The sequence below is a fragment of the Rhinichthys klamathensis genome, unplaced genomic scaffold (assembly GCF_029890125.1).
Source record: "Rhinichthys klamathensis goyatoka isolate OS25496 unplaced genomic scaffold, OSU_Roscu_1.1 h1tg000104l_1, whole genome shotgun sequence".
NCBI lineage: Eukaryota > Metazoa > Chordata > Actinopteri > Cypriniformes > Leuciscidae > Rhinichthys > Rhinichthys klamathensis.
Genome location: NW_026606643.1, coordinates 3,444,265 through 3,501,549, shown reverse-complemented (window position 1 = coordinate 3,501,549; position 57,285 = coordinate 3,444,265). Strand labels below are relative to the sequence as shown.

The 57,285-nt window shown below is 37.3% G+C and overlaps 4 protein-coding genes across 5 annotated transcripts; 1 reads left to right on the top strand and 3 right to left on the bottom strand.

The window, feature by feature from the left end:
• Nucleotides 1-3,898: 3,898 nt before the first annotated feature.
• paqr3b (progestin and adipoQ receptor family member IIIb) lies at nt 3,899-20,480 on the bottom strand. Its single transcript, XM_056253378.1, has 7 exons — nt 20,318-20,480; nt 19,647-19,845; nt 7,467-7,629; nt 6,981-7,136; nt 5,791-5,988; nt 4,873-4,963; nt 3,899-4,749 (listed from the first exon to the last, which is right to left on the bottom strand). Exons 2-7 carry the CDS (start codon nt 19,829-19,831, stop codon nt 4,619-4,621), a joined length of 924 nt encoding a protein of 307 aa, XP_056109353.1. The 5' UTR covers nt 19,832-19,845; nt 20,318-20,480; the 3' UTR covers nt 3,899-4,618.
• A 642-nt stretch (nt 20,481-21,122) lies between these two features.
• On the bottom strand, nt 21,123-34,181 carry antxr2b (ANTXR cell adhesion molecule 2b). The gene is made up of 17 exons (XM_056253376.1): nt 33,776-34,181; nt 33,441-33,512; nt 32,784-32,855; nt 32,606-32,687; nt 32,427-32,531; nt 32,124-32,192; nt 30,473-30,553; nt 30,324-30,384; nt 30,137-30,235; nt 29,784-29,853; nt 29,261-29,339; nt 28,019-28,114; nt 27,878-27,928; nt 27,704-27,799; nt 27,448-27,621; nt 26,416-26,496; nt 21,123-21,791 (listed from the first exon to the last, which is right to left on the bottom strand). Exons 1-17 carry the CDS (start codon nt 33,919-33,921, stop codon nt 21,744-21,746), a joined length of 1,482 nt encoding a protein of 493 aa, XP_056109351.1. The 5' UTR covers nt 33,922-34,181; the 3' UTR covers nt 21,123-21,743.
• Nucleotides 34,182-35,729: 1,548 nt separating this feature from the next.
• On the top strand, nt 35,730-39,829 carry si:dkeyp-41f9.4 (PR domain zinc finger protein 8). Its single transcript, XM_056253377.1, has 4 exons — nt 35,730-35,893; nt 35,971-36,165; nt 37,927-38,128; nt 38,805-39,829. Exons 1-4 carry the CDS (start codon nt 35,891-35,893, stop codon nt 39,800-39,802), a joined length of 1,398 nt encoding a protein of 465 aa, XP_056109352.1. The 5' UTR covers nt 35,730-35,890; the 3' UTR covers nt 39,803-39,829.
• Nucleotides 39,830-42,982: 3,153 nt separating this feature from the next.
• On the bottom strand, nt 42,983-56,762 carry rasgef1bb (RasGEF domain family, member 1Bb). Of its 2 annotated transcripts, XM_056253374.1 has the most exons (14): nt 56,458-56,762; nt 52,738-52,918; nt 52,512-52,634; nt 48,315-48,452; nt 47,759-47,980; nt 47,557-47,631; nt 46,789-46,881; nt 46,394-46,496; nt 46,214-46,293; nt 45,518-45,613; nt 45,346-45,441; nt 45,141-45,264; nt 43,531-43,603; nt 42,983-43,405 (listed from the first exon to the last, which is right to left on the bottom strand). In XM_056253374.1, exons 2-14 carry the CDS (start codon nt 52,909-52,911, stop codon nt 43,384-43,386), a joined length of 1,419 nt encoding a protein of 472 aa, XP_056109349.1. In that variant the 5' UTR covers nt 52,912-52,918; nt 56,458-56,762; the 3' UTR covers nt 42,983-43,383. The 2 variants fall into 2 exon arrangements, with proteins under 2 accessions (XP_056109349.1, XP_056109350.1); XM_056253375.1 differs by lacking the exon at nt 42,983-43,405 and having other exon boundaries at nt 43,524-43,603.
• Nucleotides 56,763-57,285: the final 523 nt, after the last annotated feature.

Below are 57,285 nucleotides of genomic sequence, written 5' to 3'. Positions count from 1 at the left end.
TAATGGTTTAGTTCTTCATGAATCATACATTAACTCATGATTATCTGTGCATTAGTTAAACATGAATTAATGAATATTAGTGCACCCGTATTGTAAAGTGTTACCCACATTTTGAGGATTTTTTAGGGATGTTGTTAATCATTGGCACAATAACAAAGGAGGAACATTATCAAAGCAACATTGATCAAATGTTTTGAGGACATTATTGGCCTGAGATGACAAAATCTCATAATGTGTTAACAAAAGCTCATAAAATTTTAAGGATATTTTAGGGAAGCTGTTTAGGTAAGAGATTGTATAATTATTTTAACCTATAAAATATTGGCATGATTTTCCATAATAAAAGAGGAACATTATCAAAACAGCATTCGTGAAGTGTTTTGAGGACTGGACTGTTTGAACTGTTGCGCGAAATGTGTTTACAAGAGACGAGAAGCTGATTGGAGGCCACTGTAGATCGACGTTTAAAACCACCAACCACAGCGTGATTTTCCCATGACGTAAGAACATTTGGAATCGACAAACAGCGCGAATAAAGTAACGTTTTTGTTGAAGAAAGCGGCGCAAAATGTCCGTTGTCTAAATTGGCTATTTGACACATTGGCCCAAAACAACAGAACTCCTGGTCAACGGAACTGAACTCTTTCACAACTGTAAGTTTTTTTTGTGTATTTTTTCAGTTTACATTGCTTTCTCTTGTCCTTGATATATCAATGTCTTTCAGTATTAGATCTTACTTTCTTAGAATTGTATGACAGTCGCAATAAATCTGAGTGTATGTTACTTTTGAATAACAGCTAGATTTGTTTTAATGCAGACTCCAACTGCCTGTTTCAAGATGATTATAACACCGATGACACAATAAAGTCTCAATTTACAACAAAGGTAGCACCGGTATTGTGTTCTATGCATACGAATAACGTTACTGTATTTTTGCTACTTAAAAGTGTTAATCTTATGTCTTTTGAAACTAAAAGTTAATAATATTTCAGTAATTCATAAAGAGGTAATGGAAAAAATTGGAATCTAAAGTCTAAATTGGAGTCTAAAACAATTTTCAGTCATTTGTGTTTCTAGCAAATTGTATATGTGCTTGTAGAATCGTTGTGTGTTGACAGACCATGTTTTAAAATATTTCAGGTAATTACTCTGCTGATGGTCCATGTAAAGGACACAATCTGGAAACTATTGAAGCAAACATAAACCTGCAGAGGTGAATGGATATGGGAGCTAAAGAGCCTTATAACTGGTAAGTGTTTTTGTAACTTTTGTTGTAAATCTTCATAGAATTACCTTTATATTATAGTAGGCTACAGATTATAGTAATCTTGTTCAAATGTTAGGAAACAATTTTGTTGGTTTAAGAAAGCCAACATATTGTTAACCTATTTAAACTAAATATTATTATTATTATGATTTCTGAGACATAAATGTTCAACTCTTAACTCCTAGAGCTTTAGTGCTAAAAGCACCTAACACAGACCATAAAGGATCTCATCCAAAAGACATCCAAAAATGAGAATTAGCCCATGATTTACGCACCCTCAAGTCATCCTTGGTGTATATGACATTCTTCTTTCAGACGAATACAATCGGAGTTATATTAAAAAAATGTCCTGGCTCTTCTGAGCTTTATAATGGCAGTGAATGGCCGTCTATAAAAGCGCATCCATCCATGATAAAAGTGCTCCACACGACTCTGGCGGGGTTATAAAGGCCTTTTGAAGCGAAGCGATGGATTTGTGTAAGAAAAATATCCATTTTTAAAACTTTATTGACTAAAATAACTAGCTTTAAAATAACTAGCTTAGCATATATTTATTTCTGCTTTTAAAGTAACTAAAACTTACAGCTTCACTAATAGCAAAGAGACACTGCACTTACAGGTATGATTAATTCACTCTAGAAATTGTTCTATCGCCAATGCATTCAAATGCAGTGCTACTTTATCTGTATCTGATTTAAAACAAGCAGAAATCTGTAAGAAATGTAAGGATCCATAGACACTATAACTGCTGTTATGTGAGAGCACTAGCCTCGTGGGCAGCGAGCGCTGTGACGTGCTGGAGCTGTGCTCACGGCGACCTGAGCTCCAGTCCTGCTTCAGCTTCAGGCTTCTCTAGACAACAGCAAAGTTTGTTCACATAATTTAGCCTCTAGTTGTGTTATTAACATGAATATAATGGATTAAGTATATGTTTTAAATTACAGAAACAAAAAAAGATACTCATAAGGTATCATATTTATACTTTCAATAAATTAGTCTTTACATAATTTCTGATTACTAATTAGGCTGGATAATTTTGAAAGTTTTCAATGTCAATATTGCTTGTGATCTTAATGTATGTGTATTCTTTCTGTTTACACTTTTGCATGATCTTCTTTTTTAGGCTATGAGGAAAAACTATACCATGCACACAGAGAACAGAGCTCAACGCTGCTAACTGGTTGAGCAACTGGACAACTAGAAGAGAAGAACAGTAGAACACCTATTAATACAGATGACTGGATTACTCTTCTGCAAAAACACAGCAGTCAAGACGCATGAGTGACTTTACTGAGTTCTTCATAGTGTTGGGCATTTACTGTACGCAGAACTTCTAATAATTTATGTGGATGCCATTTATAAACCTGTTAGATTTTGATGTTTTAGTTTTGAGATTAATAAAATTGTATGTTTTAACAATGTTATAGCTAAGCATTTTTTTGTTTGTTTAATAGAACATTTTGGGAACAAAAATAAAACTTACCGCTAAAAACTTTATAAGAATGTTAGGGGATAATGTTCTAAAAATGTTATGATTAAACCTTTATAGAAGGTCATCACAAAACATTTTCAGAGTGTTCTTAGAGAATGTTTTGCCATCTTTTAAGAGAACATTCTGGAAACAAAAAGAAAACTACCCGCTGAAAATGTTATAAGAACATTAGGGAATAATGTTCTAACAATGTTAGCATTAAACATATTTAGAATGTTTTTAGAGAATGTTATTAGAACTTTTAGGAGAACATTCTGGGAACAAAAAGAAAACTACCCGCTGAAAATGTTATAAGAACATTAGGGAATAATGTTCTAACAATGTTAGCATTAAACATATTTAGAATGTTTTTAGAGAATGTTATTAGAACTTTTAGGAGAACATTCTGGGAACAAAAAGAAAACTACCCGCTGAAAATGTTATAAGAACATTAGGGAATAATGTTCTAACAATGTTAGCATTAAACATATTTAGAATGTTTTTAGAGAATGTTATTAGAACTTTTAAGAGAACATTCTGGGAACCAAAAGAAAACTACCCGCTGAAAACATTATTAGAACACTGCATGGTAATGTTCTCAGAACATTTTTAGAACAAAAAATTTCTAGCTGGGATGCCACAAGGTCAACTTTCAACTTGCCCACACAATAACATTCATTGTTTTGAAGGATTAAAATATAATTTTATATTACGGGGCTGTTGAATGCTTGATTCTGGTTGACGAACGCTCTAAAGGTGTGCAATTATTTTCAGGGAAACGCACGGCTGAAGTAGTTCCAGTCAGGTCTTGACCACATTACAGTTCAATATCACTTCGCCAAATGATTTCAGTTATTTTAAACTAGTCCTTGCAGACTACAACAGCAAAATAATCAAAACCCGCAACGACACTGACCAAGCAAAACGCAGGCTGCAGCAGTTTTATCTTTCAGTTCAATAAATAAGGTAATGGAATAACTGTCAATTCAGGCAAAGCGACTATGGGTTTGTTAACTTTTCGCACGCCTACACAAAGGCGTCAAATTAAGGCAGCGTAGTCGTAGAAAACCCGCGCCTAATCAAATTAGTGGACCGGAAATAATTGCTGGCAGTAAACCTGGGAGGATTTACTTGTTTGTCAACTAAAAGACACGCAACAGGAACGAACAAGGCTTTTTATTCAGTTTCATCATTCAGGCAGTTTATATCATTTCCAAAAAAATAAAATATCAAATAAAGAAAATCAAACCACTAACAGAAAGTGTAAAACTGATGAGGAGAAACAGTCACACAAAAAGTTCTGTAGTGGCTGCCTCAATACATATTCATAATTAACTCAGTGCAAGTATTTTTTGACCCATTGTTTACATTAAGTACTGAAGATGCTTGCTTGGTCATTTAAATTCCCAGAGTCCAGTTATACAGTGCTGCTATACATGAACTCAGTGCGTTTAATACATTAAAACAACTCCCTTTACCAAACAAGTATTTAAAAAAAGTCACAAAATTACAGTAAACTAACTTCTAACATCAGTCACAAAACAGTGAGAGTTAAGGTCATTTAAATGATGGACATTCCAGAAAAGTGAGGCAAAGTATTAACAGTATGTAGTTTCACAACCCCCATGAATGATACCATGGGCAAAAGGCTCAATAGAAATCAAAATACATAAAGTAACAGACAAAGACAATGTATATCCAGCAGAGAATGTGTATGAAACATTTCTTCAGGCAGATAAACTCAACACGATATTGATTGCACGTAACCCTAAGGTACGTTGTTCAAAGGCAGATGAGAGGTAAAGTTTCATTGTTCGATTCTATTAGCACAACTTTAACTAATGCCAAAGAAAATGGCTCAGATGATTTCATAAGCATGTTTAACCACTGCTGCAGGGCTGATTGTGTCTGTAGTTCATGATGTAGACAGCGGTCTGGTGCCACCAGTAGAACATGACGACCACCAGCACGTGCCAGAGCTGGTGACTGGCACCAAGATAGTTCAGCTGGCCTGTAAGGACAGAGAACAAACAGCTGTGTAAGTATTTGCTCTATTTTCACTTTGTTTCTTGACTAATTTGGTTTGGTTAGATTTTTATAATTATTTACAGGAATTGAACAGAAAAAAAAGAACCTGGGAAGTATCGTTCTGGGATTTTACTGACGTAGAAAAGGAACGCTGAGGCAGCGATCACGTACATGATCATGACTCGAGGAAAAAACATCTGTAAAGAGAAGAAGTGCTTGTCAAGAATCAAGTCATGAACATTTATGTCGGTCATGAACATTTAAGTGAACTCTTTCCCCACCAGCGTTTTTTTTTTTGGGGATCATTTTCACAAAATGTTCATGGCCCCCAGAATATTTTGTTATTATGAATATCTTAACATACAATATATCAAAAGAAAGAACAGACCCTCTGCCTTTAAACAAAAAACCTGTTTTATTCTAGCTTCATGCATTATTATTATTATTTTTTTCAACACTTGAATATAGGCAAGTTTCATTAAAAAAAAAAAAAAAAAGCAACATTTTAAACAAAAAGCTGAGAAAAATCAAAATTTAGTCAAGACTAAATCCAGAACGGATTCAGAACGATGATCAAAACACAGATGGAGTAAATCGACTCCAACACCCCCAGAGCTTCACAGTCCTATAGCTCGTCCTGGGTCGACATATCATTTGTGGTGGTTGAGGAGAGATCCCCTGATATGATTGTAAAGCGGTGTACAGTAGTAGTAGACATGAAAGCGCTATATAAATGCCTCATTCATTATTATTTATTCAGTAACATTAGGCAGTTTTGATTTATATGCCGTTTAATGTTGGTGATCGCGTTAACACATGCATTTGATTACACATGATATCACTTGATTCTGCATCTTCTTCACCTGTGTTTTGATCAGGACATTCAGTGCTCTTTCAGAAGATGCGTAATAGCGCCCCCTATCGTATAACTGTAAATTCCTTCAATGGCGGGGAAAGAGTAAATTATAGAGCAATCTGTTTCCTCCTAATAGTGTCTCCAATAAATGACAAGAAAATATATCACCTTTACGATTTCAGAGTCAAATCCTCCGTTGATCCAGACCCAGTGGCAGGCTGGGATAATGCCGTATCCGGCCACGGAGCAGAACATGACCGAGCGCAGCTTCTTCCAGTGATGTGTGAGGTAGAGCGGATGAATCTGAGCCGCAAACACAGCCAGGATGAGAGCCAGCACCGTCAGCAGGTACACCTGCCTCCAAAACTGAAACAAACATCATCTGTTGTTATAACCGTAGTGGATATTAAAAAGTCGATCACTCCTGATTTGTACTTAAATGAATCAGATGACTATGGAGCCCCTAAAGGGACGTGGTGAAAAAAATGAGACTTGAGAAATGAGACCGCAAAGTTTCTTGGGGGAACGCAAAACATTTGCGAGAGAATGGAAAAGCAATGACATATAATTTAGGTGGCATTTACATGATAACTGTATTTGGGGGCCTGAAACCTTTTGAAAACGGGATTCGAAGTACAACATTTTTGAACACGATACTGTTATCGTCTCTGTAAACAACAAAAACGCGAATTTGTGAAAACTGTGATGTCATGCGTGTTCGTAGTGTTCCTTTACAAAGTGACATCGCCATCTACTGGCCTGGCATGAATAACAGCGTTTTTAGTTGTTTTCGCAGATCCATGAACTGGGTTGTTTTGACAACGTTGCCATCTGTACATGAAACTTTTCAAAAATACAAAGGAAAAACGTTTACGTTTTTAGTACATCGTCGTCGTGTAAACGACACGCTGTCGTGTACGCTTATTCCTCCCATCTTATATGTTTTTCATCACCATGTCCCTTTAAGCTCTACATAAACCTAGCTTTTAAAGCCATGTGCAAGTAACACGTGATTTCAAAGCATCAAAAAAAAGTTTGAATTCTTTAAGGTCTTTACTTAAAGTCAGCATGAAATGAAAATTCAAATCTATTTTCTGAATGCATGTTATAGATTTTTTAACAACTTGTCCGTGCATGTTGTTGCTACTTCCCTTTCATTGTGACTTTAAGTAATTATATAATATATATATAAAATGTAATATAAATAATAATAAATTAAAATAACTACATTTAATTTAATACATAAATAATGAAAGCAATAAAATATTTATAATAAAAAATAAAATCAAAGCTGGAAAAAAGAAACCATGCATCCTGGGACTTGAAGGCCACTCATTTAAAAAAAACATCTGTCATACACTGTTGCAGTAGAAGGCATAGAAGACTCCAGGCACATAACATCCCAAAATCCCCACGGATATTCCAGCGTAGTCCAGAGCAAGCCAGCGGCGACACGTCTTCTCCGAGCGATGACAACTGAACAAGTGGTAGCCCACAGAACACAGCATGCAAACCTAACCATAGAATAAAACCCATAAATCCACACTGAATCAACATGCACCAATGCTAAATTTCCTATTATAATCATTATATTCACAACTTGTAATAATTACTTCAATAAGCTCATTGTACATTTCTGAAATACATTATCAGATAAGAGATCACTCTAAATTGTCATATAGACACATGCATTGCTTTGCAAGGATGTGTATTGTGAAAAGCGCTATACCAATAAATGTGAATTGGACTGAATTGAATAAATAAAAAAAATGCTTATTTGTCCTTGTGCCTTCTAGTTAATTAAATATAAATTATAGTTACTATTTCCCCACATTTTCTGTTACCTGAAAACAAAATAGTCCTATTGAATAAATCACATAGTCCTCTCGTGACGCCCCCGCAGACGGCAGGACCGTGGCCATGTCATAAACCCCCAGCGAGAAGAACAGCAGGAACCCTAGCAGATGACTCCAGATGTTCACCGTCTCATTGGACAGAATGAATATACTGTGGGATACGAGACAAAAAAAAGAGTTCACAAGAGGCAACGAATAACTTAGGTAAAGTTGGTTTTATATTCGCACATTCGCGTTAAAGAACTTTTTCAATTAAATAGTCAATGAAGCAATTTTTTTTCAGATTCGAAGCAGCTACTTAATATTGACAACAAAGATTGTGAACTACAACATTTTCTACAATCTATCAAAATGGGTAAGTATATTTTTAATGCATACACACTTTGTTGAATATTCAATGTAGTGTGGTAACCAAGATAGGGACCGTCTAAAAAGTTTATATTGTTTTTCATCGTGTGCAAACAGACAACTACATTTTAGCCAATTACAGATGTACCAGCAAATATCTCTCACATTATATGTTCTAATGCAATAGAATGTCCTTATAATGATGGTGTTTAAAAAGGTGTTTAGGAAATAATAAAGAATGAACATGTAGGCAACATGAACTGTAATCTGGTAACAATCCAGACTGTAGAAAGTGGAAAATCATGTGTAATCTCCTGAACATAGTTAATCGCTTCATTTTACATCTGTTTATATTTATGTTTGTTTATTTATTTGAAATCAAAATGAACAAGAACAGTGTTGGTGTTGGTTTTAATTATGACATATGATTTATTTCAATAGGTTTTGAAAGGATGGGCCGACTGTTCCAAAGCAAGTTGGATGGTCTTGTCTGGACCCTACAGAACACACTACAGCCCACGTCTTGCTGTTTCATCCACCTCGGTTTTTCTGTTTTTAAGTGTAATAAAGACTTTACAGTGTAACAGTGTTCTCCAGGTGCTGAATAAAAAGAATGGCCTAACAGTATTTTATGTTTTCCTGTTGTATAGCATCTTCAATTAACATTAAACTCTCACAATAACACAATTTGTGTGCATTGATTGATGTTTACAGTCCTGCAGAAATATCACTGTCCATGGTACTGAATCCATCAGATTATTGACAAGTACCCAGAAAGCATGACAGCAAACATGATGTTTATTTTGGGGGTGAAGGGTGTGGATTTTGGAATAAACTGCTGCTTCAATGTATATGTAATGAGTGATTATAATCAAGGTTTTCTTTCTAAATATTACATGAGTGGAATGACTTATCTAGGCATGTGAGATTTTACTTAGTTATAGGCTAGAAGTTACCAGTATGATTACTGAAATGTTTGTTTCATGTATTTTCTAATGTCTGTATTTGATATCTGAAAGCAGTAACAGTGCTTGCTCATTTAGTGATTCTGTGATCTTTGTAACGGCCTACGAACTCCTGTGAGAGTCTTGAAGCTGACTTCTGCTGATGAAACTGAAAACTATCTTCAGTAAATCTTTTCTTTATTATAATTCTGACTCCTGCTCTTCATTTCTTCATATCTGGTTCTGGGTCTTTGACTGTGCGCCCCTAACAGGTGAACATTTAAAAAACTAGCAAAAGTCCTATGGGGTTCTTCAATGGCACACCTTCCATCAAAAAATATTACATTATCTAAATGTATTTATTACTGTAATGGCTGAAAACAGTAACTTCTTTACTTCATGGATGTATTTATAGAAGAATGATTTGCCTTAAAAGAACATTAAAACCATTAAACAAAGTACAGTTTTGAAAATATCTCCCTTACTGTACGTACAATTATCAAATGTGTATTAAAAAAATGACTGTATTTCCCCTAAAGTATTCTTTTCATGTTTCAAAGGCTGTAGTGCTTTCCTAGTGACCACACTGACTTACTACAGCTGAAATTTCCACAATAACTCCCATACTGTACGTACAATTATCAAATGTTTATTAAAAAAATGTCTGTAATTCCCCTGGCCTAAAGTATTCTTTTCGTGTTTCAAAGGGTGTAGTGCTTTCCTAGTGACCTGACTGACTTACAACAGGTCAAATTTTGACAATAACTCGCATACTGTACGTGCTATTGTCAAATATGTTTATGAAAAATTAACTGTATTTCCCCTAAAGTATTTTTTCCCGTTCCAAAGGCTGTAGTGCTTTCCTAGTGACCATGCTGACTTACTACAGGTGAAATTTTGACAATAACTGCTTTACTGTACGTACAATAAACTAATAAGTTCAAGAAAAAATTACTGTAATTCCCCTAAAGTATTTTTTCCCGTTTCAAGGGCTGTAGTCCTTTCCTAGTGACCACACTGACTTACTACAGGTGAAATTCTGACAATAACTCCCTTACTGTACGTACAATAAACTAAAATGTTTATGAAACAATTACTGTAATTCCCCTAAAGTATTTTTTCCCGTTTCAAGGGCTGTAGTGCTTTCCTACTGATCAGACTGACTTACTACAGGTGAAATTTTGACAATAGCTCCCTTACTGTACGTACAATAAACTAATAAGTTCAAGAAAAAATTACTGTAATTCCCCTAAAGTATTCTTTTCGTGTTTCAAAGGGTGTAGTGCTTTCCTAGTGACCTGACTGACTTAATACAGGTCAAATTTTGAAAATAACTCGCATACTGTACGTGCTATTGTCAAATATGTTTATGAAAAATTAACTGTATTTCCCCTAAAGTATTTTTTCCCGTTCCAAAGGCTGTAGTGCTTTCCTAGTGACCACACTGACTTACTACAGGTGAAATTTTGACAATAACTGCTTTACTGTACGTACAATAAACTAATAGGTTCAAGAAAAAATTACTGTAATTCCCCTAAAGTATTTTTTCCCGTTCCAAAGGCTGTAGTGCTTTCCTAGTGACCATGCTGACTTACTACAGGTGAAATTTTGACAATAACTGCTTTACTGTACGTACAATAAACTAATAAGTTCAAGAAAAAATTACTGTAATTCCCCTAAAGTATTTTTTCCCGTTTCAAGGGCTGTAGTCCTTTCCTAGTGACCACACTGACTTACTACAGGTGAAATTTTGACAATAACTCCCTTACTGTACGTACAATAAACTAAAATGTTTATGAAACAATTACTGTAATTCCCCTAAAGTATTTTTTCCCGTTTCAAGGGCTGTAGTGCTTTCCTACTGATCAGACTGACTTACTACAGGTGAAATTTTGACAATAGCTCCCTTACTGTACGTACAATAAACTAATAAGTTCAAGAAAAAATTACTGTAATTCCCCTAAAGTATTCTTTTCGTGTTTCAAAGGGTGTAGTGCTTTCCTAGTGACCTGACTGACTTAATACAGGTCAAATTTTGAAAATAACTCGCATACTGTACGTGCTATTGTCAAATATGTTTATGAAAAATTAACTGTATTTCCCCTAAAGTATTTTTTCCCGTTCCAAAGGCTGTAGTGCTTTCCTAGTGACCACACTGACTTACTACAGGTGAAATTTTGACAATAACTGCTTTACTGTACGTACAATAAACTAATAAGTTCAAGAAAAAATTACTGTAATTCCCCTAAAGTATTTTTTCCCGTTCCAAAGGCTGTAGTGCTTTCCTAGTGACCATGCTGACTTACTACAGGTGAAATTTTGACAATAACTGCTTTACTGTACGTACAATAAACTAATAAGTTCAAGAAAAAATTACTGTAATTCCCCTAAAGTATTTTTTCCCGTTTCAAGGGCTGTAGTCCTTTCCTAGTGACCACACTGACTTACTACAGGTGAAATTGACAATAACTCCCTTACTGTACGTACAATAAACTAAAATGTTTATGAAACAATTACTGTAATTCCCCTAAAGTATTTTTTCCCGTTTCAAGGGCTGTAGTGCTTTCCTACTGATCAGACTGACTTACTACAGGTGAAATTTTGACAATAGCTCCCTTACTGTACGTACAATAAACTAATAAGTTCAAGAAAAAATTACTGTAATTCCCCTAAAGTATTCTTTTCGTGTTTCAAAGGGTGTAGTGCTTTCCTAGTGACCTGACTGACTTAATACAGGTCAAATTTTGAAAATAACTCGCATACTGTACGTGCTATTGTCAAATATGTTTATGAAAAATTAACTGTATTTCCCCTAAAGTATTTTTTCCCGTTCCAAAGGCTGTAGTGCTTTCCTAGTGACCACACTGACTTACTACAGGTGAAATTTTGACAATAACTGCTTTACTGTACGTACAATAAACTAATAAGTTCAAGAAAAAATTACTGTAATTCCCCTAAAGTATTTTTTCCCGTTCCAAAGGCTGTAGTGCTTTCCTAGTGACCATGCTGACTTACTACAGGTGAAATTGACAATAACTGCTTTACTGTACGTACAATAAACTAATAAGTTCAAGAAAAAATTACTGTAATTCCCCTAAAGTATTTTTTCCCGTTTCAAGGGCTGTAGTCCTTTCCTAGTGACCACACTGACTTACTACAGGTGAAATTTTGACAATAACTCCCTTACTGTGCGTACAATAAACTAAAATGTTTATGAAACAATTACTGTAATTCCCCTAAAGTATTTTTTCCCGTTTCAAGGGCTGTAGTCCTTTCCCAGTGACCACACTGACTTACTACAGGTGAAATTTTGACAATAACTCCCTTACTGTACGTAAAATAAACTAAAATGTTTATGAAACAATTACTGTAATTCCCCTAAAGTATTTTTTCCCGTTTCAAGGGCTGTAGTCCTTTCCCAGTGACCACACTGACTTACTACAGGTGAAATTTTGACAATAACTCCCTTACTGTACGTACAATAAACTAAAATGTTTATGAAACAATTACTGTAATTCCCCTAAAGTATTTTTTCTTGTTTCAAAGGCTGTAGTGCTTTCCTACTGATCAGACTGACTTACTACAGGTGAAATTTTGACAATAACTCCCTTACTGTACGTACAATAAACTAATAAGTTCAAGAAAAAATTACTGTAATTCCCCTAAAGCATTATTTTCATGTTTCAAAGGTTGGAGAATGTTCCTAGTGATCCGACTAACTTACTAAAGGTTAAATATTGCCAATACCAGCCTTACTGTAAGTACAGTACATACATATTTTTTTATGAAAAAATTACTGTAATTCACCTTAAGTGTTTCTTCATGTTCCAAAGGTTTTAGTATGTTTCTACTCAATTAATTTTGATAAATGTATTAGGTAAAAGTAGGTATTAGAACTGCTGTTCCTGGTACAACACATTTCGTTCATTGATTAAAAACTGTAAAGATTTTAGCTTAATCATATTTTTAACGTTATAAATAAGCAACAATTAATTGTAATGATTCAAATCTGGAATCCATTGCTGCTTCAATGTATATCTAATGAGCTAATTTAATCAAGGTATTAATCAATATTTTCCTTCTAAATATCAAAGGAGTTGAATGACTTCTCTAGGCTTATGAGATTGTACTTTGTTTTAAAATGACCAGTGTGATTATCTAAAATGTTATTTCATGTATTCTCTGTATTGAAAATCTGAGAGGTGCACTGTAAAACCCAACACGTTATGCAAACTCATTTCAGTTGAGACCGATTACCTCAATTCAATTAAGTTTAAAAAACAATAGTTATGAGTACTCTGAACTTATTTTAACCAAATCCACTAAAACAAGGATATTTCTCAATACACAATTAAACTTCTGCATTCAAATATCTTGATATTTGATATTATATATTGAGTAAAAACAGTGAAATTACAAACTTTAAATGAACTTTTAAGTGCTTGTAGTTACTACTAGCTCACACTATCACACACAAAGTCAAATCCTTTAGGTTAAGCTAACTCATTACATTTGAGGACACCGATTACCTTAATTTAATTTTTATTTTAAGCAATTATTTAAGTGACTAATTGATTAATGATTGAGCATTAGTGATGAACACCTGCTGTTAACAGGCAAAATCACTGAAGGAAAGAAAAACTTGAAATGCAAATGAGCTGCTGCTCCCAGCACAGGGGGCGGAGCCTCAAGAGGTTCCGTCCTTTTACCTCAAACAAACATGCACTGAAAATGTCAAAAACATTTAGCCTTTTATTGTCAAACCAGAGTCAGACATAGATGGAGTGACACAAGAAGAAGTGACAGAGGTTTAGAAGGTGATGATTTATTGAGTTTCGTTCAAGGTCACCATATTGGAGATTAGCGGTTGTTTTAGTTGGACTCTTGACCCTTGCAAATTAGTTTGTCTTTGGCTGCTGTTACTCATGTGTATATAAAACACATTTGTTATGGCACAAAAGTCAAAAGAAAATATGATCAGTTGTCAATGGTTGTGCTTTGATGATGAAAATCATCATTAAATGACATGATGATTGAACTTTTACAGAGTCTAATCTCTGATTAAACAAGTGATGTATTATTAGGTTTGCCTATTTATTTAAATTCAGAATTGGATAAAAGAAAGGATTTTACGAACAATTTTCGCACAAAAAGCTTTCATCTATTGCATTATTAAGACTAACACAGACATCAATAATCAGCATATGAATCTCAACAATGGTGACCATTAAAAAGTGATTCATGCCGCAATGCATGCTGGGAGCCATGGATACATTTTGTATTATGCTAGTACCCAGCATGCATTGCAGCATGAATCGTTATTTAATGGTCACCATTGTTGAGATTAATATGCTGATTCTTGATGTCTATGTTAGTTTTAGTAAAGCCATAGATGAAAACTTTTTGTGAACACTGCTTGTAAAATCCTTAATTGTATCTGATGTCATAACACTGCTGGCCCTTTGCTGTAAAATCACAGTTTTGAATAAAACTATAATTTGTCATCCTTTTTAATCAGATATTAGACACTGAAAGAAATCATTGAATCAGGTCACTACATGATGACTGACATCAACACTTAACCATCAACATCTGATCACATTTTCTCTTGACTTTCGTGCCATAACAAATGTGCTTTATAATCACACAAGTTTCAGCAGACAGAGAAAATCTTGTCTTCAAAAGTCAAGGGTCAGGAACCCAACTAAAGCAAACGCTGATCTCCATCATGGTGACCTTAAACGAAACAATAAATCATCAAATTCTGAACCTCTGTTAATTCTCTTAAGAACTTCTGTAGACGTGCTAATAAGTGCTAATAAGAATAAGACTAGCCATTGCACACTGAGTCCGAAATTGTCGTATGTGTTTTTTCGGATTCGTAATTCGGTGGCTCTGAATTGTCAAAACACCATTCAAACTGCTTGCTAAAGATGCGAAAAACGCAGAAAATCAAACCCGATCCGATTTTTTTTATGACGGACGAAAGTTTCGGAGGCAGCGTACAAGCGTGATTGACATAACGTGAGGTCGTATTTATTTTTTAACGTGCGGAAATTTCAGATGTGAATTTCGGACTCAGTGTGCAATGGCCTTAAAGTGCTGTTTGATGAGTTGTTTAACGACGTGCTGAGATCTTGAGACTTCATATCTTGTCATATCAGTTGATTTAGCTTAGACCTTGGTGAAGGGTATAATTGCTGATCTTTGTAACTGTAACAGAGCGGCCTACGAACTCCTTGTGAGTCTTGAAGCTAACTTTTGCATGATGAAACTACAAACTATCTTCAGTAAATCTTTCATTAATTTATTATAATTCTGACTCTTGTCTTAAATTGACTGACTAACTCCCTGGTTTTAATTAATCGTATCTGGTCCTTGGGTCTTTAACTGTATACAGTGGTAATCTATATTGCAACAAGGTGAGCACAACCATTGGGCATCTTTCCAGGTAGCTTGTCTGGTGATAATCCAAGGCATGGTACCAATATTTTGCACTGTTGCTGAAAACTGTGCTGAAAACAATATTTTCCTTCAAACACACACATTTATTTCACTTCACTAAAATAAAATATAGTAAAGTAAAAATGACGTGACAAAACAATCAGTTAAAGGGTTTATGATAATATAAGAACAACTTAAACCAAGAGAGTATCAACAACAGCAGAATTATGAAGAGGTGATATTGAAATATTACTCTAACCATGAGGAATTAATTACAACTTTTATGTATAATCACAGTTGTATTCCATGGACAATTAGAAAGATAATACAAATAAAACAGTGTTTACATCAACAGTGACTTTCTACGTTACTTTGGTTGAATTTGAAGTTGAATTTGGAGGGGGGAGAAAGATCATAAAAGTAAATGTCATGTAAGGACAAAGTTTGTTGGCTGGTGGCTATATCAGCACATGTGACTTAATATGTGAAAATATTGACCATGAAGGACAACTACACTACATACAGATTGACAGGAGAGTCAGTGTCAGAAAACAACCTCTGAACAAACCATTATTTTGGATAACCTTGCATACAAAAAATTTACCGGACTCGGACTTGTGCAATCAGACCCTTTTATTCCTGCTGTACAAGAAGCAAAAATTACATGTTGGTCATAAAATTCTGCACTGTACAGTATCTTTAATGCCTTCTTGATCTTGCTGTACATTATCTGTCAGATTTGCTGCAACAACGTGAACAGGTTCATTCACTACAACCTTAAACAAACAAAACCCCGTTTAGTGAATTACAGTATTGTATTAATATGTAATACAGTATTATTAAGTATTGTCAAAATTTCACGTGTATTAAGTCAGTCTGGTCACTAGGAAAGCACTACACCCTTTGAAACATGAAAATAATGATTTAGGGAAATTAGAGTATTTTTTTAAATAAACATGTGATAATTGTATGTACAGTATTGTAGGTATTGTCAAAATTTCACCTGTAGTAAGTCAGTCAGGTCACTAGGAAAGCACTACACCCTTTGGAACACTAAAAAATACTTAGTCAATTACAGTAATTTTTCATAAACCTATTTGATAATAGTATATACAGTAAGGGAGTTATTGTCAAAATTTCACCTGAACTAAGTCAGTCTGGTCACTAGGAGAGTACTACACCTTTTGAAACACCGAAAAATACTTACGGTGATTTACAGTAATTTTTTTCATAAACATAATTGACAATAGTACACATACAGTAAGGGAGATATTGTCAAAATGTCACCTGTAGTAAGTCACACTGGTCATTAGGAAAGTACTACAACATTTGGAACGTGGAAAAATAGTTACAGTCATTTACAGTTAATTTTTCATAAACATATTTGACAATAGCACGTACAGTATGGGAGTTATTGTCAAAATTTCACCTGTAGTAAGTCAGTCAGGTCACTATAAAGCACTACAGCCTTTGAAACACGAAAATAATACTTTAGGGGAATTACAGTAATTTTTTCTTGAACTTATTAGTTTATTGTACGTACAGTAAGGGAGTTATTGTCAAAATGTCACCTGTAGTAAGTCAGTCTGATCACTAGGAAAGCACTACAGCCTTTGGAATATAAATATAAATATTAAAAAACACTATAGGTGAATTAAAGTTTATTACATAAACATATGTAATAAACACACGTAATAATGTTTATTACATAAATATATTTGATAATTGTACAGTAAGGGAGTTATTGTCAAAATTTCACCTGTAGTAAGTCAGTCTGATCACTAGGAAAGCACTACAGCCTTTGGAACAGGAAAAAATACTTTAGGGGTATTACTGTAATTTTTCTTGAACTTATTAGTTTATTGTACGTACAGTAAGGGAGTTGTCGTCAAAATTTCACCTGTAGTAAGTCAGTCTGATCACTAGGAAAGGACTACAGCCTTTGAAACAGGAAAAAATGCTTTAGGGGAATTACAGTAATTTTTTCTTCAACTTATTAGTTTATTGTACGTACAGTAAGGGAGTTATTGTCAAAATTTCACCTGTAGTAAGTCAGTCTGATCACTAGGAAAGGACTACAGCATTTGAAACAGGAAAAAATACTTTAGGGGAATTACAGTAATTTTTTCTTCAACTTATTAGTTTATTGTACGTACAGTAAGGGAGTTATTGTCAAAATTTCACCTGTAGTAAGTCAATCTGATAACTAGGAAAGCACTACAGCCTTTGAAACAAAAAAAATACTTTAGGGGAATTACAGTAATTTTTTCTTCAACTTATTAGTTTATTGTACGTACAGTAAGGGAGTTATTGTCAAAATTTCACCTGTAATAAGTCAGTCTGATAACTAGGAAAGCACTACAGCCTTTGAAACAAGAAAAAATACTTTAGGAGAATTACAGTAATTTTTTCTTCAACTTATTAGTTTATTGTACGTACAGGGAGTTATTGTCAAAATTTCACCTGTAGTAAGTCAGTCTGATCACTAGGAAAGGACTACAGCATTTGAAACAGGAAAAAATACTTTAGGGGAATTACAGTAATTTTTTCTTCAACTTATTAGTTTATTGTACGTACAGTAAGGGAGTTATTGTCAATTTCACCTGTAGTAAGTCAGTCTGATCACTAGGAAAGGACTACAGCATTTGAAACAGGAAAAAATACTTTAGGGGAATTACAGTAATTTTTTCTTCAACTTATTAGTTTATTGTACGTACAGTAAGGGAGTTATTGTCAAAATTTCACCTGTAGTAAGTCAGTCTGATCACTAGGAAAGCACTACAGCCTTTGAAACAAGAAAAAATACTTTAGGAGAATTACAGTCATTTTTTCTTCAACTTATTAGTTTATTGTACGTACAGTAAGGGAGTTATTGTCAAAATTTCACCTGTAGTAAGTCAGTCTGATCACTAGGAAAGGACTACAGCATTTGAAACAGGAAAAAATACTTTAGGGGAATTACAGTAATTTTTTCTTCAACTTATTAGTTTATTGTACGTACAGTAAGGGAGTTATTGTCAAAATTTCACCTGTAGTAAGTCAGTCTGATCACTAGGAAAGGACTACAGCATTTGAAACAGGAAAAAATACTTTAGGGGAATTACAGTAATTTTTTCTTCAACTTATTAGTTTATTGTACGTACAGTAAGGAAGTTATTGTCAAAATTTCACCTGTAGTAAGTCAGTCTGATCAGTAGGAAAGGACTACAGCATTTGAAACAGGAAAAAAATACTTAAGGGGAATTACAGTAATTTTTTCTTCAACTTATTAGTTTATTGTACGTACAGTAAGGGAGTTATTGTCAAAATTTCACCTGTAGTAAGTCAGTCTGATCAGTAGGAAAGGACTACAGCATTTGAAACAGGAAAAAATACTTTAGGGGAATTACAGTAATTTTTTCTTCAACTTATTAGTTTATTGTACGTACAGTAAGGGAGTTATTGTCAAAATTTCACCTGTAGTAAGTCAGTCTGATAACTAGGAAAGCACTACAGCCTTTGAAACAAGAAAAAATACTTTAGGAGAATTACAGTATTTTTTTCTTCAACTAATTAGTTTATTGTACGTACAGTAAGGGAGTTATTGTCAAAATTTCACCTGTAGTAAGTCAGTCTGATCACTAGGAAAGGACTACAGCCTTTGAAACAGGAAAAAATGCTTTAGGGGAATTACAGTAATTTTTTCTGGAACTTATTAGTTTATTGTACGTACAGTAAGGGAGTTATTGTCAAAATTTCACCTGAAGTAAGTCAGTCTGATCACTAGGAAAGCACTACAGCCTTTGGAATATAAATATAAAAAAACACTATAGGTGAATTAAAGTTTATTACATAAACATATGTAATAAACACATGTAATAATGTTTATTACATAAATATATTTGATAATTGTACAGTAAGGGAGTTATTGTCAAAATTTCACCTCTAGTAAGTCAGTCTGATCACTAGGAAAGCACTACAGCCTTTGGAACAGGAAAAAATACTTTAGGGGAATTACTGTATTTTTTTTTATTAATATTTGTATACTGAACGGGAGGTACTGTCAAAATTCCACCTGTAGTAAGTCAGTCTGGTCAGTAGGAACATACTACAGCCTTTGGAACATGACAAATAACATTGTTTTAATATTTTAATCTCCTCAAAACGAGCTTTCCTTCGGGTTTGCACTTTGCAGATGGTCCCTTCTTAGCAGCCTGCGCATAGAGATCAATGTATTTTGTCCAGTGCGAAGGAAAGATCGTTTTGAGGAAATTTATGTTGTAGCTTCTGGTGTTTTATCTGTAGTTATATGTGATAGGTGTTGTGTGTAGCAACAACGTTTAGTTCACGAGTTATTGAACGCGGAAGTCCGCGAATGTGTGAATATGCGAATATAAAACCAACTTTACCTAAGTCAACACATCCACAGTTTCAAAAAGGGAAAGAAACACACCTTTTGAGGCAGAGTTTTGATGGCAGGTGTGCTCTGTATCCGTCTGTGATGTACGGGTTCTCCTTCAGAAACACTGGGATCTGCTCATAGGTGTACAAGCGGATCCCTCTGGGCACGAGCACAGGCCAGTACTGGTAGCTGCCCAGCTCGATGTAATGGGTGCTCTTGAGTGGGTTCTGAGGCATCTTGGCTCAAGTGGCTTGAGGAACAAGGCAGGTCAGTTACAGAAAGAAAAGACACTACTTGCAACTTGGGAGAGTTAATACAGCTGTACAAGTCTCATTTGTGTCAATAACACACAAACACAGACTGAAAAAGCGGCAGCATCTTTGAAGCCCCAAAATCAGCTCAAACAAAAACACATAAAGCAGCTCAGCTAGACAACGGTTTAGCATTTAAACCGAGACAAATTATGCTACTATTGGAGTTTAAATAACTTTGTCTTTTTCTACTAAAATAGCATTCAAATGTAAAAGTCTTAGTTTTTTTCCTGAAAGCTAATATGACATAAACACAACCTAACAAGCAATACATTAATGTAGCACATGCATAAATGTTTTGTTTGTGGCGCTGATATGAAGCTGCTGCAGGCTAACAACTGCGCTTCAAAGAGGATTAGATTAGGCTTTTAACGCCATTAGATCTCAGTGTAATTACAGCAAACCTCTCACCTCCACGTAAAGACCTGCCGTCTATCCCATTCAGCCCTATATATTCCTTAATTTCTGTTTAATAACAGAATATGTGCGTCATGTTGATCACCGGCAGGCAGCTAGCCGTCCAGCTAAAGGCTAAAGAAGAAACGAGTGTGAGTGTGACATTAAAATCCTGCGACAGACTGACACACAATGCGACAGCAAGTCAGAGCATATGCAAAGAAATGAAACAATTAAAAAAGCTTTTACATAAAAGTATCTAAAAAAATCATTTGAGATTAAGTTTAAATGTAGGCTAGATAAAAAAAAAAAAAAGGTTTCGCCCAAATCAATACAAATTTAGTTTCTCGTTTGATCGCATACAATTATAAATGTGAAATAAAAATAATAATAACATTGTGTCCCACATAGCTACTGGTACTGCAGTCAAAGTAAAAAATAAAGGGGAAAAAATACGTTACAAAATGATGCATTTACTATTAATTGTGTTCATGACTGTGATTTAAATCACTTATTTCGTTATGTAGCTCATTTCAATTTCATATTTAAATAACATGTCTGGTTCTCAATCACGATTGTACTTTTTGCCAAAATAATCTCTCATAATATAAAAGATTAGGATTATTATTTGGAATATCCAGACATTCTAACATGCTATTATCAAACATTAAACAGTCTGTTGATTGTGCTTCAGATTAATCCCTGATTACCTAAATAACTGCTCTGAGCTGTGCTTTCACTATATAATCACACATATTCATAATCAGGACATTTGACTAACATCAAGAATTCAGTGTTCACTATATCAACTCATAAATGAACAATTTTACATTTTATTTGAAAGGTATTACAGGCTTTAACATTTCATCATAAATCATTTATTACATCATAAATCACACTCTCACAAGTGAACTGTATTATTATTTATTTTAATGCATTTTAAATGCCATTTACATCATTATCAAATCATATCACACATGTAATCTATTGATTAAATCGAATTATAAATAAAAAATAAGAACAAATAATTAAATAAAAATGTTTACCGATTAACTGGAAAATTAACATCTTTACTACTAATATTGAAAAATAATAATTTACATTTTCTCTCCTTTACAAACCCCTTCATAATACACTCACAAGAAGGCACCATATTGATTTGTACCTAGAATATAAATAAAAAAAAGAATTGTTATAAAAGCACATGCAGAAAAATCAGCAGGATAGATTTATACATGTAAGAATTAAAATCTGATAGTTTTGATTCAGAAGTACACCTTTGCAGTGCACCCTGTATCCATACGGGGGTGAATTCCCCAATCCTTCTTGTCTGAACGTGCCTGAAAAGTGACATTTGAACCCTATATTCAAAAGGTCTTTCCAAGTAGTCTCTTAAAATTGATCAAAACTCACTTTAAAGTAAAGGACACATTGTGTTTGGTCAATGACTCTGTGAACTGTGAACGCGGGTGAATTTGATGCAGCGCCCCTGAAAGACAAAAAAAACCAACAAAAGCAGGTTGTTACACATACAGATATGCAGAATGGAGGACCGGCTATCCCACCATGCACCCCCTCTTACAATCACACTCATCATCTCCACCATCTCTTTACCCCATTATCTCTTATAAATGTGAAATATGACAAATCACATTTCCTAATGTCTCTGCCTCATGTTACAAGCTATGCCCTCATTCGCTGATCATATTTCACATTAACTCTACCGATGCTAAATCATCCACACTGGATGTTTTAAATGCACCTCATATGGTAAAAAATAATTGTTTTGACAATATTTTTGTCGCACTGACATCTACGATAATTTGAGGTAATTGAGAGAGATTTGATTTTAATTGGTGGTAAGGAAGCAGCAATGATGGAGGTCAGGCAGGTCGATCAAGCAACACTAATGCTTGACAAACCCTGTTTGGACAGATCTGGTACCATGAGTGCAGAACAGGTACCAGTATCGGAAATTAAGGCCTATTTATAGCATGTCTGAATCTTTGGCATGAAAAAAACACGCACAACACGATTACTGTATATACAAAAAGATTTATTGGCATCCGACTTGGTATGAACAGGCTTTTAACACTCCTAACCCTAACAAAGACAAGTAAACAGGGAATAGTGTGAGAAAAATAGGGGAAAAAACGATATATTCCCATGATTCATATTTACATTATCTTGTTTTTATCTTATTTTTCCGTGTCTTTAAAGAAAGTGAGAGAATTAAATCAAATGAAAATGTTTTACAAGAGTCTATTTGTGCAAAGATATGCTGTTGCCCACTGTCAATCAGTTCAACAATATTCTCATTGTGCCCTAGAAGGACATTCAGTTAAACTCAAACTAAGTGTGACAGTGAAATCAGCGAGAGGTCAGAGGTCACTCCCGGCAGTGAAGTGTCAGGCGAGGGCCCGCATCAATGACAACCTGAACTCTGACAGTCAGGTCAACCTAATGATTGTAATCCTGACGACTCGTCTGTGATGAGTGTGTGTTTGAGGGTCAGTTCATGACCAGTCGGAGCACCGTAACGAGATATATGACGACGAGAGTGTGTATGTGTGTGTTTCGATCTGGTCTGTCTGTGACAGGACTGTCAGCCTCGTTTCTGCAGCTTATTAGTGCTAATGAGCCTTTTCACCAGGCCAAATGAGGGAGTCAACTATTAAGCAACACAATGGCTCTTTTCCAAAGCCTAGTGAGCTGTCTACATACAGTACAGTAAGCAGCGTTTTAAGGCATCCTGTTCTAAAAGCAGTGTTGTGCCTGAACGCGTTCATTGAACGATAGTTCATGAACTCGTTCATATTTTGGGCGAACGTGAACTGAACGTACTGTATTACTGCCTGATGAACGATACTGTGAACTCGTTCATTCTGGTGTCTGTGAACGCACGCGCTCTCAGTTTAACTTCGTTCAATAGGGTGCCAGATTTCTATAGAGCCTTCCAGACGAAAACCCGGCTAAAACACACCGTAAACAGGCCTTAATATGTAGCGAAAAAAACACCCAATCTGGCAACACAAGCCACCAGTGTCGCACAACGGCCGCCGCATGCGTCATCAAAACAAAAAGCACCATGAGGTCGACAAAGCATCGAGGAGGCGTAGTATGATAATTTAAACGAGTTTTATGACAAGGTCGGTGAGGATGGGAAAAATCGTACATTTCTGTGCAAACTTTGCCCGCCGATAAAATAATTGCTGTCTGTGGTTGTATGGGCTGTGGCAATAATTTAAAACAAAATAAATAGCTTGCAGCAACATATGGAAAAAAAGAACTATGAACTAGTTCATTTTTTGGAACTGTGAACTTAGTTAAAAATTTTGAAGTATGAACTATGAACTGAACTAGTTCATTTTAAAATGTGTGAACTGAACTTTGAACTAGTTCATGTAGAAAGTGAACTTTCCCAACACTGTCTAAGGTAGGCAGAGACATTATGCTCCCTTCTAGAACACTCTACCTTCTTTTGGCAAGTCATAGAATGCATAACAAACAGAGCAATCCCATAATGCATAGCGACAAGCTCAGTGAAAAAAATCCATTTGAGAGAAATGACCAATTATATTATGTAATTTGTTCAACAAAGTATCAACAAAAAAAAGTTTCAATTAAAATATAAAATTTGTGTGTGTTACTGCATGTATTTTTATGCTTGGTATCACAGGGCTCGACATTAAGCCTTTTCATGTGCTTGTCCTTCAGACAAGTAAATCTGTAATTCACTTGTCCGGGTAAAAAAGTTACTTGTTCGGAATGTGTTTTATACAATATAATCTATTCTGAAGCAAATGCTGCAGTGAGATGCGCTATGGTTCTGCTGTGGTCTTTGTTTGGAACAATTTTCGCTGCTGAAACTGAACAAAAACAGTCAATATTGTATCAAAAATGTAAGTGACTTAATTTTAACTGTTTATTGAACTGTTGTATGAAATCAATGTCACATTTTCAATCGCGATGGTGTTCAGGGAAACAACACTCGTCGTGTGAGGTTGCTTAACTTTATCATATGTTAAAAATATAAAAACTCCACATTTTACATTTTTATAGGCAGTATGTTGTTAACTGAGTTTCTTTTGTGTGTGCTGCGGTCATTTGTTTCTTTGCAACAACAACGCAACCTTGTCAGTTATACATTTATTATCAGGGCAGGACTAAGGGGCTCGGGGCCCCTGGGCTTGAGTTTATGTTTGGGCCCTACTTACGCAACAAACATCATTATGGAGTTGCACAAATTACACAAAAATTCAAATATGCTTTGAGGTTCCTAGAACAATTAATATGCAACATGCCTATAGTCAAAGTTTAGTGGTAGGCTAATATTACATCATCATTATAATACAATATAATGCAGGATGTGGTCAAAACTCTAATAATAAAGCCAAGAGAAAACAGTATTTTTAAATTCATTGTCATAGCTATCTGTCCTCTTATGTCAGATTCTTAAATTTAGTCAACAAATTCAATCAGAATGCAAAGACACGGTGTATGGCTATTATGACCAAATAAAAGGAAGTCGGTATCAATAAAATCCATTTTTGGATTGACACAGGCTGTTTAGACATGGCATGTATGGATTTCCACAGCAAATTATAATTGCATACATTATGTTAATAGATTAATGTTTTCAAATGTACATTTTTTTAATGTAGAAATATGAAATGATTGAAAAAAATGAAATAAGTCTACTTTTTGCGCGCGCACTATAGTGTATTGGATTTTGTTTTTTTGTGCGCTCAAGTCCCTACTTTGGGCTGATTATAGCCCTCGCTCGCACATGGCCACACAGTGGAAATACGGCTAATCATTTCTGGATATCGAGCCCTGTATCATGCTGTTAGCTTAGCAACATGCTATCAACTAATTCTATTGAAATCAATGAGAATTGAGTCTATAGCCCTTGTCCGTCGGCACTAGTTTTCATGGAGGACGTTAAAGAAATTCGTGTTTCACAGGCGAACTTTGTGATTTTAATCCTGTCCGAATCTGCCATGTCTGTTTTTCTCACACAACCTCTATTTTTCATTTTAAACTAACAAATATTTTTTGGCAAACTCAACAGTCGTCTGAGAAATCTAATCCCATCCGAATGCTGTTATTGCCGATACTGTATTATACTAACGTTTCTCATATGTTTTTTGACCTACCTGAGCTACCGTTTGCAAACTAACCTTTTACATGCTTTCATTTCAATATGGATGTTATCCAACGACGAAATAAAATGCTAAAATGAAAAAACAGCCAAATCACGGAAGCTGCAAAGACCGCCTGTTTTACCTTCTGTATCGCCCACATCTAGAAAACACACACTCCCACCTCTGTAATAAACAGAGATATTAGACCTGTCCGAATTGGTACATCAAATCACATATGCTGCTGGGTGATAAGAATTGTAACTCAAACATCGTTTAGAAAACTAGTCCCGTTCGAATAGGGCTTATGTAAGAGGAGTGCTGTTTGTATGATATAAAATGTGTTGATCCTCATGTAGAGTGTTTCAAATGGCCAATTTTAGTTCACTAGGAAGGTTTTGGAATGAAGCTAAGTAATGACTAGTATTTTGGTAACGCTTCCTTTTACAGTCCTGTTACCCATGTACTTACTATGTACTTATTATAGTAATTATAATTACTGGGTAATAACTAGATACTAACCCTGAACCTACCCCTAAACCTACCCCTAACCCATGTACTTACCTTATTTTAGCCAGTACTTTCTAGGTAAGTACACTGTAAGTACACGTAAGTACTGTACTGTAAAAGGAAGCGTTACCAGTATTTTTTGTTTTTATGTTTCTTCTGTACAAATCTAATAACATGAAAAACAGGGGTTACACTTTATTTTAAGGTGATGTAGTTACATTGTACTTACTCAAATAAGTACTGAGTAATATTAATTAACTACATGTACTTATTATATAGTTACGGTTAGGGTTAGTTACTTGTAATTATGCATAATTTACTGTTATTACTAGAGTAAGTACATGCAATAACAACCTTCTTTGCTAAGCAAATAATTTAATTAACAAAAGCTATGTTTTTTCTGTTGATAACATACAGATTTGCAAAGAAAATCTCATTGACTTAAGATGGCAACTGTACCTTGTCATTTGCTGTAGGTCTCATGATGGCAACTCTGTCGTATTGTCTACGCAGCAATGCTAACACAGCATCAAAACGACTCTACAAATGCAAATTACACAAAAATACACAAAAGCACATTATGACATTGTCCAATACATACTATCAGGGCTTGACATGAACTGTTTTGCTCACCAGCCACTGTGGCTAGTGGTTTTCCAAAGTTACTAGCCACTCAACATTTTCACTGGCCACAATTTTGACATTGATACCATAGGGAAACACTGCCATATAGATATTTTTAATATTATCTCATAATTTGGCAGCAGATATATTATAGGCCTATTAGTCACTTTAAGACCTGACGCACAGATCCATTTTACTGTTACACATGCATTTTCTTTCTCAACTGTTTACATTCACTTAAAACATAACTGTGTTTACGTCGCGAATACTCGCCAAGACAGGCATTTAGACATTATTTTGTGTTTATTTGACAGTTTAAGTGCAATACACAGCGAAAAAGAGCTCAATTTACTACTGAGAGGCAGCTTTATGTGCGCTCACTTTGGGTATAAGCACAAAATCTGCGGGAATGAGTAAAATTATGCACAATACGCACAATCCCACAGTGAAATTCAAGCCCTTTAACACCAATACTATTCATCCGGAGCAAATGAAGCAAATGAGTGAGTGAGGAGAGGCGGGTTTGTGTATCAACTCAGTGACATGAGAGAGCGAGAAAGAGCAGCTGGTGTCGTATATTCTGTGGAAAATGAGCATTAAGCATTTCAGACGTTTTTGACAACACTACATTGCACTTTTTATTATTATCTATTATTTAAGGTGCTTTTGTAAAAATACTACAATTGAAAAAATGTATATATTATAATATAGCCTAAAATTCAACCCGCCAAAGTGACTAGTAGGAGTGACTGCGTTACACACCACTGCTGAAATACACCCGCATTTGGCGGATGTTAATGTCAAGCCCTGCATACTGTGTACATCATCCAGTAACAAAAAGCCAATGTGTTGACACAGAAGACTTACTTTAATGGGAGTGTACCATTTGTCTGGGACTGGGGCCTGATATATCGGTGGTGGTCTGGGTGGGGGTCTTATTACAGGCTCTTCAAACTCCTCCTCTGGCATTTTGACCACAGCATTTTTGGCTTTGGCTAACCGAGCCCCTTCCTCTGTAGAGCCCTTTTCACCCCAGCGAACCTGTGGATGTTGTAAGCTTAAGCGTCTAAACCATATAACTTTAGTTTTTGCCGTCAGTGGATTGCTTGGATGGTTGCATTACCTCCATGCGTGTAATACCACCAGGCCCTCTGCCACCATAATAAGACGCATCCACTGTGGGCCATTTCTTCTTCGGCAGAGGGTCCACCTCAGGCTCCTATAACATCACACCAAGCATTTCAAGACATTGCCAATTCAGCTAATTCAAATATATTTCAAGTCTCAATGTACCTACAGGTATTGGACGTGGAGGCGGAGGGCGAGATGGGGGTGGATCCCTGATTACCTGCCATAGGAGGAGGAAAACAGCCCTCGTGATTATTAATATCTCATTAATATACACAAGTGTGTGGAAAATAACAGAACTTGTGCTCACCACAGTGCAGCAGAGAGGCCAGAACCACCAGAACACAATTAAACCCAGCAGAACCAGCAGCACCAGGATCACAATGACAATCACTATCCCGTCAGACTATGGGAAATGAAAAGATTAATGTAACAATAAAGCAAACCAAATATATATGTATATATATATATATATAATTTATATATATACATATACACACAGAAACACACATATATATTATATATTTACAAACTTTTATACTAGATGCGATTAATCGCAATTAATCAATTTGACACCACTAATATATATATATATATATATATATATATATATATATATATACACACACACATATATTACATATTTACAAACTTTTGTTCGATGCGATTAATTGATTTGATACCACTAATATATATATATATTTTTTATTTTTTTTGTTGAAAAATGTAAACGAAAATTAGAAATGTAACAATTAGTAAAACTTAAACTAAAATGAAAAATATATTTAAAAACTAATAAAAAATAAAAAAGTACTATAATAGTATAAACTAGAATGTACATTTCCAGAAGAAAATGTGAAGTGGTGCTTGCAGTGGCAAAACTCACCACTCGGTTGCTAGGGTGTGGTACATGGTTGCATACGAACCAACAAACTTGTCTGTACGATGTTCTGGTGCTGACATATGGCTTAATTCATGTGTTCAGGTGGATGCTAGGTGGTTGCTAGGGTGTTCTGGTGGTTGCTATGGTGTTACTAGGGGCGACAGTGGCTCAGTGGTTCATGTAGGTTGTCTACAAACCGGAAGGTTGGTGGTTCAATCCCCGGTTCCACCTGACCAAGTGTCGAGGTGTCCATGAGCAAGACACCTAACCCCAGCTGCTCCCGACGAGCTGGATGGCGCCTTGCATGGCTGACACCGCCGTCGGTGTGTGAATGGGTGAATGTGAGGCAATATGTAAAGCGCTTTGGTGGCCATTTACCATTTACTAGGGTGTTCTGGGTTGTTGCTAGGGGGTTGCTATGGTGTTGCTAGGGTATTCTGGATGGTTGCTAGGGTATTCTGGGTGGTTGCTATGGTGTTGTTTGGTGGTTTCTAGGGTATTTTGGAACACTGACTTGAACCTGCTGTATCCACAGCCTAATGTTTCAGGAGAACATTAAACTTTGGTTTAATTTGTGTCCTATAACTAGACTGTTCATTGTGATATTGACTGATATTTTCAATTTTAGCTAATTTAGTTGGTTTGCTAAAAAATGTATTATGTACTTACACATGTGTTGGCGTATATTGTGATTGGACTTGAAATGAAAGACTGGCCATTATTCAGACTAATGAGCACATCGATTGAGCTGTTGAGAGAGGGAAAGTCCGTTATTAAATGATTTAGTGGCAAAGGCGGAGCATAGTTTGTCATACAGTGAGGCCAACAGCGCTGTGCTAAAGTATTCTTTTCAAAACAACAAGACGAATGAAGTTGTTCGGTTTGGGAAAAATCCCTTTAATCTGTTCCAAACAAACTTGGCAATGGCGAAAAGCAAACGGTGGGTCATTTCGCATTTCTCTTTAGCTGGCGAACAAAAATGTGCTGCCGTCACACACGCTGCTTTGTTTCAGCCCTGCCCTGAGCCTGCCTCTTATCAGTTGTCTGTTAGCTAAGCTATAAACAGAAACTGAGATAGAAACCGCCGGGAAAAGATGATGAACTCGTTCCCTTTGCATGCCGGCTTGTAACAGCTGTAGCTCTGAATGGAGAGCCACTGTTCCCCAAGTGAAGCTGGTCGAATGCCACTTACTGTCCGACCTCGGTCAACACTGGAGCTGGACACAGCACGTAATTATCCTTCACTATACCCGGCCTCTCATCTAGAAGGAAGAGAGAGCAGCATGAGATTGCCGTAAAATACCAAATACAGGATGAAACACAAGAGGCTTTATTTAAGGATGTGGCTGCGTGCAACTTCCCCATCGGCTAAAAAGAGCAAGAGCCTCTCGAGGCCATGCGGATTTTGGGATCACACTTGCTAACAAAAATAATAATAATAGCATTGCGGCTTACCATGCCACTTATTCAGTAGATGAATGTGGAGCTGAATTATATGCCTTGTATTTTTGTTGTTATATAGATGGAATGCATTGAATGGCTTACTGTAAGGATCCTGTTGATTGACCGATAATGTGCAGACCACACCCTCTGACGTTCTTCCCTGCGTGAAGCCCCTTCCTCTCAAAACTATGTTGAACGATTCTAAAACACAATGTTTACACTGAAATAAGTCATGGTCATGAGTCCAGAAGGGATCAAATCTGGTTTACATGGACCTTTTTAGACGTACCATTCACGCAAATGCTGGAGGGCTCGAGGTTAAAAATTTCGACGCAGGATTTCTTTAAAATCTGTAAACGCAAATACAACTCAATTAGAAGGCAGCATAAAAACCGCATGTAATAAATGCAATTTTTGCTCGCTTGCACAAAACCTCACCGAGTTTACGATGTTTTTGAGGGCATGAAATCCATCCACAACAGGAAACACTTGATCTTTGCTGTCTGCAATATCTACAAGCTGATTATGAACATATACGTCAAAAACTGGCATATCATGTCAGAAATTAGCTTTTTCAGGATCACGCGTCTCTGTATGTCCCCATTCTTGAAGCAATCTTGCTACCATTTCCCAGGCCAAAATCAATCTCTAGCTAATGTAAAATGAGCCGGACATGTGCTCTGCAGAATCCAATTACACTCAGCATCATCCTGCCCGGACAAACACATCCAGCAGAGTCAATATAAAGGATCCCTCTGTTACACTAATGCTGCTACTAATGCACACAGAAAAAAAAAAGAATATCGTCATGACAACAACCTTCCCATGACAGCAATTATAAGCGATACACCAACAACTGATGGACTACAATAGATTCAGACAAAAGAGAATGTCAGAAACTAGATTTTTACATTTTCTGTAGAAAATTGTGTTGGGCTGTGTGAAATGTGTGGTGTGGGTGGTTGTCAAGGTGTTGCTATGAGGTTGCTAAGGTATTCTGAGTGGAATTTAGGAAGTTGCTAGGGAGTAGATAGGGTGTTCTAGGTGATTGCCAGGCTGTAATGTGGTTGCTTAGGTGTTCTGAGTGGTTTTTTGTATGTTGCTATAGAGTAGATAGGGTGTTCTAGGTGGTTGCTAGGCTGTTATGTGGTTGCTAAGGTGTTCTGAGTGGTTTTTGGCACATTGCTATAGAGTAGATAGGGTGTTCTAGGTGGTGGACAGGCTGTAATGTGGTTGCTAAGGAGTTCTGAGTGGTTTTGGCACAGTGCTATGGAGTAAATAGGGTGTTCTAGGTGGTTGCCAGGCAGCTATATGGTTGCTAAGGTGTTTTTCTTTTGTATGTTGCTATAGAGTAGATAGGGTGTTCTAGGTGGTTGCTAGGCTATGTGGTTGCTAAGGTGTTCTGAGTGGTTTTGGCACGTTGCTATGGAGTAAATAGGGTGTTCTAGGTGGTTGCCAGGCAGCTATATGGTTGCTAAGGTGTTTTTCTTTTGTGTGTTGCTATAGAGTAGATAGGGTGTTCTAGGTGGTTGCTAGGCTATGTGGTTGCTAAGGTGTTCTGAGTGTTTTTTGGCATGTTGCTAGGGAGTAGATAGGGTGTTCTAGGTGATTGAAAGGCTGTAATGTGGTTGCTAAGGAGTTCTGAGTGGTTTTTGGCACGTTGCTATGGAGTAAATAGGGTGTTCTAGGTGGTTGCCAGGCTGTTATGTGGTTGCTAAGGTGTTCTGAGTGTTTTTTTTCTGCTCAGGTCCCTCCTTCAATGTACTTTTTTGGGATTTTTCATCCGTTTTATTATCCAATAGGTGAAAAATGTATGTCTTAAATATTTAGTAGTGCTGTCAAATCGATTAATCGCGATTAATCTCATCTAACATGAAAGTTTGTACATATTTATACACACACACAACACACACACACACATATATTTTATATTTACAAACTTTTATGTTAGATGCGGTTATTTGCGATGAATTGATTTGACAGCACTAATATTTAGTGTTAGTTTTAAACATTTGATAGCATTTAATATTAAGTGTTTTTTTATAGTATATTCCACAGCAGGTTTCGTGTCTTTGTTGAAACGTCTTACTTGGTTTGCATCAAAGTCCTTCACGCCAACACAATAAACCCGAGCACCAAACTGCCTCGCCTGATCCGCCTGAGGAAGCACACGGCCAATTCATTCATTACTTCATTCAATTATTACATTTTATTTAAAAAAGAAACGAATGTAGATAATAATTATGTAAATGCCAAACATTTCAACATTTTACAATTGTATTGCAAAAATAAGGTGGACAGATTTTCTCTCAGTACATCATTTTCATGTAAGTGCTTCCATAGGTTATGCAACATAAATATTCCATATACTGTACGTGTTGTGCTGCTTTACCTCTTTCACAGCGAGGTCATGCGGAAAGACCTCCAGCTTCCCATCAGTCAGTGCAATGATGATGCTAGATGCTCTTCCTCCCTGGGTAGTCATTTGTTCTAATACCTAAAATGTTATTTTTTGTTATGACCTTTGACATACATTTAGAAACAATATGCTTTTAAGAATGAGCTATTCACCTTTTTTAAGCCCTCATGCATGTAGGTTTCACCAGCAGGTCTGATCTCGCTCAACTTCTGCAGACCATTATCAATAGCTGCCCTAAATGCCCAGGAAAAACATCAGCTTTATGCTTACAGTAGGATTTATATCAACAACACTACAGTACGACTCACAACAGGCTGAATGAAATCGCACCTGTCTCCAGTCAGAGGTAACACGACTTCTGCACTAGAGGAAAACACTATGAAGGACACCCTCATTTTCGGGCTAAAGGAAGTAGAAACAATCATGAAATGTTAAACCAAATTTACTCTCATGGGTGGGTAAGACATAATGACTGTTTTCTGAAATAGTCTGATATATCTATTTAGTAAGTAATTGGTGTAATTACTACTGTGACACTATTTGAGGTTGACCACTGTGCCCTCATGCCCAAACTCGCATTAACTAGGTCACCATACCACACACTAATCCAAACACACATCGTACACATACTAAAGTTAAACATAGTAATCTAAAATTAAGTTTATATTTAGTTCCACACATGTGCAAGAGGTTGAGACTCATACAAGTGGTTTGAAACCAGGCAGCTGCCTATAAATGTACAATCAACTTGGATGTTTAAGTTATTCCAACTTAAATTACATTAAACTGACTTAAAAATGAGTTGAAAATTGCTTAACTTATTTTGATGAGTTAAAGCAATGTAAAAACATAATGTTGTCAACTTATTGATCATATTTTTTACATTGTAGTGCTGAAACTCTATAACCCACCCGATAGCTTTAGTTATGTTATATATTTGTAAAAAAAAAAAAGCAACTTTAAAAAGATTTTAACATTGTCTCTTACCTCACAAAACGATCAGTAAGTTGTTCCACAAATGTATAGATCTCCAGCCAGTTGTCAGACACACTGCCTGACCTAGAATGATGGAGAACAGAGTGCTTTAGTTTAGAGGAGAAACAGGGCCATATAAGGGCTCCTGAGAGCTTTGTAGAAAAAATAAATAAACTGTAGGCTACCTAAAAATACCAGGAATAATAATGAGCTCACTGGAGTTATTCATTTCATTGATACTATTTCAGTCAGATGAGCAAGCACAAAGAGAAAGAGAGTGTGTTTGCACGTTTTATAAACATACAGCCTATAAAATATAGACATACAGTCGATGCTGTCAAACTTACCGATCCAACACAAAATATAAATCAAAGGCTCCATGGCAAGAGCCATCTTCTCCTTTCCCAAATGAAGTCAGGAGAGACATGCAGAAAAGTTGGAGGACCCAAGTGGCTTTAATGGCATGATCGCTGTCTCCTCTCATTCCTGTCATGTACTGCACGTCGCTGTTAAGGGGAACACATCAAATCTAGTAGTAGAAATCCAGTTGACGCGCGTGGACGGACCGCGCGCAGTTTACTCCTGCATGACAGCGCGCGCTCTCACACCATCGAACAATAACACACTCTTTAAAAAGACACTCCTGCTGCGGCCTTCGAGAATTGTTATTCGTTTTCTCCTGTTTTCAAATAGCCGTCTCCTCCACTCGAGATAAATTTCATTCCGTAAAGTTTTTTCTATCTTAATGAAAGCGGGTCCGGTTTACATTGCAGATGCAGACAGAGGAACACATGATTAGTGCGCATGCGCTGAATGTGCTGTTGCGCTCATACAAGAGCGTGTGATGGAAGATCAGACCGGGACAGATTTGAGAGCACCATGCGAAAAGCAAAGGCCTTTGGCAACAATAACAAGAGGAAATTTGCGCGATTTATAAATTTGCATCTGTGTTTGATATCACACAGTATTAAGGTGTATAGCATGTGTTAACAGTGATCAACAACTAAAAAAAAGTAGCTAGGTCATTTGATTAGCTTTTGTCAATCACTGTCAGACTCACGTCACAAAGTTTCTCGTGGGAATGCAAACGTTTTTGCAATGCGAGGCGAGGGAACACAAAGTTTCTTGGTGGAACCTTTTTTTCAGTCTATGGGTGGAACGCACAAGTTTTTGTGAGGGAACACAAAGTTTCTCGGGGGAACGCAAAACATATTTTTTCTCCGTCATCAACTCATCATCTTCACCATGTCCGTTTAGGGGCTCCGTATTATATAATGGCATCTTGTTATATTACGGTTTTCTTTAATTTAAATAAAAGGATAATTATCTTCATAAGCACGTATGGTTTACGCCCTGCGGTTTTAGGGGGTCCATATAGCCTAATTTAGAATTGGAGCGGTTTAGTGTTAGGGACCCCCAGGGGAACCAGTGAAACTGGAAGTAGGGGGCGCCCTAGAACGTAACCTATCCAATCAACACGACTATATCCAATCAGCATGAGAGGAGACCTATATGCAGTCGACTCACCTACTGTACTACGTTACTCGGCAGTTTTCAGCATCCCTCCGCCACCCCGACTCCTCACTCTGGCTGGTTCTTATCACATTCCTATCACAGTACTCTAGGTTCGGGCCAAAACCGAGCTCGGAGCCCTCTCCTCGGACAGCACGCCAAATACGCATACTTGCATCTTTTACTCTCTCTGAGTAAATCTGAACACGTAAAAAATACTAGAAAGTAACATGTAGGCCTATGGTGTTTTGTACTTGAACCAGAGTAGGCTACATGTAAATGAATCCCAGCATCATGATTCCACAGTATTTTTGTGAGGGGTATTAAACAAAATCTTGCTTCATATAGTTTATACCTCATATTTATCTCTTTATTTATGTGTTTGTGCTGTTTATGAATGAACACATACATGCATTAGGGATGGATGGATGGTGGATGTAGATAGATAGATAGATAGATAGATAGATAGATAGATAGATAGATAGATAGATAGATAGATAGATAGATAGATAGATAGATAGATAGATAGATAGATAGATAGATAGATAGATAGATAGATAGATAGATAGATAGATAGATAGATAGTATAGGGCACCTCGGCCTGTATCTGCATGTGAATAATAGCCTGCAGCGCTAAGTGATCATTAACGCCTGAGCGCACTGCTGTTAATATGACAGTAATGAGCTCATCTCAGCAATGTCAGGTTAGACGTTTGAGCCAAAGATCAGGCACACACATCCATGATAAGCGACACTGAACCAGAACGACTCGTATTAGGGATAAGAGCACAGAGGGACCAGAGGTCAGAAGGATCAGGGCGGAGTCTTGTCACTGTTTCCCGCAGATAAATGATTGCGCTTATAATTTAAGAATCATCGCTCAGAGCATCCAGTTGGATCAGGAGTCAGGACTCTCAGCGGAGAGGATTTTATCTGTGCTGTGGATTAAAATGGTAAGATGCGTTTATGATCAAATCCACTATATAAAAACATACAGGAAATGAATTTGATTTTGAAAGTGTTGTCTCAGGGTCCCGAGCAAAGCGCGCGCTCTCTGCTGGACGCCGCGCTCAGAAACGCGCTGAGCAGTATCGTGACCTCTCGAGCCGTGCCCGCAGGAGCTGTGCTCGGTCCCTGTGCTGTTACACACACCTCTCTGTGGGACAGCGTCGCGTTCATCGCCTGCAAGTGCGCGGACAGACGCGCTACTGCCTGCGTGCTCCAGGTATGCGCGCTTTAATGAATGACTTGCCACCACTCTTTGTCACTCTTTTACACAGAGAAGATTTCTTAGGATGAAAAATGTTTTCTGTATATATGACATATACCCGAAGGTTTTCTAGGCTAGGCCTATATGAAATTTCCACTATTATTGCCTATAGGAAAAAGATACGTTCATTCAGCAGGGAAACCTCTTGTTTTGCATTTGAAAACTTTACCTTTATCTAAAATAACAGGTCTTTTTCAAATATTAAAAGCTGTTGTAACCAATGGACCTATATATAAATATATATAAACAGTGAAACAAGTACTTTAATAGAAACGAACAAGTAAAAATAACACTAAAACAAGTGTCTTTGGAATAATTACATATAAAACATATAATTAAAAAAAAAACATATAAAGCACATGACAACTTTCTCCGACCTGACATTATTAAAAAAAAACCGATTAAAATGGATTAAAATCTTCCTTTGTTAGATAATTGGCTCTTGTCTGAATGTATGTCAGTGCAGTGTTTTCCTAGCTATTATTAATATATACATATATACATATGTATATACATTATGAATAATAATGTGTGACTGTGCAGATGAACATGGTTCTTTCTCATAACGAGAGAGAGAGTTTATCCTACTCATAAAGGCTTAAGAGATAAACAGTTTGGATGGAAATGATCTCAAGCGGACTAACTCAAGACATTTCTGTAGCCAAAGCCATTAATAGACAAAAAATAGTCCTTCCTTGAAAATGAATTTCAGCACAGCACTACAATATAAATGCTGTATTTACAATATAAATACAGCACAGCCATATGAATAACCCTTCACAATGCTTTACAACAATATCTGTTAGAGAGTAATAAAAATGCCTTTACAACATTTCAAATCCTTCAGCTCTCGCCATCTCCGAAAAGCCAATGTTGATTCTCAATTTATTACAAGCTCTGTCACGTTTTCATTTTGCCAGCAGACTCTCCTCACGTTTTTTTTAAAACCGGTGATTCCCCTGAGGTTTATGATTTAGCGTTCTTCAAGTGTGGGTATTCTTGGGCATGCCGAAAGGTCTTTATAATTCTTCAAAAGCCTGTTAGAGTGTGGGATAGGGTTAGAGGTTATAATGAGGTGTGCATTGTGTGTTCAACTTTTTATTGTTTTTATAGAGCTGTTTCTATACTTGAAACAGCAGACCGATCGGTGTATGACATCAAATTACCACGAGAGTGATTCAAAATCACACTGAGCCGTCTGCTCTCTAACACCTCTCACGGTACTTTGATGTCATACACTGATCGGTCTGAGCAGCGCCACTTCAAGTCAAACACAGTGTCTATTTACGAATATGACGAGATGCGCACGGGCGAGTGACAATTTCCTGTGAAAACCACCATGTCAGATCTAAAATATAAACACTTATAATAGGCTTAGTGAATCAGAGTAAGTCAAAAATATGTTTTGGAAGAAGGATTGATGCATTTACTCATTTTTTTTTTTTTTTTTTTTTTGAACAAAAAAAAAGTTACATAGTGTACCTTTAAGTTTTGAACCAATGTACAAAACCACTTCTAGAGAAAATCAGGATTTGTGTGATTGCAATTTGGACAGAAAACCTTAAAGTTACTAAGATATAGCCCTTGTGGCCATTTCACCATGTGACAGCGATCTACCATATGTGTTATTATAAATGATGCAAATAAATTGGACGTAATTTGACGTAAATGCGTGAATTTTCAGATCTTAAGGACATGTTCTTTTGCATTGTTCAGATCGACCCATCAGCGGCCAGCGAATGTCTGCAGATGATTCAGGCGGCTAGGAGCGCAGAGGAACAAAATCTAGAGGCGTTTATGAAGAACGGACATCTATGTTTCAGAGCCATAAAGGATATTCCTGAAAACACTGAGCTTTTAGCTTGGTATGGGAGAGATCTAGCCAAACTGCTTGGTCTTAGCACAAAGAAAACACAAGGTATGAATGCATTATATATTTATAGAACTGCATTTTATTGAACGCCGTGTTTGGTTTCAGAAAGAATAAGTGTTTTTGAACAAATCGATTAAGTGAATGATTCAATGACTAACTCATATAGACAGTCCAGTCCGATCTCACGGCAATTTGTACGAATTTTACGAGGTGGCTAATTCGTACGAATTTTATGAGGTGTCTAATTCGTACGAATTTTACGAGGTGGCTAATTCGTACTAATTCATACGACCTCACTCGTACAAATTCGCACGATTTTTGCTAATTCGTACACATTTTACAAGTTACCAAATTCGTATGAATTTGTACGAATGACCTACCCCTGACCCCGCCCCTAAACCTACCCATCACGTGGGTTTAGACAAATGTACCAATTCGTACGAGTGAGGTCGTATGAATTAGTATGAATTAGCCACCTTTTAATCACAAATTGGTCGTGAGATAGCGTTGGACAGTCACTTGTTTTGTTCCTGAATGCATCAGTGTTTTTAATGAATCAGTTGAATGAATGATTCAATGACTCGATCAGAAGTAAATCAGTGTTATTGAAAGAAATGGTTAAGTGAACGATTCAATGACTTGTCACAACCTACTATTAATTCCTAAATGTTTCATTGAAATGAATGCAAATTGACTTTTTATCCGTCTTTCTCTTTTTAAGGTTTCGCTTGCTCTGAATGCAAACAGAGCTTTCTCTTTGAATTCCCTTTATTGGCACACCAGAGATTTTTCTGCACGGAGAAACCTACATGCTTTCCGCAGAAACTCACCATCCCAGAAATCCATCCACTGAGTAGCAAACCTACCACGGACTTCCACAATTTAGCGCGAGAGCTGGAGAATTGCAAAAAAAATCGACCCGTAGATGCGAAGAGCAGTAAAAGAAGACGTTCTCTTGAATCAGACACAGATGAGAGTGACGGCGAACCGTCATCTTTCGACAGCCATGGAGATGAAAAGGTATCCGTGAAAAGGTTTTGTGTTAATGGAGTGAATAGACATTCCTGGTCGTCTGCCAGCAAACAGTCTTTCAGCAAGGGCCGTAATTCTCAGTGCAGCCCATCACAAAGCCATGACAACAGCAGGACAGACCCAGACAGGCAGGATTTAAAGCCTATTACAATAGCAGCCAAGCCTGCATTCTTCACTAGAGGGACGTGTGATGTTCCACGTGACAAGAACAGGAAGAGCGCGTTCACGCAACCTCCACGCACCACACCACATGTCCCACTGATGCCAGCCAGTCTTCCCATCTACACCACCCCTAACCAGACAGCTATCCTCCCCAGATTTATACCACTCAACCTCCAGGGCTCTGCGTTGCTATATAAGGACCTTCCCAAACTGTCTCTTCCTCCCAGCGCAAACCTTTGGCCCAAGACCTCCCGGCTGCAGCAAGCTCGCGCTACGCCTTTGCAGACGCTACTGCCTCCCTCTCTATCTTCTCTTGGTCTACCTCTGCAAAACTGGTGTGCTAAATGTAACATTTCTTTCCATATGACATCTGACCTGGTGCAACACATGAGGTCCCACCACAAGAGGGCGACGACGGATGAGAAGCAGCCGAGGCACAAGGACGAGAGGCTGAAGTGTCCGATATGCAAGGAAGCGTTCAGAGAGCGTCATCACCTGTCGCGTCACATGACCTCTCATGCATAAGTTTGTGGTGAAAAAAAAAATTTCTGTTCCTCCTACCAAAATAAGCATTTTGAAAATTGCTTTTGAATATTTTTCAAAAATATATATCCAATGTCAACCTCAAATTGAAATATAATTCTCATTAAGTGTGAAACATTGTTATACAGGTCCTTCTCAAAAAATTAGCATATTGTGATAAAGTTCATTATTTTCCATAATGTAATGATAAAAATTAAACTTTCATATATTTTAGATTCATTGCACACCAACTGAAATATTTCAGGTCTTTTATGGTTTTAATACTGATGATTTTGGCATACAGCTCATGAAAACCCAAAATTCCTGTCTCAAAAAATTAGCATATCATGAAAAGGGTCTCTAAACAAGCTATTAACCTAATCATCTGAATCAACTAATTAACTCTAAACACCTGCAAAAGATTCCTGAGGCTTTTAAAAACTCCCAGCCTGTTTCATTACTCAAAACCGCAATCATGGGTAAGACTGCCGACCTGACTGCTGTCCAGAAGGCCATCATTGACACCCTCAAGCAAGAGGGTAAGACAGAAAGAAATTTCTGAACAAATAGGCTGTTCCCAGAGTGCTGTATCAAGGCACCTCAGTGGGAAGTCTGTGGGAAGGAAAAAGTGTGGCAAAAAACGCTGCACAACGAGAAGAGGTGACCGGACCCTGAGGAAGATTGTGGAGAAGGACCGATTCCAGACCTTGGGGGACCTGCGGAAGCAGTGGACTGAGTCTGGAGTAGAAACATCCAGAGCCACCGTGCACAGGCGTGTGCAGGAAATGGGCTACAGGTGCTGCATTCCCCAGGTGAAGCAACTTTTGAACCAGAAACAGCGGCAGAAGCGCCTGACCTGGGCTACAGAGAAGCAGCACTGGACTGTTGCTCAGTTTTGCATGTCATTCGGAAATCAAGGTGCCAGAGTCTGGAGGAAGACTGGGGAGAAGGAAATGCCAAAATGCCTGAAGTCCAGTGTCAAGTACCCACAGTCAGTGATGGTCTGGGGAGCCATGTCAGCTGCTGGTGTTGGTGCACTGTGTTTTATCAAAGGCAGGGTCAATGCAGCTAGCTATCAGGAGATTTTGGAGCACTTCATGCTTCCATCTGCTGAAAAGCTTTATGGAGATGAAGATTTCATTTTTCAGCACGACCTGGCACCTGCTCACAGTGCCAAAACCACTGGTAAATGGTTTACTGACCATGGTATTACTGTGCTCAATTGGCCTGCCAACTCTCCTGACCTGAACCCCATAGAGAATCTGTGGGATATTGTGAAGAGAAAGTTGAGAGACGCAAGACCCAACACTCTGGATGAGCTTAAGGCCGCTATCGAAGCATCCTGGGCCTCCATAACACCTCAGCAGCGCCACAGGCTGATTGCCTCCATGCCACGCCGCATTGAAGCAGTCATTTCTGCAAAAGGATTCCCGACCAAGTATTGACTATTGAGTGCATAACTGAACATAATTATTTGAAGGTTGACTTTTTTATTTATTTATTAAAAACACTTCTTTTATTGGTCGGATGAAATATGCTAATTTTTTGAGACAGGAATTTTGGGTTTTCATGAGCTGTATGCCAAAATCATCAGTATTAAAACTATAAAAGACCTGAAATATTTCAGTTGGTGTGCAATGATTGTAAAATATATGAAAGTTTAATTTTTATCATTACATTATGGAAAATAATGAACTTTATCACAATATGCTAATTTTTTGCGAAGGACCTGTATATTGTAGCATTGGTCAATGCCATCATCAGGGATTAGGGAATGTGAATGAGGTCCACTAGGTCCTCTGAGTGTAGTTTTCTCATTTTGTTCTAGGCCCAATGAATTTAAGTGAAAACTCGGTACTTACCCAGATAGCAACATAGTGTCGGCCCAGATCCGGCCCACATCTGGTATACTTGGATTCCACACGGCCCAGATGGGCCGACACTATGTTGCTGTCTGGGTACCCAGGGGCATCACTCACTAAACATTACGACTTATATTTACACCCAGACAGCAACATTGTGTCGGCCCAGAATCCAGCCCACATCTGGATTCAACGTGTACCAGATGTGGGCCGGAACTGGGCAGACCTTATGCTATAGAGGAACAAGTGCGCAGGATCTTTAGAATTTGGTATTTGAACTAACGTTTTTGCGGTAGCTTTGTATATTCACTGTCGACGAGTATTTAGCAGGTGAAGTGGATTTACTTATTGTAGAGTTCATGAAATTTGTCATGAGCATTGTAGACCGGGAAGATCGAATGAGCGGTTCATTCATAAATCTGTATGATCTTACCTTCAAGCTGTGGAAATACAAACTGGAAGACGGAACACAACGAGTGCAGCGCTGAAAGGGGGCGGGGCTACATAAGGTCTTATTATTAGATTTGATCGTTTTTTTAATTGTATGATACACTTTTATAAAATCCTTATTCAGGTAAATCTGGCAAAATTGAGCGACTTTATCTTGTAAATAATAAAATCCTATTTATAATAACACACTGTATTTTACATTTCATGCCCCTTTATGTTGAAAACTCATTTATTTAGTGAAATAAGAATAAAAAAAATGCCGGTTGAAAGCATCAATGGTACAAATGCCGTCCAAAAACATTCCTGTCATCACTGTTTTATTGTACTTGTAAATAAAATGTTGTGCAAATATTTGTTTCATATAACAGCATTAATCTTGAAATTCTTTGTGAAAGAATCCTAAAAGGCACTAACCGATTCTTATGTTGAATTCATGTATTTAAATGGTTTTATTTCTAAATTGGCTACCAGAAGTTGTTGCAGCAATAGTGTTGGACACTAGGTGGTGCACGAGTACTTGTTTACTTGCTATCCATCTCTACAGTAACAAACGAATAACGCTCATGTATGCAAGGGGGTAATCCATCGACCGGAAGTTGAAGCCGGCCGGGTGCCGCCATGTTGTAGCAGAACTTCACTTGCGTTAGCATTTCCATTGACTCCCATTCATTTTGGCGGAACGGAAGTGCTCAAAAATCGCTAAAAATGGGCTTCAACTGTCTCAACTGAGTTCCAATGAGATGGCTCTGTCCACTTCTTATACTGTCTATGCATGTATGCAAAAACGAAACAAAAAAAGAAATGAGATAAAAAATAATAACAATAAAAAGCTGTATGAATGAAGTGTGAAAAAAAAGACACCACACAAGAATCAGCTTTAATTCATTTATCCTTTACAGGGAAACATGTACACTGATCACATTAAACTGTAATACACACAAAAATAGATTTTAATATTGTAACAAATATGTTCACAAACTGTTAATACCACTTACTACAAACAAACAAAAACAATGTAATAACAGAACAGGTCAGCCAGCGACATGCTCTTAATTCACCCAGGAGATCTATAGCGTATAGCAACACATTTCATTAAGGTACTTGAGGTAAATGAGATGAATACGTTTCCTTTAGCATAGTGTTACTGTTACAATGAGAATCCAGCCTCAATTTCAGCGATGAAACCACAGAAAAGTGTAATGATTATAAAAGTCCTTCAAAGTCTTCAGTGCCATCAGTCCGTGTGTAAGGACACGATCCCAAATTCAGCGTTCACATTCTACTAAGGGACGACCTAGAGGAATTGGGAAACAAAAGCCAAATGAAATTGAGCCTTCACACACACTCGTGGCAGGTCATTGCGGTTTAAAAATGACAACTGAATGTCTGGAACAAGGGTTTTTGGAAAAGAGTTAAGACCTGAGCGAACGGCGAGTGTCCCTCTCCAGGTTGTTTTCAGGACCTTCACTCTCATACGAAGCTAGCTGGAGCTCTGTAACGCAACACAAAAATACAATCATTACGCAAACCCAAATAATTCACACAGATCTGCTTTATGCACAAACATTTATTAAAAGTAGTATGACATTATTGTAATATTTGCATACTGAATAGTGATTGGTCCTCTTTCTTGTATTTATTTGCAAACTGGTGTGTGATTGGCAAACCATCTACAGCCATTTCACCATCTAGTTCTCTTAAAGGTGCAGTACGTGATTCCTGACAAACTGCTGATTTTAAAATCATCCCAAACAAACACATCCCTACCCTAAAATGAACAAAATGGATGTCTCTTTATCATAGCTAAAGCAAAGCAAAATGCTTCACAAAAAATAAAGCAAAGGTGACGATACAGAACAAGTGTGTATACAAACAAGAGTTTGTTGTTAGTTGCCAGCAGCACAGCGGCTCCTGACAAAAATAAATAAATAAATAAAAACTGACATGTGTTACTATAGCTAACATTACAACAACAGCATATCTTGGTTCTGTAAAAAAGCAAAAACCAATGTTACTCCGGTGAAGCAGAAACAACACAACCTTGCCGTCTGTTTTTAGGCCTTCCCGCTTCAGTCTCTCCAGCGCTGGAAAGCTTTTCTAATATTAACGCGGGTTCTAAAGCTCTTGCCTGATCATTACCTTAACTTTTCCAGTGATGTTCCTCTAACCTTTTCTCTCAGCATTTTCTTCCCTCTTGCTCTCTCTCCCCCATCATGAGTGGACACGCCCCCTACTGATGAGTGGACACGCCCCCTACTGATGATTGGCTCACTCTCTCTTCCCCATCATGAGTGGACACGCCCCCTGCTGCTGATTGGCTCACTCTCTCTTCCCCATCATGAGTGGACACACCCCCTGCTGCTGATTGGCTCACTCTCTCCTCCCCATCATGAGTGGACACGCCCCCTACTGCTGATTGGCTCACTCTCTCCTCCCCCATCATGAGTGGACACACCCCCTACTGCTGATTGGCTCACTTTCTCCTCCCCCATCATGAGTGGACATGCCCACTAATGCTGATTGGCTCACTCTCTCCTCCCCCATCATGAGTGGACATGCCCACTAATGCTGATTGGCTCACTCTCTCCTCCCCATCATGAGTGGACACACCCCCTGCTGCTGATTGGCTCACTCTCTCCCCATCATGAGTGGACACACCCCCTGCTGCTGATTGGCTCACTCTCTCCTCCCCATCATGAGTGGACACACCCCCTGCTGCTGATTGGCTCACTCTCTCCTCCCCATCATGAGTGGACACGCCCCCCACTGCTGATTGGCTCACTCTCTCCTCCCCCATCATGAGTGGACATGCCCCCTAATGCTGATTGACTCACTCTCTCTCCCCCATCGAGTGTACACTCCCCCTTCTGCTGATTGGCTCACTCTCTCCACCCCATCACGACCGGACACACCCCCCACTGCTGATTGGCTACAAGTGTGTTGCGCTGCTCGGCCCGATCCACTTTCAACAGTGTTTCTCAGAAATCACTTGCTGCACCTTTAAGTGCAGGTATAGAGTGCCTGCTCACCATCTTCATTGAACACTTGTGCGCTGATGAGATACTGCAGTGTTTTCCTGTCCCTCTCAAAAGGACAGATCACCTGCCTCCAGGACAGAAACTCGCTCACTTGCTTGGCCAACTCCCAAAATTTCTGTAAAATGAAAAGGGATGTTTTATTATTAAAGCAACAAGGTAACAACTGATATAGTATTAGCATTACATGCCAACTTGCCTCAAAATTGATCTGGCCATTAGGTAATCTATTGACGCAGCCTTCATTGAGGAAGTGGATATCCTTTATGAACAAGCTGAAGAATGGAATAACAATCTAAAAGACAAGAAATTCTCATTTAATTAAAATGTAAGGTCTGCATGAAAATGTGAATTTTTAAAACAAAAATTACCATTTCTTGGCTTGTGTGCGCTGTACTACACCTCTGAGTTGCTCCACGCAGGGCAGTCCGGTAGCTGTAGAAGTTGCTAGATGGGTCCATTTGGTGCTAAAATAAAACACAAACAATAAAAAATTAACGGTGTACATAAGAAAAATCTGTATAGTTTAAAGCCCAAATGTCTGAGACCACTTATGAAAAGGCTTGCATTTTTCTAATGTAATTCAAATTACACAGTCATTGTGACAAACTTGCTTATTTGAATAGTGACCAAGAAAGAGTGCAGTTTATGTCTTGCGAAACATGATTAACTTATGTATTTCTGCTCAGCTAGCAACACTTGACAACCACAGGGCATACGACAATAACTTATCACTACTGGGAATAATTTAAATGAGGAATATTGTGACGTGTTGTTCATTCCCGGAAGAAAACTCAAGTCTACAATGGAGGAGTTCAGAAACCGTGCACTGATATAGAGAATAACTCCCTTTGGAGTGACTTTGCAGACCTGTTTCATTCTCAAACAGCAACATTACACACTAAACAAAGATGAACATGTAAAAAAGCATAACAGGTCCACTTTAAATACATCTTATTCTTTTTTATCTAAATGTTTCTTGGTTTAAATGTTGTATATTTCTAGGTTAAATTAGATGGTCTCAGACTATTGGGATTTTTCTCTCTTCCTCATAGCAGCTTCCTTACCACCAGGATGTCAAACTTGTCTGTGTTGACTTTATTCCAGGTTTTCTTCAGTCTGGATACAGGGTTCATGTTCATCCCAGCTACACAGTAAAACATTGTTAATAATTTAAAATCACTTCAATGTAAATGTAATTTTTTTTTTGCCAAAACAGGTCAATATCATTCAATGCTTGTACTCACTAATGATGGCCATTAATGAGTTGAAGTTGCCGATGTTGAAGCATTCCTGTGCCACATCTATGAAGAACTCCAGCACTCTTGCTCTGTGTTTCTTCTTCACCGGCTGAAAACGAACCAGCAGAGGGCAGCATATTGTCAAAGATTGTCAACCACATACTGCAGTGCTTCTCAACTGGTTTTGCTTGAGAATGCAGATTTTGCATTGCAATTAAAGTAGCAATCCAATACAATTGGATCATTCAAAAGAAACTAAATGAACTGCAGAGGCTCAAGATATGCAGGATTATAAATGTGACGGTTGTTGCACTACCTTAGACGTCAACATCAAAAGATCCGATTTTCGCCTGCTAGCGTTGCTTGGCTTTTTCCCCAAAATAGATGAAAAGTGTGCTCACCATGCAAATTTCTGTGGCTATCAGGTAGGTCAGTCTGTTGAACCATTCCACATAAGCCTCCAGGTTACTCGTTTTTCTTTTGCTGAAGAAACTCTGAAGAATAAAAGTTCAAAAGTGTCATTGAAAGTAATCAAGTGTCCTTATCTGTGCCCATTCGGTTTACATCTTTAAAAGGTTAGTGCACCCAAAAAAGAAAATTCTGTCATTAATTACTCACTTTCATGTCGTTCCAAACCCGTAAGACTTTCATTCATCTTCAGAACACAAATGAAGCCATTTTTGATTTCCCTCCATTGACAGCTACGCAACTACCACTTCGACGCTTCAAAAAGTTCATAAAGAGATCATGAAACTAATCCATATGAATTGGAGCGTTTAATCTAGATTTTCTGAAGAGACAAGATCGCTTTATATGATGAACAGATTTAATTTAGGCTTTTATTCACATATAAACATTGATAAGCCAACATAAGCAGAAGCTCAACCAAACCTGCTTGACGCATGACCACACACCTCATTGGTTCTTGCTGAAGCTCAAACTTGCTGCGTAACACGAGAATGAACCTCGTATGGATTCATTTTATGATCTCTTTATGAACTTTTCGAAGCGTCAAAGTGGTAGTTGTGTAGGCTGTCAATGGAGGGAAATCTCTCAGATTTCATGAAAAACATCTTCATTTATGTTCCTAAGATGAACGAAGGTCTTACGGGCTTGGAACGACATGAGCGTTCATTTTTGCATGAACTACAGATGCGTGACGGGCTTACCTTATGGTTGTCTGAGGGCCTTTTCTGAGCAAACGCTCGAACGAATTCTTCAGGGCCAATAAAGCTGAGTCTCTCCTACATGTGGAAAACACGAGAGCAGCTTGAAGACTGAATCCATAAAGTACAGAAACTGATATTACATGTGGATATCATGAAACATCAATACTGACAGCCAATCAGCTTGAAGCTTACGGTCACTCACCATCTCGATGTGTGTCAGCTGTTGGGCGAAAATGAAAGGGTCATCGCACAGGTTCAAAACGCACTCGTCTCTGCGTACTAACTGCTGCTTGGACTTCAGGGCGACTGGACGGTCCATGGCTGCGGAGGCGCTGGACGTCGCCAGCGACTCTTCGTACTGTCCGAGGGTGGCCAGCTTGCGTAAGAGGCGCTGAATGAGTCTCTGCATGGCCCTCCGTGAGAGCTAGTCAAAAAAAAAAAAAACAGAACCGTTTCCAACGTCAGCACTATAATACCCATTCATATCTGTAGCCAAAAATAACATTTGGGAACTGTAAGCCGTGCTGTTGATATCACAGCTTGTGCAAAAAGGAAATACGAGCCAAGCGACGTACATGCAAATCCAATAATACGCAAACGCATTTGCATTTGGCTCCAAACTCAGGTCATGTTGTCAAATATATTTATATAATCTCAAACAAAAGCCATTTTAGAATTTAGACTTCATTAATACAAAATTCAATTCAGTTGACAGACAAACAATAACATGATGCACGTGTGACATCATCTGGACTGACCTCGTCTCCGAAGGCAAGGCGGTGGGTTATCTCTTTGAGGCTGCGCATCATGCGCTCATCCCTGAAGTCGTACGGAAAGGTCTCGGTCCATTCTGTGAGCAGCTGCACGATTTTAGGCGCTATTTCCCGTATTCTTTTCTGTTGAGTAAAGCAGGACAATTAGCCCTGAATCATCTACAGTCTGCAGGTAATGGCTACTAAATACTCGTCAATAATGATCAAAGCGTGGTTTATTTTAGTCAAGTGCACATGCACAGGTGTGTCACAGTAGGGTTGGGTGGCGTGATGGTATATATTGCGTGCAACAGTAGAAATAAGTTAATTAGATTCTGCTTACAATTTATAGACCTTATGCACCAGAGAAACGTGGGCGCCGTCATCTTTAGAATATTGTCTTTTGAACTTCCGTTTTTGCGGTCGCTTTGTATATTTCTATGGCATCACTGTCCAGGAGTAATTAGCTGGTGAAGTGGATTTACTTATTGTAGAGTTAACAAGTTATCATGAGCATTGTAATGTTTATCATAAGCATTGTAAAGCAGATGTCTTAACAAATGTCGACCGGGATTTTTTTTACGAGCAGTTCATTCATACCTATGCAAGATCGCTGTGAAAATACAGACTGGAAGTCAAAAGACAACGAGCGCAGCGCTGAAAAGGGGCGGGGCTACATAAGGTCTATACTATGGTGTATCCATGGAGTAATGATGTGTAACACACACACATATATACAGAAGTTTGAGGACTACATGAGGAGAGCCCGTTTTCTTCATGCAACGATTAAAAAATTTGAAAACTTATGACTTTTGTGAATCATTTGAACTGGGTAATAATAATAATGTTTTTTAATTGCACAAAAAAACATTGAATACATCACGATTCTGTAAAGTTGTGTATGATAATATATAGTGCGTCAACGTTTTCTATCTTGCCTCAGGGTGGGAAGCCCCTCACGTTACATTCTTGAATTACTTTCTGGTGCAATAAACAGTCTGATGTAGTTTGTCAGTTTCTTTTCTAGCCTAAGGTAAACTAAAGAAGGTATTTCAATAATTCAAGGTTATGCAATATATATATATATATACAGTCGTGCCCAGAATTAATCATACCCCTGGTAAATATGATCAAAAATGGCTGTAAAAAATAAATCTGCATCGTTTATCCTTTTGATCTTTCATTCAAAAAATTGGAAAAAAATCTAACCTTTCATTGAAGTAAAAGAATTGAAAATGGGGGGGGGGGTCACATTATAAAATAAATGTTTTTCTCCAAAACACGTTGGCCACAATTATTCATACCCCTATAATTTTTTATGAATAAAATATCTCTGAAGTATATTCCCATTAATATTTTCCTTTTTTATCACACCAGGGTGACTAAACTTGAAATTGTCCAGCTATGACTTCTTGTTTCACAGGAGTTTAAATATGAGGAAACACAAAGGCCAAATTCCCTTAATCATCCAACACAATGGGTAAAACCAAAGAATATAGTTCTGATGTGCAGCAAAAGATTGTTGAGCTTCACAAAATAGAAAGTGGATGTAAGAAAATAGCTAAAGAATTGAAAATCCCCATTTTGGCCATCAGGGCAATAATTAAGAAGTTCCAATCAACTAAAGATGTTACGATTCAGCCAGGAAGAGGACGTGTGTCTATATTTTCTTAATGGACAGTGAGGAGGATGGTTTGAGTGGCTAAAGACTCTCCAAAGATCACAGATGGAGAATTGCAGAGACTAGTTGAGTCTTGGGGTCATAAAGCCTATTAAAAAATATCAAACAACCCCTACATCACCCACATGTTGTTTGGGAGGTTTTCAAGAAAAATGCTCCTCGCTCCTCCAAAAACAAACTCATATATTCAGTTGTCAGACACGACTGGATCTTCAAACAGCACAGGCTTCTGTGGTCAGATGAAACTAAAAAAAGAGCTTTTTGGCAGCAAACACACTAGATGGGTTTGCTGCACACAAGGATAAAAAGTACCCCATGTGTACAATTTAATATAGCATTGGATCTTTAATGTTGGGGGCCTATTTTTCTGCTGGAGGTCCTGGACTTCTTATTCAGATACATAGCATTGTGGATTCTATCAAATATCAACAGATAAAAAATCAAAACCTGACGCCTTCTGCTATAATTCTTATAATGGGCCGTGGTTGGATCTTCCATCAGGACAACGATCCAAAACAAACATCAAAATCAACACAAAAATGTGTTTGGGAGCACAAAATGAAGCTTCTGCCATGACCGTCCCAGTTCCCTGACCTGATGATTGTGTTGAACTGAAGAGAAGAAGCACAAACATGGATCTGGGAATCTGAAGGATCTGGAGAGAGTCTGTATGGAGGAATGGTCTCTGAACTCTTGTCAGGTGTTCTCCAAACTCATCAGGCATTATATGAGAAGACTCAGAGCAGTTATCTTGGCAAAAGGAGATTGCAAAAAGGTATATAAAAGGGTATGAATAATTGTGGCCAACATGTTTTGGAGAAAAACATTTATTTTATAATGTGATTTCCCCCCCACTTTCAATTCTTTTACTTAAATGAAAGGTTAGGATTTTGCCCATTTTTTTAATGAAAGATCAAAAGGATAAACGATGCAGATTTATTTTTTACAGCTATTTTTGATCATATTTACCAGGAGTATGATTAATTCTGGGCACGACTGTGTAATATATATATATAGGCATGTTGAATTAAAAACCAAAGAACTGAATGAATTTGCTACGAACCAGGAATGGAGATATGATTATAGTTTTTATTAATATTTTTAAATGAGACTTTTTTTTTTTAAGTTACAGTTTCAGTAATTTTGAGTGTGTGTCTTTTTTTATAAGTTTGTGTTTAAAAAAAAAAAATCAATATAGTAGAGCTGCATGATTCTGGATAAATTGAGAATCACGATTTTCTTTGTTTCAAACAGAGATCACGATTCTTCCAAGATTCTGAACAGAAACTAAACAAAATAAGCAATTTACTAGAGTTTTTTTTTTTTTTATATTGAATTAAGAATTGTTTTCCCCAAATCGGTTTGAATGAATGATTCAATCACTCAGAGACTTCACCTGTGTCATTACTGGATGAACGATTCAATGACAAATACATTTTTACCAGTCACTTGTCGCCACCTACTGGTGTAACAATATGATACAATCTTTATTTGAAGCATCAAGTTACTTTTAAAAGGCGATTTACTCTTTTTTTTTTTTTTTTTATCACTATCATAGATATCAGTGTTTATATCTTAGAACTATAAACTTTTATCCCAGCACTTCTGATATAATATAAATTATTGTAACACAGAAACAATGAAACTGTGTTGAAAAGACTTTGTTTAGTGGTTTCTTACATGACTGCTCTCTCTGGATCAGCGGCAGCGCGAACACAGATCTGAATGTTTTCTGTGATTTTACTTGTCAAAGGTTTAATAGACGCAGGCAAATCATTGTTAAGATCGTGTGGGTGTTTGAAATGAGATCACAACCTTTTAACGATAGTGCAGCTCCACTATATGGTTTTCATACAACTGTTTTTAGTTTGTTATTTTAGTACATCAGTTTAAACTAAATGAAAATGAGAAATGTTGCCTTTGCAACTACCTGAAAACAGTTATTTTAAAAATATATTTTATTTCAAGCAACAAAAACTTTTTATCGTTTTGGTTTTAGATTCAGTTAACTATAATAACCCTACTAAGAACCCAAAGATACACACCCCTAATGGGATTGATTTAGTTCTGAAGCGTTGTGTCGCTCCTCGTGTCTGTAGACGTGGTGTTTGCTTTCAATTTGGCATATTAATATAGAACTGATTCATGAGTTGTCACAGTCACAGGTGTGTTTATTATCAGCTATATTTTACGTGGCTGTCATATTTTTTATTATGTATGACTCTTTTGAATCTTTTGTTTAATTACGTTACATAATGTGCAGCTGTTTTTGCACTGATGCCAGACTTATTCGTTCATTTGTTATGAATAGTCTTATCTTTTGGTTCACGTCCATCAAGTACCTTTCACTTGTGAAGTTTGTTTAATTCACTTGATTATCCAAAACCAGACATTACCACATGGTTATGCAATACATCAGAGTTGCATTTTCAGCCAAGATAACAATATTGTGATGTAAAAATACTCATGTGGTGATATAACATCTTAGTCATACTGTCCACTCCTAAAATTACAGCACGTACCTTATCCGTCTGTGGGTCGCCCACCCTGTGATGGTCCACACAGAGGTAACAAACACGAGACATGAGCTCATACGGATGCAGGAAGAGACGGGAGCTTAGTAGGAAGGTAAAAATGTATGATCTCTGAAACAAGAACATCTCAAGCGTCAATCAAATTTGACATTTACTGTGCAGGGAGAGATTATAATAATTATCATAGGGAAGTATAAAGGCCGTGTATACTTACGTCAGGGTAATAGTCCACAGTAGGGACCAAGAGCTGAATCAGGGCTTCCAGAGAGCCAGACACAAGCTTATTATCACGATAGTGCAAACCCCCATAGTTCTCCTCCACAGGTTGCCGGTGACTGTAAGCAGCGCTAGGGTTGAATTTGCTTGAATATGGAGTTGTCTGTGGCATGTTGGACCTGTGGATGAAAACATTAGTCAGTTAGAAAGTTGCAATGTTGTATCTCTCTGAAAGGTGTGAAATGAACACCCACCACCAGATGAATGCTAGTACATGCAAGCAGTTTATCTACTAGCTAATGTCCACCAACACAAGGAAAGTGTAGGTCTCATTTCTTGGTTTTATGTTGAAAGGGCGTTTGCTGTGAAGATTTAAACTTTGTTCATACATTCTTTGTTTAGGGCAGCATATAAAAACAACATGACCACCTGTGGTGGGAAATCTACTCGCCTTCAGATAAAAGTTGAAATATTTCATGTATTTACAACATTGTGAGGGTACAAAGTTGCTGTTGGTATGGAAGCTTGTTTCCACCACAGAATAAAAAACTATAACTTTTACTAATAACTATAACTAATAACTTTTTTTCCCCTCAGAATTGCAAGGTTATATATCTAATCAGTTCTGAGGAAATAAAGTTGCAATTCTGACTTCTTTTTTTTAAACATTCTCTTTATTGCTTTTTGAAGAGTGTAACAGAACTCATTGCTAATCTTCCCACCTTACATTACACTGTTAATGTATAAACACAGCTCTCTCCCAAAAACAGAAAAAAGGGTATCACAGGTGCTGTGATGTATACAACACCTCTGTTACTGAAGGATTAAATCTTGGAAGGAAACCGTAAAATGTCACTGTTGAAATTAATCAATCTAATGTACCCATTATGGCATTGGACTTATAAACTTGCAATGAAGGATCAAGCTCATATCTCACAATTTTGACTTTTCCTCACAATCCAGAGTTTAGATAAAAATAGATAAGAATTGCACAATATAAACTCTCAAAGAATTGTGAGAAAAAAAGTTGCAATTAACTTTTTTTTTTATTCTGTAGCGAACGCAAGCTAACATGTGCTTGGTCAACATAAGGCAAGGCACCCACACACTCCAAGATAATAGGGTCGATTTTGGGCCCAATTCTCCCCTTCCGACAATCCTAGGTAAAGTCCAGATTTTCTTGATGTTTGCTGGTGTGATGTGTTTTAAGAGCGATTGAATCATTGCACCAGGCCATAGTAAAATAGCCTATCCAACATGTTGAAGATTAACGATCAGAAATCCTGTTGTGTGGGGAAAACACTCAGTTTTGGCACGCTGTTTACATGACACCGGTTTCAACTAAAAACTTTGTATTTGTTTTGGCCGTTCGTTTAAATTTTTTGAGTGCCTGAAAACGCAAAATTTTGAAAACGGTTTCAAAGTGCACGTTTTTGAAAACGGTCTCCGTGTGTCATGCATGTTCAGTCGTGTTTCATCGCCATCTAATGGCCTGGCATCAGAAAACAGTGTTTTTTGTCATTTATGGATCCCTGTGAATGGGGATTGTTTTGACAACGTTGTCGTCTGTACGCGGAAAACTTTTAAGCATATTGTTGTCGTGTTAACGTACCCTGAAACGCGCCATGTGCGTGCTTCGAATGAGCGCACACAAGTCTTCTCACAGCGTGTGTGCGAGTTCTCTTTTACATCTTGCGCTCTAATGTTTAAATTGGCAAGGTTTAAAATGAGTAGTTTAAAGTAAGCAACGTGTGCTGTTCAGGTCTCACCTGCACTCACGCTCTATAAACAACAACAGCAGTTCGCATTGAACAAAGTTTAGGGGAAGCTAGAATGCAGATCCATCAACAGAAACATACATTAGTCTGTCCGTTTTATTTATTTTCAACAAACCATATACCGTAGATGCGTATGATTCATCAGATTTTAGATGAACCGCGGTGTAAGTGCGTGCCGAACGGTACGGTTCAATATTTTATAGAGAACAGTTACACACTCCTAACAAAAACGTCACTAAAAGTGCCCTAGATATTCACAATGTGAAAAAAATGCCCCTCTATGACATTCCATATGTTTGGCCTACAAAAACTGTGTAATCCAACATACAGACTGGCGATTTATTTATTATATACTCTAACACAGTGTTTTTTTAGTTATGATAGTATCAGCCAATGCTGATATTATAACTAGCAGCACATTGCAAAAGTTAATTTGTGATATATTTCAATTTATTTTATATATTTGAATTGAGAAAAACAACTAACAAAACACAAAAAGCCATTTACCAGCAACAAGGGAAGGTGGTCTAAAAAAAAAAATCTCAACATACTCTGCAAACTGTAAAGCTCCAGGTGTACTCTTAACTCTAAACACTGTTATTGGATTAAGGAAGAGACTTGTGGTCAAGCAGGTTTAATTGCAGGAGTCTTTTCTTGAACCACTGATCTCCTTTACTGAGTTCAACATTTACAACGCATCCTATATAACAGGTTAGAAAACACTACAGAGGGAAGAACTTTGTTCATTTACAAGATAAAACAATACATGCTTGTGAATAAAATAAATCGTACGTCGTAAATTCTAAACGTACCCAAAAATATCTCAGGCCTATTTGACTGATATTTCTATGACAACAGTGACTCACTGACCAACCATGTTACGTGCGAATCTTCCCCGTTCAACGAGTCTCGTGCTTTTCCTTGTTGCTTATTCATCAATCATTAAAAGGTTAGTTCATCCAAAAATTACAATTCTGTCATCATTTACTCATCCTCATGCTGTTCCAAACCTGTATGACTTTAGTGTCTCAAGTGGAAGAGTGAACTAGATGTTCGGCAGAATGACAGTCTCACTCACCACTTTCAATGTATGCAAAAAAGATTAAAAGGGATAGTTCACCCAAAAATGAAAATTTGTCATCATTTACTCACCCCGAAGTTGTTCCAAACCTGTATGAGTTTCTTCTGTTGAATACAAAGAATGCTAAGATGGTAGCCTGACTTAAATAGTATTTTTCTTCTCTACTGTGGAAGTTAATGGGTGCTGTCACTAACATCCTTCAAAATATCTTCTTTTGTGTTCAACAGAAGCAAGTAACTCATACAGGTTTGAAACAACATGAAGAGGAAGTACGGACTGAAATTATATTTTTGAATGAAATACTTCTTTAAAAGTGACACTTCCCAAGAGAAGCATTTAGTCAACGTTATTGCAACAGCTTCTCTGAAACAGGTCACATTCATTGATAGAACTGAAAAAACGGGACATCAGAAAAACCCAAAATACAAGTAGTTCATGAAAACAGGAGAAAGGAGATGGTAAACAGAGGGTGCAGTAGTCAGTGTAATTACACGAATCTGCCCTTCACTAACTAGCACTGACTCATCAGTCAGACCAGACTGAAAACCACAGATGGACTGTGTGCAGTCACTCTTACACATGTATGAGCAACACAAGTGAAACGAAAACAAGTTCAAACAGACCGATTAGAAGAGAAAAAACTCCTGACATCTGAAAAGTGTTATTAAGGAACGGTTTCATTATGAGCAAGTAAACTCAGCGAACTGAAGACTCGGTTTTAGAACTATACATTGTTTCATTGCACACATTTAACGTTAGTAGGTAAATAAAGCAAGAGTTATTAACCAAACAATGGCAGCCTGACAGTCGTTTTAAAAGTTTTTGAAAGACAGTGATTTGCAGAACGCTGTAAACTTACCACACAATTAAAAACGTAAATACAAAAGAATGTTGGCGATGGAGATATCCAGGGAAATCCAACAAAAAAGCCTCCAAAACGCGTGCACACCCCAGATCAAGTTGCTTTCTTACAATGAAAGGTCGCAGATTAAGGTCTTCTTATCTTTCTTTTGCGAGCGATACAGATAATCACTTCGTTGTTAACGTAGCGCAAACCAATGCGTCGTGGTGATCGATGCTGGTCTCCATTGTTTTGCTAATAATCCAGATTGCGAACATACGAAACTAATATCGAATTCCTGTTACACCGAGAGAGCATTAAGAAGGAAAACCGGAAAATGCGGTCTCGCCCACAAGGAAAGACTAGCCAATCAGAAGCAGGAAGCAGCAAATTGAAATTTCCGAGTGATCTTATTGGCCAGGACGATGTCCGTCAACTTCATAGACGCGCACAAACCACTAGTTGGTTGTTTTGAAGGTTCAAGTTTGCAACGTCTGTCTACGCATTCTTCTCTTGTTTATATTTTCACAAATGCATATTCGTTCATTTTGGCTCTGTGAATGGCTATAAACTAAGTACAGGGTACACTTATATGATTTAGATTCAAACGTATGGCAATGCCTGCGCAGTGCCATCAAATGAGGATGTAACTTAAATACTCAAAAGTCACGAAACAGTGTGTAAACAGTAACACTACCTGGGAGACTTATTGCATTTAGTGAGATTTTGATATGTGCAAATCTTTGCACTCTCCTGATGAGAGTTGAAGAGCCACCAGAAGTTCAAAACCAGAAAAAAAGGTAAGTTAGCAACCAAGAAAGTACGTTTTTTAACATCTTAGTAAAT

Coding starts and splice junctions, on each gene's coding strand:
- paqr3b (XM_056253378.1), bottom strand. CDS start 19,831: ATGCCTCAGAACCCACTCAAGAGCACCCATTACATCGAGCTGGGCAGC. Junction 7,630..19,646: donor TCAAAACTCTGCCTCAAAAG/GTGTGTTTCTTT, acceptor CGTATCCCACAG/TATATTCATTCTGTCCAATG. Junction 7,137..7,466: donor TAGGACTATTTTGTTTTCAG/GTAACAGAAAAT, acceptor TTCTATGGTTAG/GTTTGCATGCTGTGTTCTGT.
- antxr2b (XM_056253376.1), bottom strand. CDS start 33,921: ATGACAGGAATGAGAGGAGACAGCGATCATGCCATTAAAGCCACTTGG. Junction 28,115..29,260: donor CAATATACGCCAACACATGT/GTAAGTACATAA, acceptor CATTTCCCATAG/TCTGACGGGATAGTGATTGT. Junction 27,929..28,018: donor GGCCTCTCTGCTGCACTGTG/GTGAGCACAAGT, acceptor CTCCTATGGCAG/GTAATCAGGGATCCACCCCC.
- si:dkeyp-41f9.4 (XM_056253377.1), top strand. Junction 36,166..37,926: donor CTACTGCCTGCGTGCTCCAG/GTATGCGCGCTT, acceptor TGCATTGTTCAG/ATCGACCCATCAGCGGCCAG. Junction 38,129..38,804: donor TAGCACAAAGAAAACACAAG/GTATGAATGCAT, acceptor TCTCTTTTTAAG/GTTTCGCTTGCTCTGAATGC.
- rasgef1bb (XM_056253374.1), bottom strand. CDS start 52,911: ATGCCACAGACAACTCCATATTCAAGCAAATTCAACCCTAGCGCTGCT. Junction 47,632..47,758: donor AGCTGACACACATCGAGATG/GTGAGTGACCGT, acceptor TTCCACATGTAG/GAGAGACTCAGCTTTATTGG. Junction 45,442..45,517: donor CGCACACAAGCCAAGAAATG/GTAATTTTTGTT, acceptor CTTGTCTTTTAG/ATTGTTATTCCATTCTTCAG.